The sequence below is a fragment of the Pan paniscus genome, chromosome 14 (assembly GCF_029289425.2).
Source record: "Pan paniscus chromosome 14, NHGRI_mPanPan1-v2.0_pri, whole genome shotgun sequence".
NCBI lineage: Eukaryota > Metazoa > Chordata > Mammalia > Primates > Hominidae > Pan > Pan paniscus.
The window spans coordinates 105,410,037-105,482,125 of NC_073263.2; positions in this window are offsets into that span (position 1 = coordinate 105,410,037).

Consider the following 72,089-nt stretch of genomic DNA (forward strand, 5'->3'; position numbering starts at 1 on the left):
TATTTTCATTTAATAGTTTATTTTAGTTATGTAACCATAATACATAAGGTAATCATTGCATTTCTTACGCTGTGCTGGCATTTTTAATGTAAATTAAGCCTTTGTTTCTAGGGTAATTTATTGAATCACATAGCAGACTCTAAGACTCACTAGTACCTTATGAGCAATTTTAGTTAGTTTTCCCTTTTGTACTTTTTTATGAGAACTGGTTTTATTTCATTTGGGGAAAACATTAAATTTGTCTAGGAGGATTATTAAAATAAAGTGAAATAAGCATTAGATTTAAGATGTGATTTGGACGATCAACCTAGATTGATGTTCATTACGAAAATATGTGTGTTACTACATGGAAATTGAGTTTCACTCTCCAAAGATTCAAGATTGATTCCCTAGATAACAGGCTAAATTTAGTGTAAACTCCAATATTGAACCCATCTACTTTTGACCAACTAACTTTTGGCCACATACAAGGAGCTATCTATTACTTTCTTTATGATTATATCTAAATTTGTGTCATTTCTGTTGCTCTACTTTTAAACTATAGATTAATAAAAAAAAGGGGAGACGAGATAAATTTAGACTTTTTCTCTTCTATATCTTATCTTTGTGATCTTTTAAGTATTGTAAACTTAGAGAAAAAGTCATTTGTTTAAACCTTTAACTCAGATTTATACAAATCATAATGTAATCAAGGTCAAAAATTTAATTACACAAATCTTATATACAAAGTTGACATTATTTTTTCTTTCTTTTCTGAAAGTTATTTAATCTTCATTATAAGTTCCCACTTCGTTTAAGTAGAAGGGAAGTTTAGATTTATCCTTTAATTTTTATCTTGGTTTTATCTTGTTAAAAAGCCTCGTTTGGTTAAATTTTCAGCTCATTCTATGTTCAACTTCTAGATAAGAAGATTTTACATTTTCTCATATTCAAGGTGAAACAAGAAAAACCGAATTATATTTCCTGGCAAAAAAATAAAGGTAACTAGTCTCAGCTCTCTCCTTTTTGGCTGGTCCTTGCTGTAGAATGGATGTCAGGTTGATTGGTCTCTGTACTGTCATCAACTGAGATTAATGCATTCATCCATCTCTTGCTGTGGCTTCGAAACCACTGCTGCTGAAAGTTGACCAAATCCAATCCAATCCCCAATCTCTGCCAATTGAATGATCCTTTAAAAGCTGCATGTGCCTCATGAGAGCACACAAAATCTTCTTGATTTCCTGAATGCTAAGAACAAGTTGTGGGGTGATTCCATCACCATTTACCTAGTAAATTCTCTCTTTTGCTATACTGTTACCACATATCATGCTGGACATGGCTGAATATGAGACTTCAGCTCGAGAGCTGGTAAAACAAGAAATGCTTTCTTCGATTATTTCTTGCTTCTTTGCGTGTTTCTGTATTTCACCCACTCAGATTTCAACCCTTTCTTCTAAGTCTTTTTTTGCTTTCCACACTCTTCCCTAACCCCCAGGACTGGTACTGGTCCATGGCCTGTTAGGAACTGGGCTGCACAGCAGGAGGTGAGTGGTGGGCAAGTGAGCAAAGCATCATCTGTATTTACAGCTGCTCCTCATTGCTCATATTACCACCTGAGCTCCATCCCATGTCAGATCAGCAGTGGCATTAGCTTCTCACAGGAGCATGAGCCCTGTTGTGAACTGTGTATGTGAGGGGTCTATTTGCCATTGGCTTTATTCTTTGCACTATCAAGATATCCAATTTCAACATTTCTTAAACATTTCAAGCATACTAAGAAATATATTTTTTCCCCAAAAAAAGTGTAATTTTAATGGCCTCTTTCTAAAATTCAGACTGGCTGCTTTCTAAGTTTGAACTGCACACCAATGTCCTCTGTAAATTTCTCATCATTTGCTTTCTGAATACAGCATCTTATATTCCAGATATCATGTTTTTCTATTTCATAACTACTTGAAGCACATCCTAAAGTAAATTGATAAGAAATGATATGCAGGGTTTAAATTAATGAATCATTGATTACCTAAATTTAGTTTAATTTAGTGTCAGTAGAAGATTCTAGGTGGAAAGGTATTCTACCTAGTTTTGAAGACATTTTCACTTCATATCACATCATCCAGCATTGCTATGAGTCCATTTCCAGTTTCCTTAGCTGTCCTTTTGCAATGGTCTTGTTTCTCACCCACTGACACTATGTGTGTTTCCTACGACTCCTGTAACAAAGCACCACAAACTGGGTGGTTCTCGTATTTTACTCAGCTTACTTTTTAAAAAAATGTGTTTGTTTCTTTGTTAGGTTGGTTGGTTTTGCTATTCTGTTGTTTGGGATTTTTATATATTTTTATATTAACCCCTTATCAAATGTATGGTTTGTAAATATTTTCTCCCATTGCATAGGTTGTCTTTTCAGTCTATTGATTTTCTTTGATGTACAGAAATAATTTCTTATTAAATTACACAAACATGCATATATAATTATTTGCATGGAGCACGGTAACTTCTAATTTTCTGCAGATGGCTTATGATTTTCTGGATTTGATACATAAAGAGGAGATCTTGTAATAATAAATATTTTGAGTCTTATTATGCCTTATGTATGTTAAATTTAATACTTTCTTCCATAGGAAAAGTGAATGATTAAAGTGTGACTTAAATGTATGTGACTGAGGCAAAGGACATATTGCTAGGTAAATCTTGTAGATGCCAAGAATTGAAGCAGAGGCTTTATAGGTAAACTAGCAGTTGAATTTCTCAAGTTCTCTTGGAAACATTTGTAGAAAAAATATTTTTGAACATTTAACGAAGCAGTATGAGCATACCTAAGTCACTCAGCTGTCTGAGATGATGTTAGAACATTTCTCTCGCTGTAAAGGAAAACGAGCAAGCAGACACTTTCTCTAGCCCATCTTCCCAGCCGCCAGTGTCCAAGACTCTTAATAACCTCTGTTTGATTTGTTACTTGGAGGAGGAATTTGCTCATGTGTCATGACTGTCAGAAGCCCTTTTTGGCAACTGTATCAGTAATTAGCTATGCCTTGTTTGTGCTCAAGGCAAGTGTATCTGTCACATTGATTTTTAAAAGTTCTAGTTTTTATTCTTGTTTTCATTTCAACTCCCATGGTAGCCTCTCAGCATTGTAAAACCACAGTCACAATATCGATCAAGCTTTCATTGATACTTATATTCTAGAAAATAAGAACCAGCATGCTGCGCCACCCTCAGTAGTATCAAATTTTGAAAAGATAATATTTAGAATGCAAAGTTAACAGCAAAGTTAATATTTGGAATGATTTGAAAACATTTTTGTAAATTTTTAAATAGCTTTTCCGATTGAGTGAACATAAACTGCCTTGTGTAGAGTTTTCTGAGAATTTTTTCCTTGATCAAATATACCCATATATTGTCTACTATAAAACAGTAAGTTAATTAAGAGTTTCTCTTCCATTGGTAAAAAAAAAAATGTCGTTTCAGACTTTTACTCGGGTTTTAGAACAAATTAAAAAATAGACATAAAATGGCATAGATCAGAGATTTTCAAAGTTGAATCATCGACATAATCAAAAGTAACAATAGTTTAAAATGACATTTTTTAGGGGAAAACTTACTGTAACAAAATATTTGTGAAGAAAACAACATAAAAATCAAAGTGAAAATGGAAAGAAGAGTCTCGGATAAAGTATTTGAAGAACTATGTAAAAGGTGATATTCATTATTAACATTTCACAAATATTTAACATATAATTGAGCTACTATGAATTAATGAGGAAGAGACCAAAATTAAAAATCTGCAATGTATATGAACAGGAAATTTAAAAGAAATATAAATGGTAAGTAAATAGTTAACACGACAGTATGTTCAAACTCATTGATCCTCAATGGAAAGTAATAAAATAACAATAATGTTTTTCTTCTTGCCTTTCAGATTTGCAAACTTTAAATAAGTTTTTAAAAGATCATCAGCAATTCTGGCTATGATGTAAATAATTTCACAATATCATCAATTGTTAGTGAGATTTTCATTTTATCAACTTTGAATAGAGCTGTAAAAATATCTCCCTGAATAGATCTTACATTTAAAGAAAAAATTCTATTATGTTTACTACTGTACTGTTGTACTAACTAGAATAGTGACTAACTAGCACATTGTTGATTCTCATATTTAACCAATTCAATTAATTATTAATTGTACATATCCTCTGACCTAATTATCTCACTTCTAAAACCAATCCTATAAAAAGCATAACATGAGTGATTAGAAGTGTATGAGGATATCCATTGCAATACTACATTTTGGAAAGAAAAGCCATGTAGATGTCAATCAATTTTAAAAAAAGAAGGAAGTAGATTTGAAAGATATATATGATTTGGAAAGATATATAAAATATTCCATTAAAAACAAAGCAAATTGTAAATTATGTGTAGTGTGGTCAAAGATTCTCTAGCCTGTTCAGGAAAATTACCTAGGAGGTTTGACAAATCTGTTGGTGCATTTTAAAATTTGAGGAAATACTAAAACCAGACACATAAAATATTAAACAGATGAAAACACGTATGAATGAATTATTAACTTTGAAAAAATACCTATGAAAGGAAACATTATAATACTTATTACACATCACTTGACTTACTAGTGAAAATATGCAGTCATCAAACATAAATGCTTGCTATTTATGTAAAAATCTTTTTTTTTTTTTGGGGGGGTTCAAGTGATTCTCCTGCCTCAGCCTCCTGAGTAGCTGGAATTATGGGCACACACCACAACCATTTTGTAGAGATGGGATTTCACCATGTTGGTCAGGCTGGTCTCAAACTCCTAACCTTGTGATCCGCCTGCCTCAGCCTCCCAAAAAATCCTCATTTTTAAAAAATGGGTTGTTGCAGGCAGGGTATGGTGCATGTGGAGGAGACTAAATACTCAGCTGCAATAACAGGTAGCAAAGAGCTCTTGTATATATTTAATCAAGAACTTCCTACCTAAGTATATTACTAAGAAAACTACAAGTAAATACCAAAGGAAATCTTTAAAAGAAAAGAAAGGCTCCAGTGGAATGAAATTGGACAGGGTTGTGCCATTTCTATTTTAAATATTTTGAACTAGCAATCTTAAGATTTTTATCAGTTTGAAACGTAAGTAATCTTTCTGTTTCTGTATTTATTTGTTTAGTTTGCCTTTTTGATAGGGCAAGGTAAGAAGTTTTTAATAGTTCATCAAAAGATCCAAATTACTGACCTGTTTGCAGTATGTTCCTTTTTTCTTTTTTATAAGTTTTACCCGTGAAAAGAGAAGTTGGTAATTTTTTGAAGCTAGGGAGAAAGATCTATGAAGAAAAAAGATTACAGAAAGGGGGATAAATACTATTGTATATGGTTGGAAATATCAAAACACTGAAAACTACGTCTCTTGAAGTAAAAAAAAAAAAAACTATTGATTTCAAAGGCTAGCACATTTAAATACAATATTTTATTACCATGACCTGAGAAAATTAATTGCTCAGTTTTCTATGTGGATTTTAGTCTTCTGTTACATTAAAATATATGCTGGCAATAGTTTGGGTACTAAGTGCACAACCTCTTATCCAAAAAGAAGTAAGTTCTCACTTTAATTTATCTGCAAAAAATAAAAAAAAGATTTCTGTGCCAAAATATTTTATTCTAAAGGTAAGTTACACTTTCAACCAGAATACATATAATACTAATCGGGAAAAATCTTATGTTTGGCATGTATTTTAAGAATAACTTCTTATGAGCGTCATAAACTTGCAAGATTTTATTAATCAATTTGAAAATCAGTTAAATATCTGTTAAAGTGGAACCATACAAGTAAAATTTGAACTGATCATTTTATTTCAGATGATCATTCCTTCAAAATTTAACATGTAATTGTATCTAGACAAATAAAATATAATAATGCCTCTGATGCATTAAAAATACAACAATGACAAAATTGTGAGTTGGCCTTAACAACCGACAGGGATACAAAATCAATTATAACAAATTCTCAAGAATGCTCTGAAATAATTATATTCATTTGCCTGGTAATATTAAACAAAAATAATCAAACATTTATTTTATTTTCTAGGGTATTTATACCATACTAATTTTTATTTTTGCTTCAAATTAAAGGAACCAAAAAGACAGTCCCATCCAAATCCTAATCAAGTCATGCTGACTTCATGGCATCAACATTAGCCAGCCACACCATATGCCTGGCTGTAAAATGGAGTAATTAGTATGTGCCCCTGAATAGTAGATTGCTATTTGATTAGTATATTAATACACATTAATGGAGAATCACAGAAATCTGCAGATGTGTCTGTTTTTTCGGTATGCCCCAGGAACAATGAGATCTAAATGTTTCCTCTGTGGGCACCGGCTGAGCTCTGCCCTGTGTTGCTTTCCACTGTGACAGGGCAGCACTGACTTCCAATGCCAAGTCTCACAGTCACTGTTCTCCCTCTACAAACCCACAGATTCTTTCTCCTTACCACATAGCCACTGCCAGCTGAGTGAAGAGCCCTTCGGTCTTGAGTGATCATTGGCAGTAGCCAGGCAGTACTCTCCATGGGCCTGGGCAATGGTAGCCATGAGGGGAGGCTCCTTCTCCTTGAAGAGAGGAGAAGGAAGAGTGTGAAGGACTTAGTCTTGTGGCTTGGGTACCAGTTCAGTTGTAGTAGAATAGAGCACCAAGTAGATTCCTAAGTTTTCTGACTGTAGGCTTGACTCCAGGGGGGCATTTCTCGACCTGCCTTGGGGTGGTGGTGTGCTCACAGTCATGAAGGGAAGGCCACAAGGCCTGGCTAGATTCACAACCTGCTGATTGTAGAGCACATGGGCCTGGAGGAAATACTGGTGGTAGCCAGGCAGAGGTCACCGTAAGCCTGGGGCAAGACTCAATGCTGTACTGGCTTTGGGTCTGAGCCAGTGCAGTCATGTGGTAGTGGCCCCAGGGGTGCTTGTGCCACCCTTCCCTCATTTCCAGGAGGCTCAGTACAGAGAAATATATTCCATTTATTTGGGGGAAAGTAAGGGAAGAGCACAGGAGTCTCTGCTTGGTAGTACAGGGAACTCATCTGGATCTTACCTAAGACCAGCAAGGCAGCATCTCTATGAGTCTGTAAGAGTCAAGACAGGGAATTAAAAATAGCTGCTTGGAGGAAACTCAATGGCATTCCAGATAACACAGAGAAGGAATTTACAATCCTATCAGGTTAATTTCACCAAACCAAGTGATCAAAATAATTAACAAGAATCAAGCCGATATTCTGGAAATAAAAAATTCAATTTATATACCAAAGAATTCATCCTAGTCTCTCAACAGCAGAATTGATCAAGCAGAAGAAAAAATAAGTGAGCTTGAAGACAAGCTATTTGAAAATACATATAGGAGACAAAAGAAAAAAATAGGCAAGAATGAAGCACAATACAAGATCCAGAAAATAGCTGCTAAAGGACGAATCTAAGAGTTATTAGCCTTAAAGAGGAGGTAGAGAGAGAGAGATCAGGATAGAAAGTTTATTCAAAGGGAAAATAACAGAGGACTTTACAAACCTAGAGAAAAAATTTGATATTCAAATACAAGAAGGTTATAAAGACCAAGCAGATTTAACCCAAATAAGACTGCCCGAAGACTTTTAATAATCAAACTCCCAAATTGAAGGATAAAGAAAGAATCTTAAAGAAGCTAGAGAAAAGAAACAAGTAACATACAAAGGAGTTCCAGTATGTCTGGCAGCAGACTTCTCAGTGGAAGCCTTACAGGCTGGGACAAAGTGGCATGACATGTTTAAAGTGCTGAAGGAAAGAAAACCTTTTATTCTAAAATAGTATAGCCAGCAAAAATATCCTCTAAATATGAAGGATATATACTTTCTCACAAAAAAACAAAAGTTGAGAAACTTTATCAACACCACACTTGTCCTACAAAAAATGCTGAAATAATTTCTTCAAACTGAAAGAAAAGAATCTTAATGAGCATTAAGAAATCACTTGAAGGTATAAAACTCACTGGTAACAGTAAGTACATGGGCAAATACAGAATATTATAATACTGTAATTGTGGTGTGTAAACTACTCATATCTTGAGTAGAAAGACTAAAATATGAACCTATCAAAATTAAAAACTATACCACCTTTTCAAGACATAGTATGATTTAAATAGAAACAACAAAATGTTGAAAAGAACGGGAGAGAAAGTTAGAGTGTAGAGTTTTTATTAGTTATGTCTTTGTTGTTTTTGTAATCAGTTTAGAATAATGGGTTATAAGACACTATTTGCAAGTCTCACGGTAACCTCAAATTATGAAACCTACAACAGATCCACTAAAGTAAAATAATAAGAGCCCACACGTAAAAGTTCAAATAAACAATGTAACTATGTATTTTAAACTATGCATTTTAAGGAACTAGAAAAGCAAGGATCAACGCAAAATTATCAAACCCAAAATTAGTAGAAGAAAAGAAATAATAAAGATCAGAGCAGAAGTACATGAAATCGAAACAAAAAATACAAAGGATCAATAAAATGAAGATATGGTTTATTCAAAAGATAAAATTGGCAAACCTTTAGCCAGATTAAGAATGAAAGAGAGAATACCCAACAAATAAAATCAGAGATGAAAAGTAGACATTACACTGATAGTGCAGAAATTCACAGGATCATTAGAGACTATGAGCAACTACATGCCAGTAAATTGGAAAACTTAGAAGAAATGAATAAATTACTGGATACATACAACCTACCAAGATTGAACCATGAAGGAATGCACACCCATAATAGACAAGTAACAAGTAATGAGACTGAAGTCATAATGAAAATTATCCTGGACAATGACAACAAAAAACCCCATAGCTTCACTCTAAATATGAACAAACACTTACAGAAGAACTGAAACCAATTCTACTCAAACTATTTTGATGAGTAAAAAGGTGAGAATACCTCCAAACTCATTCTGCAAAGCCAGTATTACCTTGAGACTCAAACCAGGCAAAGACACACACAAAAAGAAAATTACAGGCCAATATACCTGATGAACATTGATGCAAAAATTCTCAACAACATACAAGCAAACTCAACTCAGCAGCACGTGAAAAAGATCATTCATCACGACCGAGTGGGATTTATCTCAGGGATGCAAGGATGGTATAACATATACAAATGAATCAATGTGATGTACCATGTCAACAGAAGAAAGGACAAAAACCACATGATCATTTAAATTGATGCTGAAAAAGCATTTGCTGAAATTCAACATTCCTTCATGATAAAAACATTCAGTAAAACTGGGTATAGAAGGAACATACCTCAATACAAAAAAAAAACAAAAAAAACCACGTATGATTGACCTATAGCTAGAATCACACTGAATGGGGAAAAATGAAAACTTTTCCTCTAAGATCTGGAACAAGACAAGGATGCATAAGCTCACCGTGTTTTTCAGCATAGTACTGGAAGTCCTAGCTAGAGCAATTAGGCAAGGGAAAGAAATAACAGGAATCTAAATAGGAAAGGAAGAAGTCAGTTGATTCTTGTTTGTAGATGATATGATCTTATATTTTGAAAAACCTAAAGATTCCACCAAAAAACACTATTAGAACTTACAAATAAATTCAGTAAAGTCTCTATCAGAGAAAGTTCTCTTTCCTACTTTTAGTTTAGTGAGAGGCTTTATCAGTTTTAGTGAATTCTATCAATGTTTCTTCTGTGTCCACTGGGAAAATCTTATATTATTTTTTCTTTTCAATTCATTAATATACTACTGCTGATTTGTTTTTAACTGTTAAAGAAACCTTGCAATCCTTAGATAAAACTCTTTGGTCACAAACTCTAAATTTTACATATTAAAAGTATGTATTGGTAAAAGTCATATATTCAGAATACATATGAGTATATTCATGAATATTAGTGTCAGAATTTTTTCCTTATAGTAACTTTAGTACCAGGTGAATGCTGGACACACAAGTTGGGTAGGAGAGTATGCCTCCTTTCACATTTTCCAGAAGAATTTGTGTGGAATTGATATTATTTCTTCCTTAAATGATTGGTAGATTCACCAGTGAAGTAACATGGAAAAGAATTTCCTTGGTGAGAATAATTTTAATTAAAAATTCAATTACTTTAGTAGACATAGAGATATTCTGGTTATTTATTTTTCGAGTGAACTTTGGTAGTTTTTGTCATACACCAATCTACCCCTTTAATTGAAGTTGTCAAATTTGTTTGCATAAAGTTGTTCTTTCTACACTTAGTGTTATCTCATTTATTCTATTTTATTTGAGCTTAATATATTTTTTTCTTTTCTAGTTTGTGAAAGTGGAACATTGACGTGAGATCATTTTTTTCTATTCTTAATAAGTCAATAGTGATATGTTTCCTTTTAGGCAATACTTACTGAAACAGGAAAATTTTGATATATGTATTTTTATTTTGATTCCATTCAAAATACTTTCTAGTTTCACTTCTTCTTTCTTTGTAGACCAAAGGTGTATTTAGATAGAAATGTGCAATTTATAGTCCAAATACTTATAAACTTTTATCTTTACATCTTTGGTTTCTAATTTCAATCTACTGCATTCTGCATACATGCTTAATATTATGTGAATGCTGTTAAATATATTGAAACTTGTTTTATAACCTTGAATATAGGTTACATTGGTAAATACATTGTATTTTCTTGAAAAAAATATGAACTGGAGTGTTGCTATAGCATTTTTGAATAAATACTAATTAGGTCAAATTGGTTGAGAGTATTTTCGGTCTTTTATATTTTTAATGATTTATGATTAGTTTGTTATACCAATTATTGTGAAGGAATGTTAAAATCTTTAGGAATTATCATGGATTTTCTATTTTTCCATGCAGTTCTATCAGTTTCTGCTTTAATATTTGTATTGACTATTGAGATAACAATTCACGTTTCATAAAATTTACCCAATTATAGAGTATAATGCAAAATTTTTCATATATTAACCGACTTGTGCAATATTATTACAATATATTAGAAGGTTTCCCTAGCTGTAAAAAGCAACTCTATGCTTACTAGCAGTCAGTCCACAACCCCAAGCCTGATCCCCAGACCTATAACCACCAGTCTTCTTTCTGTCTCTATAGATTTGCATATATTAGACATTTCATACAAGTGGATCATGCAACATGTGTTATTTGAAACTGCCTTATTTCACCTTGCACAATGTTCTCAAAGTTTATCCATGTTGTTGCATGCATCCACATGTCATAATATTCTATAGTGTAAATATCTCATGCTTTGTTTTTTCATTTGACCGTTAATGTATATTTGATTTACTTCCACTTTTGGGGTTATCATGAATGATGATGCTATGAACATGCATACAGGTTTTTGTGTGGATATATTTTTTTGTTGATGGATATCTTCAAGTGATATGGCTAGGTTATATATATGATAACTGTATTTATTATTCTGAGAAATTGCCAGATATTTTCCAAAGTGACTTCAGCACTTAACATTCCTAACAGCATTGTATAAGGTTTCTAATTTCTTCATGTTAGTCAATACTTTTTATTGTCCATTTTCAAACAAAACATTTTATCCATCCAATTGACTATAAAGTTATATCACAGTGTGATTTTGATTTATATTTTTGTATTAGCTAATGATGTTAAACCAATTTTCTTGTGTTTATTAGTCATTTACGTATCTTATTTGGTGAAATATTTATTTAAATGTTATTTTAATTGAGTTGTTTTTGATATTGAGTTCTAAAACTTTTTACATATTCTGCATAGAAGTCTCTTATCAGATAAAAGATTTGCAAATATTTTCCTATTTTAATGGTTGTCATTTTACTTTCTTGTTGTTATCATTTGTAATACAGAAGTTTTAAATTGGATGAAGCCCAATTTATCTATTTTACCATTTGGCATTTGTGCTTTTGGAATCAAATCTAAGGAAACTTAGCCTAATTCAGGCTCATAAAGATTTATTTTTATTTTTTCTTCTAAAAGTTTTTTTTTAGTTTAGCTTGCATATTTATGTTTATGATCAATATTCAGTTAAGTTCGTGTATCTTGTAAAGTGGAGGTCCAAATTCATTCTTTTTCATGTGGATGTCCAGTTTGTTGGCACTAATCTTGAAAAGTCTGTGCTTTCCCAATTGAATTATCTTAGTACCCTGTCAACTCCAATTGACCATAAACGCTATGTTTTATTACAGCACTTTCCATTCTATTCTATGGATCTATACGTCTTACTTTATGCAATACCACATTGTCTTGATTACTGTATTTTTATTATTAAATTTAAAATTAGGAAATGTGGGTCCTGTAAATTTGTTCTTTATTTTAAAATTATTTCGCTATCACAGGTCCCTTGTAATTCCATGTGTTTTAGCATTAACTCTTCAATTTCTACAAAAGAGCAAGCTGTGATTTTGAAAGGAATTGCATCGAATCATAAATCACTTTGGGGATTATTACTATCTTGACAATATTAAATCTTCCTATTCATGAATATTAAATATATTTTCTTTCCAGGTAGAGAGATATTATTGCATACCTTTCAAGAATATATAGTAGTTTCCAGTGTACAATAATTTTACATCTTTTGTTAAATTTATTTCTGAGTGCTTTTTAAAATGTTTTATTAAATGAAATAATTTCTTAACTTTGTTTTCAAATAGTTTATGTGTAGTGCATGGTAATACAATTGATTTTATGTTAATATTACATTCTACAACCTACCTCAATTTACCTATTAGGAAAATAGATTTTTAGTAGATTTTTTATGTTTATCTTTGTACAAGGCCATATCCTGAGAAATATAGTCAGTTTTGCTTCTCTCTTTAAATCCGAATAATTTTGTTTCTTTTTCTTGCCTGATTTCCCTGGACAGAACCTCCAATACAATGTTGCATGCAGTGTTGAAAACAGGCTTTCCTGTCTTGTTCCTTGCCTTAATAAAGCCTTCAGATTTTACCATTGAGTACTTCATCCCTAAATATTTGGACTTTCAGTAGATGGCCTTTATCAGGTTGATGAAGTTCCCTCTTCCTTTTTCTACAAAGGTAGAAGAATCTGACATATGAAGTTTTAGTTTTAACCACTCAAAAACACGGATATACTGCAATTAGAATTGGTCATTTGAAAACGTAAAAGTATATACATTATACAAAAAATTTAAAAAGAAAACGCCTAATTTTTGTAGCTCATAGAAATAATACTATTTAGTAACAACATAATCAATTTAATAAAATAATAAGATTTAATTATTAATTTAAGTTGATTAAATTAACATCAATATGTGAAAATAAATAATTATAATAAGATGATTCCAAAATGCAAATTCAGTGAGTAGCCATGAAATTCCTAAATGGAACAACAAATCTGTAGTATGCTTCGAGATATAAAAAGTTATTTTTACATTTATAATAATTAAGGTAGTGTGATATTGTAACACGAATACACAAACCGATCTAGACACAGAACAGACACAAACAAATAGACACAGAATAGAACCCGGAACCGCAGCCATTCAGATATATTGATAAGATTCACCTGAGTTTTATTTAAGATAGCCCTTCAACACAGTGGAGAAAGTATGGTCTTTCATGTAAATGGTGCTGAATCACGCAGATATGCTACAAATCTCACATGACGATAATTTCAAGATGGCATACAGTTACTTATGTGAAAGGTAAACCCATGACAAAAATGGGGTAGATTTTCCAGTCCTGAAGCTAGCAAATCTTTCTTCAATTGGACCTCAAAATCAATAACTGCAAAGAAAGACATGATGAATTGAACGATATTAAATGTCAAAAAAGTATATTCATTAGAAAGCAACGACAGATTGGAGAATCAACACACAGTGAATGAAAATGCATTTATTCAACAAATGCACATGCCCAGAATACATAGGTAAATTCTACAAATAATTTTTTAAAAGAAAGACAAACCTAATAGAAAAATATCAAAAGGCTTAAAGAGACACTTTGGAAAAGATATCCATGTAATCAACACACATATGAAAGTAGATTCTTATCACTGATCTATAAATTAAAGTTCCTATACAATAATATAACACCAAATCGCTAATAAAAATGGTAACAATAACAACAAATTTAACAATATTTTTAAAATAAGAAAAGTTAAAAATTTTCTTATCAATAATTTTTATTCTGAGAAACTAGAAAAGAGGAAATGTCTTTAATCAACCATGATCTAGTGTTATCCAAAAGCCAAGAACAGTCATAGCCTATCTCATTTAGCTGTCTTAACAACCCTGTGAGGCAGGTATATTACTCCAATTTTATATCAAAGGAACTAGGATTATTTTAACTTTGATTCTAGGTTCAGAAGTACATGTGCAGGTTTGTTATGCAGGTATACAGATTATTTTGCCACTCAGGTAATAAGCATAGTACCTAATAGACAGTTTGTGGAACTTCACCCTCCTCCCACCCTCCACCCTCAAGTAGGCCTCGGTGTCTGTTGTTACCCTTCTTTGTGTTCATACGTTCTTGATGTTTAGATCCCACTTATAAGTGGGAATATGCAGTATTTGCTTTTCTGTTCCTGTGTGAGTTCGCTTAGAATAATGGCCTCCAGCTCCATCCGTGTTTCTGCAAAGCTCATACATTTAAGTCTTTAGTCTATCTTGAGTTAATTTTTGTATAAGGTGTAAGGAAGGGGTTCAGTTTCTGTTTTCTGCATATGGCTAGCCAGTTTTCCCAGCACCATTTATTAAATAGGGAATCCTTTCCCCATTGCTTGTTTTTGTCAGATTTGTCAAAGATCAGATGGTTGTAGATGTGTGGTGTTATTTCTGAGGTCTCTGTTCTGTTCCATTGGTCTATATATCTGTTTTGGTACCAGTACCATGCTGTTATGGTTACTGTAGCTTTGTAGTATAAACATGGCTGAAAAGAATATGGTTTCATTATTGTTTATGGCTGTGTAGCATTCTATGCTGTATATGCACCACATTTTCTTTATCTTGTCTACCGCTGATTGGCATTTAGGCTGATTCCAGGTATTTGCTATTGTGAATAGTGCTGTGATGAACATACAAGTGCATGTGTCCTTATGGTAGAATGATTTATATTCCTTTGAGTGTATAACCAATAATGGGATGGCTTTTGATTTGCATTTCTCTAATTATTAGTGAGCATTTTTTCCTATTCTTATTGGCTGGGTGCATGTTTTCTTTTGAAAAAGCACAATACAAAATGTTAAGGCTGTGGAAAAACTGAGAGTCTCTGATACTGCAGCTTGAAATACTATTTGGTAAAACCAACTTCGAGTTACTCTGGAAAACACTATGGCTCTGTCTAAAGCATCTGAGTTTCCATTGCTTTCAGTTTTAGATATAAAACTAGAGAAATCCGTACATACGTGTACCAAAGACACACACTAGAATGTTTACATTGGTGATAATCATGATGGCGAAAAATAGAAACTGCCCAAATGTCCACCATCAGTATAATGGCTTTTTTTTTTTTTTTTTTTTTTTTGAGACGGAGTCTCGCTCTGTCGCCCGGGCTGGAGTGCAGCGGTGCGATCTCGGCTCACCGCAAGCTCCGCCTCCCGGGTTCACACCATTCTCCTGCCTCAGCCTCCCGAGAAGCTGGGACTACAGGCGCCCGTCACCACGCCCGGCTAATTTTTTGTATTTTTAGTAGAGATGGGGTTTCACTGTGTTAGCCAGGATGATCTCGATCTCCTGACCTCGTGATCCGCCTGCCTCGGCCTCCCAAAGTGCTGGGATTACAGGCGTGAGCCACCGCACCAGGCCTATAATGGCATATTTACATTACTGGGTGTGTGATGACAATGAGAATAAGCAATCTATAACTATCACACCAATATGGGTGAAGCCAGATACAAAAGAGCATATACTTCGGGATTGTATTGCATAATTAACAAACCCAAGCAAAACTACTCTCTGCTGGTGAACCTCAAACAGAGGAATATTGACTAGAAGAGGGCACAAAGGGCCACCTGAGTACTAGATATATTCTATGTCTTGGTTATCTGGGGATGGTTATATAGATGTGTTTTATTCATGAGCATTCATGAAGATGTACAATTGTAAGTTGTGCTTTTTTCTGCACATACCGTATTTTAGCAAAAATAAATTTAAAACAGGAATGAAGTAGGAAACAAAGGTATTCTGAAGAATGTGCAAGACAGTGACCTATCCCCATTATACTTAATTGCTCAAAAGAATGATTGAGAATGCATTTTGCTGACTCTTTTTTGGACCATTCTAGTAGGCAGATGTTATTGCACACCCCAGAGGAAATTTGGTTTGTGGTTCTCTGACTTACATAGTTCTGTAGTTTTAAAGCCATGCAGTCAAGTTGTCTACTGGGTTGAGTTTGTTTCAAGACATTCTTTTTGAGTGAGAAAGAAAATTCTTATGTTAAATAATAATAGAATTCTCAGAGATAATCATGGGTTTTTTTTGGCAAAAGATTTGACCTTCGTTGTATGGGAAACAGATTGTATCCATCACTTCTCTTCTCAGTTTTTAAAAGCAAAAGATGAAAAAGTAGATCATCTCATTAACAAAATGAAAAAAATTAAAGAAGTAATAAAAAAGAGGCATGCACAAGTGCCACTGGAGATTGTTTATCTGATTTGTGTCTCAGTAAAAGCTGTTACCATATGCCTGACAGGAATATCAGCCGTGAAGATATTGTTGATTAGGATCAGGATAAAGTCAATTAAAAATGAAAATGGATTTACTGATAAAAATGATCAAGAACTGTGTTCCCAATCATAGACTCAGATAATCTCAGAGTCTCATAGTCACTCCAGTCACTTTGTCACGTATATACTTGATAAACAGGTTGTGAAAGCTTTCTGTATAAAGCATAGTGGCATTTGGAGGTTAACATTCATATACGTATTTATAATAATGGTCTATTTATTCAAAACCCATTCTGGATACTAACATTTTCTCACATTGCAGTTTTTTTATCCTTGGCAAGGCATTGGGTTCATTTACTTTTATAAATAATTATGGTTTAATGTTTAGAAATAGAGGTATAAGTTCTTGACTTATGGTATTCTATGAAATAACAGGAAAGAAGAAACCAAATACAATTTGTATGTGTGTGTGTGTGTATGTGTGTGTGTGTGTGTGTATTTAGAGAGAGAGAGAGAGAGAGAAAGAAGAACAAAGTAAATTGCTCATCATTTCCATTATTTATCACTTTCCAAATGGAGCTCATTTTGGAAAGATAAAGGAAGTAATAGGAGCTATTTTCAGACCATATGGAACTGCATAATGTATTGGGGATGTCGCCAGATTCAAGCAAAGTGGTTGCATTTTACAAGCTGGAGAGTCCCTTTCACAAGTAGGATTACAGAATAATTATGCTCATCTTTAGATGTTTCTGAGAGTTTTCATTGGATCTATATATGATGATAGAAAAGTAGGATGATGATAATCTTTTCCCAAGTTTTAAATAAATTATGTGTTTCTGCCTTTTTATTTTTGTTTAAAGATTGTTATGCCAGGCTGTGATATGTTTCCATTTGGTTAAGTCAATAAGGACATTCAATTTTTTCAAGATCATGTGCTTCACAACTTCCAAATCTTATTTTTCAAGAGGAGTTATTTCCTGGATTGGTGGATATTTAAGCTATGCATGAAACAACAACAAACAGAAGTTTTTGTTCTTCTTTCTTTGATACACAAAAGCTCTCTGATAGTCCCTGATTTATTTATTTTCAGTGGACTTGGCCAAACTGTCATGGGCTGAATTGTACATTCTCCATTCATATGTTGAAATCCTAACACCCAGCACCTCAAAATGTTACTGAATTTAAAGATAGGGCCATTTGAATGGGGTCCTAATCCAATGTGACTCATGTCCTTATAAAAAGAGGAGTCTAAAACACTCAGACACCAGCGATTCATGTACACAAAGGAAAGACCATGTGATGACACAATAAACCAGAGAGAGGCCTCAGAAGAAACTAAACCTGCAGACATTTTATTTCCATGGTTTAAGCCACCAAGTCTGCAATCCTTTCTTATGACAATCCTTGTAAACTAATACACAAACTAACCAGCCTTCGACAACTAAGCAGCCTGCATAGATTAATTGGGCTAGTTCCATTTCTTAATTAGCAAGTTAGGAAACAATATGATTTAGGTTTCTGAGAAGGCTAAGAAGGAATTCTCCTGTGATAAGGATTTTATAAATGTAAGGTCTGTAAGTAAGTATGATGAAATGACGACATTTTGTCTGACCCAAGACCTCCTTCTACTCTATTTAGAAGGCATAGGCAGGGAAAACGTTAGCATCTAAATTTTCTGACATTTTAACATTTATTACTTCTGAATATACCACATCTACAAACCCAGGGGCATTAGAGCGACTAAATGCAATATCTGTTCAACACGCAGATAGGAGCTACATCAGCAAGTGCAGATTTGATGATAAACTTTTTCGTTATTTGTTTCTGGTGCCAAATTGGGAGTGAAGATTTTAGTTGGGGCTCTGTTCCAAAGGTTAGGCTGTGAATTGAACTGCTGCTTTTCTTCACCAATATTAGAGATATCAGTTAAATTAAAATTCAAAATGAACTTGCTAGAGAAATTAAAGAAAATGTTAATATTTCCAAAAAGTTCAAAATGAACGTTCAGGGTTTGAGTTTTATGTATATACATAGAGATTAAAATATAATTTTACCACTTCTGCTTTTGGATATTGTGCTGGGAATAACCTTTCCTCTGTCTTTCCTCTCCATGTGCTCCTCATTTGCAGCCACCCGAATGAGATTGATGCTCTATGCCTGAATGCTCAGGCTGTACCTAGATTCTCCACACTCTAGAAGAACGCTCTGTAACTAGCAGTTGTCTTCTGTGTTTCTAAGCTATCAAACTGTGCAAAGTCAACAAAATTCCACTGTTTTGAAGAATTAATACAGTTTTTAGCAGCCCTCTACCTACTCTAGGTTAAATACAATGTCTAGGGAAACACTGTAATAACATATAAATTGGCTATTATTACTGATTTTTAAGGAATATCCATATTCTCAGTGTAATTTCTGACCTGTAATATCCTATATGAAACTGGACTCAACTATTAGATAAAGAAAGACCCTATCCTCCAACTGGTACTCACTCAGACACTGAGCAAAAGGACATTTCAGGTCACTTGGCCCCTTGTACTGATATTTCATCTTTGCAGATAATATTAACTGTATGACTCTATCATGGAATGCTAAGAAAGAAATAATTATATTTTACAAAATATTTTCTATTAAAGTTATTTCATTTTATGCTTTACCAGCTCCAATAAGAAAGCACGATATGATATTTTCATAGGATTATGGACTTGGAAGATTCCTTATTGCATCAGCGGGTTTATAATGATTGCTAATAATTTCATATACCATAAATCTGGCAATTATTAATCTTCAAAGGCACTTCAGGTGAAATCTTTAAAAAATGTATTATTCAAATTTTATGACATAACTTTATTAAAACTTTACCAAAATTTGCTGTTCTCCAAAGAATTCATAGAAACTTTGAAAGAATTAATGGAAGAATGAATGCAAAAATATAGAGTTCTACATGTATTTGTCGTTGTGGGCAATGCTTTCTTGCTGTTCTATAGCTGTTCTAGTTGGTGTCTACCCTGGCTGTAGATTCAGAGAAGAAAAAAATTTGAGGAGAAATAAAATGGAGCATCTCTCTGAGAGTCTTCTACAAGTTTTTATTCCTCCGCTTTTTTGTGTTTTGTTTTGTTTTTGTTTTATCGTATCTCCTATCAGATGAATTGAATACAGGTTGGAGAATAATACATCTCTTCTCTTGGTAAGACTATAGTAGAAAATAGAAAATTAGATATATTATTTGTCCAAACGTCTGCTTTTGTTTTTGAAGAAAAACAACAATAGCAGAGGAATCATTCAAAACTTTTATTCTTTGGCAACTGCACTGATTATCTTACTTTGCTCAAAGGTTAACACTTGATTTAAGGAGCTTTTGCTCCTAAGCGGAAGAGTAAGAATGTCTTTTAATTTCATTACTAGTATGATATTTACATTATTAACAGACTTAAACTTAGACAATATTATTTTCATATGATGAAACAATTATACATAAAAGAGCAAGCAACTCTTGTTTTTTCTGTTAGAAAAGTCACCATGATCCAGAAATAATAGAAATGAATAGTATAAATTTTCCCTTAAACATAGATCTTTATTCACTTCTTGTATTTGAAATACTTCACCTTTTCCTCAACTTCTTATCCAACAATAAAGTGTTTCTGTTTGAGGAGAATTGCCAGTCTGAAGATATTGTGGGTAATACCTAACTTGCTTTGATTTATGTTTACAAGAGTGTCTCTGTTGCAGACCTTACTTTTCTGCTAGTGTTTAACACATTGTTGACATTTATTGGAGTTAGAAAAATTATTTAATAATATTTATGTTTCAACTTTCAATGCATTTTTATTTTTCATGTTTCTTGTTTCAATAAATAAACTCAGTGATAAGGTTGAGTAAACTCAGAGCAAAGATGTCTTCACTTCGAGAATCAAGAGAAGCAGTTTGCTTTAAAACACAATGCCTTTGTTTTATGACCCTATTAGTTTATTACTTAAATCAGTTACTATAAAATGCAAGACCACCGGGGAAACTTACAGGTCATCTATTCCTGTAATTTCTTGTTGAATGTAAGAAGTGCTGATATACCTGTGTGTATTAAGATTAAATTGTTTTCTGTAAATTCAGCAATTATAACAAAATTAACTAATATTTATACATTTCTGTTTCAATAAATTTTCATAAAGATATTTTGTTTCAGTATTTCTTCATGGTAGTAAAAACTTAAAATATGTTTTACTATTTTATTAAAATTGTAAAACACACACATCAATCACTTTTTAATCAACTCTAATTTGGCTACATTCTCAAGTTATTTCCTAGGAGCCCCTCCCTACTGCCTTTCTCTGATGGACAGATATCTGTTTGGAACTATTCATTAGCTCCTAGTCATTCAGTAATGTAGACCTTCTTTTTCTTTTCTGGTAGAGGTAAAAAAGAAAACATTTACTGTGTTAAAAAAACCCATGAAGTAAACTCCACACAATTTTTTGAAGGTCATTGACCATACTACTTGCATACCTTAAAAGAGAGTAATGCTTTTTCTTAAAATGCTTCACCTAAAATATAGATATATTATTTTTACCTCATATATGTGTCATATTGTATGTTACATATTATATATATTATGTATAAAATATACTGTAGCCAATTATATTTTTGCAGTTTTACAATAAGTACCTCCAATGTTTTAATTCTCTTTCCCTCAATCTCTTTATTTTTATTAATCTAGAAATGCTCATAAATTTTACTTGAATGTTTTTTCTTCCGAGCAACTTATTTTAAAATTTTTATTATATTTAAGTACATGTAGTATCCTTTATTAACTATTCTATGTATAAACATGATTGTTCTAAGATATTCAAAATTCCATTAAACTAATTTAATTTTTAAAAAAACTATTCAAAAGAGCATTTTCTTTTTGCATTTTCAAGGAATCAAAAAACATTTTTTGATGTTGAAATTACATCGCTTATTTCAACTAAAGATATTTGCAAAAGAAAATATAATTTGTACTATAACTAGGAGATAATGCATATGAGAAATATGTAAACACACACAGAGTATTGAAAAAATTAACTCACCTTTAAATGTATGGTGCATTTTTAGTATTTTATTAACTGTAATATTACAACTACTAGATTTTACTAATAGAAGTGATTTTCAGGCTTAGCCACATAATGGGTTCCATGATAATGAGCTTAAGAAATTTATCACAAACTCATATTCATATTTCTGTTAATATTGCTCCATACACTTTATATATTATATGAATTGGATCTCTTAACACCTCATTGCTTCCTTCAGGGTACATTGTAATGATATGAATTCCTTGGACCTCCAAAGCAAAGGGTCTATAGTCTGAAGTTCCTGTCCATGGGAATGAATTCTACCATTATAACTCCTATGGGAATCAAAAGGGCCACGATTGAGTGAATACATGTTGAATAAATAATCTCCCTAATGTCAAGATTATAATGACTGTTGAAATCCCCTTGTATGCTACTTGACACTATATATGACATTTTCTTCATCCATATAATACTTATTATAATCATTTTTGTTCCTTGAGCTTCTCTTTGGCAGCATAAAATATGAATAAATAAGCAATTGAAGCTTTTGGAGCTACTCTGTCCAAATTCATTTTAAGCATCCAGCTGTATTTTTTCCATGTCACTATTACATTAATTTTGTTGTTGTTGTTGTTGTTTTTAGAGATAGGGTCTCGCTCTGTTGCCTAGGCGGGAGAGCAGCAGCATGAACAGTGCTCACTGCAGCCTTTCTCTGGGAAGCAAGGCAGAGGATTACTTGAATTCAAGGAAGCACTTTGGAGGCTTCCCAAAGCACTGGGATTACAGGCGTGAGCCACTGTGCCCAGCGCATGTCACCATTATAAACAGAAACTGATGTTGGAGCACTGTTCCCCTTCCTATCATTGCTAAAGTACAGTTCTATCCAGGAGCCCTGCAAGCTCTTTCCCTACAGCCTGGGGTCCCTGCTCTGTGATATGGTGCCAGAAGGTGGCTGTAGCAGTCTGGGTCACTGTTTGGTTGTGGTCTAGAGGCTGCATGCGCCCTCAGTGGCAGACGAGCATGAGGGATATGGGCCCAGTGCTCAGCCTGTCTTTTTGTTGCTCAGTTGTAGAAAGTTCTTCAAGTATTCTGGATAAGAGACCCATACCAGATATACAATCTGCAAACATTTTCTCCCATTCTGTAGGTTGCTTTTTCACTTTATGTTCTTTGATGCACAAAATCCAAAGTAAGGTTTGCAATATTTTTTTAAGAATACATAAATTTGCTCCTTGATTGTGTCTCCTACAAAATGTTCTCCCAGAAATTTAGAGAATTCCTCATATATGAGTAAAGATAAGACATGGGATCATGTTCATGTTACCTAGGCCAGCTTTAAATCTTGGAAGCTGCATGATTTTTACAGGATTTTCTGGAAGCACCCGATTCCAGGTTAAGTGTTGCAAATGAAAGAAAATGTTCAGATGTAAGGAAATACGTCTAGCAGTAACTTCACTATTATTATTATTCTTTTTATATATTTACTGATTACTCAGGCCCAGAAAAAGCCTTGCCCCTTGTCTTGCTGAAAGCAGTAGTCTGGAGACTGTTGACTTGGCAAATATATCTCAGTTTTTTTGGAGTGATTCTGACACTTGCTACCCCAGCATTTACTGAAAATATACAAGCACACAAAATCATACAAAACATAACAGAAATAGTAAACACATAGTTTCTCATGTGAATGGAAGTGTCTCCCAGATTAAAAGATGGATCCTGTACATTTAATAACACAATTTCCAGCTCTGAAATCCTTCTGCTGATTGGCAAAATCATTATTCTGGTATTATCCTAGAAGGGATTGACTTTTATAAACATTCTCTTTTACAGGCATTTATCTTTCCTTTTCTGAAATACCCATTTTAGCACTTTGTCCCTAAACAAACCAAAGACATAAAAAATCAATTTTTGTTTTAAAAATATAACACAGCCAAGCAATAAATCAATGGTATTTCCAAAGTCCTTTGCATAATTTAAGACCTAAGTCAATAATGATGGCATAGCTTCAGTTGTTCACGTATTATTATTTGTCTTCAAATTTTTGCCACATGTAAGGTTAAAATTTCACATAAAATCTATGATCTTTCTTATGGAAAAAAAGTAATACTTCTTGAAAAGTAACAATAGTGTAAATTATACTGAAAGCCATTCTACACTAACTTGAGTAAACATTTCTGACATATGTCAAGTGAGCATGTATTACAGCTATAGTGTCTTTAGCATAACAGCAGATAGGTAGAGTTAGAAAACTATATGTGGCACATAATAGGTACTCATTTAATATTTATTAAATGAATAAATAAAATGGAACATTATTCTTCTGTCAGAGAGGGTTTTATCTCTGAAAATGCCTTTGAAATCTTGAAATGTAAAGATTGTTAACTTGTGACTTTCAAAGCTTAATAGGAAGGTAGTTCTGGTGTTTCCCAAGTATGAAACGGAAGTACATTCAAGAATGCTAACTGAAATTGATAACAAATATCAAAGCAAAACTTGAATCATTACTATTAACTGACAGATCTATCAATATTACATGCTTAAAATATGTGAACAATTTATTAATACATTTTCTAAAGGCTTATGTTTTCAAATGTTCAAGAATAGTTTATTATTTAATTATCCTCAATGTAATTAAAGGGTTAAAATATCTGCTCATTTACATGTGAATAGTAGATAATGCAGAAACTATTTTAATGTTCCACCAAAAAAATCAAATTACCTGGGCATTGCCAAAACACAATTTAATTTTTTTTTGTAAACAGATATTTCAGTAACAACAAAGTTTAAAGTATATTTTCCTTAAAATCCAACATGATATTCAAGCCCATCTTCTAATTTGTTTTGGAGGGCAGATAGTAGAAGCCATTGTAAATAAAGCTTCCATTCAACCGTATGCATTAATAATGTTATTTATTCCAACTGAATTCCAATAGGAGGTAGCAAGGTACAAAAAACAAAAAACTTGCAAGAATCAGGAAATCTGGGTTCAAATATCCAATTTGATGTCTGCAAGATGAATAAGCTAGAAAAGATTGTTTATTTGTCATTGGTTTTATTAAGTTGATTAATTAAAAATTAGGATGGCCAATGGCAGAGAGAGCTACGTTAATGACTTGGGTTGGATTCACCATCATCATTGACTTTCAGATTTGAATGTAAGTTAATTTAAAAATAAACAGATGAATACATACATTAATTTTGTTCTGTAAATTTGAGTTGGTGAATATGTTATTCTAAAGCATATTGTGAATTGACTGTATTTATAGCAAAACAGAAAATATGATGTATCTTTGCTGATGGGATAATCACATGACTTGGCAATAAGAGGTGATACCTCTCATACTAGTAAGATGAGAAATCCCCTAATTGTAAATATTTTTATCAGGTATGTTTTATATAAATATCTTATTTCATGGCTGTTTAGGAAATTAAAATTAATAGGGAGCATCTATGAAAACATGTATTGGTGATTGTGTGTTCACATGTCTTTTTCAGGGGCTTGACTTGAAAATCACTATGCATTTGCTGTAGAAAATATAAAGCCAGGTAAAGTGAGAATTAAAGCAACTGTTAGAAAGGAGAGGGATGAGCTATAAGGAAATACATTACAAAAATTATTCTTATTGTTTTTTATTAATAAAATTTATATTTCTAGTCGCCCATTATTCCCTTGCCAAGATTATTATTCTAGCTATTTATACAACTTATTTCATTTTTAAGTCTAATAACCGCGTATACCTTTTGGCCAGTTTTCTAACAGCTACATTTTCAGGAAACTGTTAAATTATCAATATGATGAACAAATGAATTGTTAAAATATACAATAAAACAATGCCATACGTAATATTCCTACAAAAATATGGGGTTCCGAATGCTACTAGTTTACATTAGGCAAGAAAAATGACTTAAAATTGTTTGAACTAACTTAGAGCACACACTGAATTTATAAATAATTATATATTTTTCTGTGAACCAGACTAGAGAGTTTTGGAAATGCAACCTAGTTTACAAAACAGAAGAATTTATTGTAAAGTGGGAATACTTTGCAGAAACCCAGCTATCTATTAAAGGTGATATTTGTACTTAACTACCAGGTAAAGTTTGCCTCTAAAGGAGGGCAGGCACACTTCAGGATAATTCCCCAAGGCAAGAAGAAAATACTATAATTTCTATTGTATTTGTTTCTGGCTTTTTTCAACTTTTAGTTTTGAAACAATTTTAGACATATGAAATAGTACAAAAAAACAAAATACAGAGTTGCCATACATCTTTGGCAAAGTTCCTCTTAATGTTAACATCTTACATGTAACCGCAGTACAGTTATCAAAACTACATGTTTGTGAGTACAGATCTCTTAGCTAACTACTTTATTTGAATTGCCTCAGCTTTTCACTTATATTCTGTTATAGAAACTTGCTATAGGTTTCTCCTTAACTTCTTCTAGTGGATGAAGACTTCCTATACGTTCCTTGTCTTTCATGACTTTGATACTTAGGAAAAGTTGGTGTTTTGAGTATTATGTAAAAATGCCACTTAATATGGGTTTGGTTGATTTTGTAATGATTCAATTGAGATTGAGCATCTGGAAAAAGAATAACACGGAAGTGCTATACACTCTTGGTACATCTCATCAGAGGGTATATGATTTCAATGTGGTTTACTATTTGCGATGTTAACATTGATCATTGGACTGGAATAATGCCTACCAGGATTTTTCCACTGTAAAATTATTATTGTTCTCTTTATATTACTAAACATTTTGAAGAGTATACTGAAATCATGTAATTATCTTGTCTCCCCTTTGCATCCATCAGCAAATCTATCCTGCAGCAAGTATTACCGATATTTTCTATTTTCCTCATTCTGACTACATGTATTGATTGGAATGCCTCCATAAGAAACAGTTATCCCTTTTCTCCCACTTATTTCGTCAGTCATTTATTTATACCAGTATGGACTTATGAATATTTATATAATTCTTGAAATTTCAATCCACATAAGACTTTAAGATAGAAATCAGAAATGCATCAACTTTTCTAAACCCTAATGAGAATGTACATTGGGACCCTCATTAGTACAAACGCTGAACAATCTGTTGCATAGCAAAAAGAGAATTGTTGACAGCAGATAGAGTTCACCATGTGATGAAGCTGGTAGTGGCACTATCATTCATTCATTAACTTATTTGCTCTTTCCAGATATATTTATTGAGAACCTACTATGTGCCAGACCATGTTATAGGATTGGGGGGTACCCATTAAATAAAACAGATGAATTTTGCCACACAGAGAAGTCTAGCATAGAGTAAGCAAAGAAAAGAATATTAGATAAGGAGGTTACAGAAGTCATCAGAAACGAGACTATTCAGGACCTAGATTTTACTATCATTTTGCTTGTAAGGCCCAGGCAGATATTTAGTAAGGGACAGTTAATATTTTAAAATACAAATATATATATATATATAATATATATATGGGAAACATATAGTATATAGATATAGCATATATATTATATATACTGTATATATAGATTTATAGCAGTACATGTATGTGTGTGTTTGTGTGTGTATATATATATATATATATAGAGAGAGAGAGAGAGAGCAGTACAAAGTTGGGAAGCATGGAGATTTGAGTAATCTAAATAAGAAATCACGTGATTTGAACTAGGAAGCTATTAGCTAAGATGGTCAGATTCAGAATATCTTCGGAAGTTTAAATTCTCAAATTATCTGACAGATTGAATGTAGGGTATAAAAGAACAGTCAAGAAGGTAGACTTCAAAGTATTGAAACTGCGCAAGGGGGTGAATGTTGCATTTACTATTTTGAGAGGGAAAAGTTGGAAAACAGAGCTTATTAGAAATGCAGTTAGAATTCTAATCAACACTTGTATACGTAAGTCTAGATTTTAGCCACGATGAGCCTGGGGTTGCAAACTTTGAATTCATTTGTGTATAAGAAGCATTCAGTTCCTCTAGGAGAGAACATTGGGTGGAGTAAATTTAAAGGATAAGCGATTGGAAAGTTAAGGTATTGGTGCACTCTAAGGTTGATATTGGGGCATTGAGAAAGGGAATCCAGCAGATAAATTAGGGTAAAATAGAAAATGACATAGAAGTCGCTAGATTTGTGCATGCTTTAGTGTCAAACCAGAAGAGATTCTGAAATCTAGAGAAGGCTCCGTGTGTAATTATTTCAAGACATGAGGCCGCTCCATGTATATTCAGCCACTCTCTGTGTTTTGCTTTATTTTAATCTTTGATAAAAGTAAGGTTGCTAAAGAAAGAACAAGGCAAATGAAAGATTAAAATGTTGAGAGTATACCATTGAGATTAACTGAGACGCCATTAGACTTACTAACGATGCTGTTGAAGAACCTTTGAAACCCATTATTAGAATAAAGTGGTTACCTGGAATGAGTCTATTCAGGGCCTAGATGTTGTTATAGCTTTGCTTAAATTATAATACAGTGGCCTAAAAACAAGGAGAATAACATTTCAAGAAAAGGCAGCTCTCTCAGGTGTTGCTAATATGTCCAATGAGATGAAAAATGTGAATTTACCATTGGATCTGGTGATGTTGAATTCAATGCTGACTTTGACAAGAGCAGTTTCAGTGAAGTAATGGGAAGAAAAGCCCTTCTGGAATGAGTTTAATAAATAATGGGAAAAGGGGAGTTAAGAGATAGTGAGGGCAGGTGTGGTGGCTCACAGCTGTAATCCCAGTGCTTTGGGAGGCCGAAGCAGGGGGATCACTTGAGTCCAGCAGTTCAAGGCTGCAGTGAGCTATGATCACACCACTGCGCTCTATTCTGGGGAATAGAATGAGGCCTCATCTCTAGAAAAACATAAAATAAATTAAAAAGTAATAGTGAGTACTGATTCATATGAGTGTTTTTGCTACAATGGAAGGTAAACAAATGGAGTTAATGCTGAATGATTAGGTGGGGTCTAAAGAAAGTACTTAATGGTAAAATACTATTTTTTATTAAGTGAAAGTGTAAATAGTTGAATTAATGAGTGAATAAGCACTTAAAAGTATTTTTTCTTTATTCTAATAATGGGTGTCAAAAGTTCAACAGCATCAATAGGTCCAAGACCAAAATTCAGGTTCTAATAAATTCTCAGTTAATTTCAATACTATACTCTCAATATTTTAATCTTCCATTTACCTTTTTCTTTCTTTGGAAACCTTACTTTTATTAAAGATTATAATAAAACAAAACACAGAGAGTGGCTTATTGGGCATGGAGTGGCCTTATGTTTTGAAATAATTACATGTGGAGCCTTCTCTGGCTTTCAGAATTTCTTCTGGTTTTGACAGTAAAGCATGTGCCGATCTAGTTAAGCATATGTGATGCACTCATGCTGTGACCGGCAAAGGTATAGCTGTACATTCTGGAGGAGAATATTGTTGTAGGAATGATTATTTCATGCTGCTCTTCACCTATGTTGGCTCAGCAGGCATCCACACAAATGAAGTTAGGTACCAATGATCAAGAGGTTCTACATGAGAAATGTGGTATATAAATGTATCTATATACCATTTTGTTATGAATAATTAATCTGCTGATATCAGAATTGGTAAAGTCCTCATAGCATTTCAGTTGCAGCTATTTTTTTTTTCATGGTTTGGAAGACTGCATATAGTTATATAGCTTTATTTCATACATCCTCATTAGTAGCATCTATGCAAATAACTATTTTAAAAATATTTTAATAAAGAAAAAAAGGAGCTGGATCAGGAGTGAGTAAATCTGGGTTTGAATCAGAATTCTGCTCCTTATTGGACAGGATATCTTTGGCAAGCCACTTGAACTCAGTCTCAGGTTTCTCAACTAAAAATGGATATATTATAAATATATAGGCACTTACCACTACTTTCCTAAGTAGTTAGATAATGGAAGCAATTTGCAACCATAAATGTAAGATATGAAAATACTTTATACTTATTTAATACCTTACTCTGCTTTAGAATGTTCATGTATGTGTTGTCATTTGATTACACAAATTTTTAGACTAAGCAGGAAGAAACTTTTGCTCCAAAGTTACTTATTAAAAAAAAGTAAGAAATAAGAGAAGTTACAAAATAGTTAAAAAGGTCCGAAGTGAATAAAATATTAATTTGTGTGTTTGTTGAATGCATAAAACAAATCCAAATCTATGGGGGCATTCACATGTACAAATTAATTTTAATGAACACTGTGAAATCACTATTATAGGTAAAATGTTAGTGATAAATGTAAATTTATTAATCATTTCAAAATTCTCCTTTAAAATGAGTGAACTGAGTCATAGAGAAATATAGCAACTTGTTTTCTAATATAAAAGTGAATGCCTGTGAGCTAATATTTACTGAGTTTTTGACTATTTTTTAAGTTCTACATTCAAGCGAATTCTTTATTAATCTACATAATTAACCTCAGAATATCACTATATTTTCCTATTTTTCATGCAAGAAACTACAGATGGTCCCCAACTTAAGATAGTTCAATTTGTGATTTTTTGATATTAAAATAGGTTTACTAAGGTACTAAATGCATTTCAACTTACAATAGTTTGAATTTATGACGTGTAATTATAAGGAAGTAATCCCATCTTAAGGTGATAAGCATCTGTAGATGTAAAAGATATTAAATAATGTAGCCAAGATAATGCCTTTATAAGTGAAGTTGATTTCAAAACCTGCTTTTTGGCTCAGATTTGTTTCATAACACATCACTGCATTAGTTGTGTCATAATAAAAATACACATACTAGTAACAAATCCCAAATAACAACTTCGGTCTGAATAAGTCGAGTATTCATTTCCTCTTAATTGATTCACTTAAACTCATTTCCTGGGTAGATATTAAAATGTATGAAGGATTTTTAGGTTTTGATGGGTGTAAAACTGATGAAACTCATAAACACGTATATTATAAATATTCTAATATAGATAAACATAGAGTGAGAAAAGAGAAGCATATACTGAGTGCTAGTCAAGAGACAAAATCACGATTCATGTATAAGTGAATAGTGAGGACTTCAAGGAAATATGCTATATACATTGCCTTTATATTCCCAGCAAATGGATAAACATAGAAAGAGTGATCTGAAAGTAACGTGTATTCAGAGACGCTATGGCTAACCAATAAGTCAGAGATAACAGACGCGATGTCAAGAAATGAGCTTGGAAGACGCAGCACACTGTAAAGGGCATTGAGTGTGATGCTGAAGTATTTAGGTTTAATTCTGGAAGCAATGAGGAGTTATCGAAGGCATGGGAGAGACGTTCAAGCAGGAAAATGGCATCATTTCATTATTAGAAAAAATTACAAATTGAGTTAAAGCTATAAGGAAGTTATATCGAATGTGGAAAGTCTAATAGTTTTCAATGCCAAGATTCATTACAAGACTATGTAAAGAAAATTCTGTGCTTTTTTTTTTTTTTTTCTTTTTTGAGATGGAGTCTCTCTCTGTTCCCCAGGCTGGAGTGCAGTGGCGCCATCTCGGCTCACTGCAAGCTCCGCCTCCCGGGTTCACGCCATTCTCCTGCCTCAGCCTCCCGAGTAGCTGGGACTACAGGCACCCGCCACCACGCCCGACTAAATTTTTTTGTGTGTTTTTAGTAGAGACTGGGTTTCACCATGTTAACCAGGATGGTCTCGCTCTCCTGACCTAGTGATCCGCCAGCCTCGGCCTCCCAAAGTGCTGGGATTACAGGCGTGAGCCACCACGCCCGGCCAAATTCTGTATTTTTATGTTCTGATTAATATTTACAAAGTGAAAACTCATTTATTTTGTAAGGTATTGATGATCTTCTTTCTTTATTCATAAATTATATCTTTAGGTATTGTGAGAAGCAAATCAATATTATCCAAAGCTTATTGTGCCAAAATTTTTTAGTGAAGAGGTACAGTACGTTTTTATTTATACTGAAACACATTAAAATATGAAATAACATCTTTAAACATTTACTTATATGTACATATATTTATGAGTTATCAAATTTTCTAAGAAAAGGAATTTATCATTTTGTAGAAAGGCTTGCTCATTTTTCAATTGTGTTCTAGGTTAAAAAAAAAGAAAGAAGAGAAAGTGTGTATCTAAGGTCTATCTTAATATTTGGTCATTTTTATACTGTAGTTTCTTTATCTCTTCTATTTCTCAAAGCAATCAGAGCTACTAAAAGTTCTGTAATTCTGTATTAACTCTGTGAAGTAAATGGATTTCTTAAAAACCACATATTTAAAATAAATGGTATAGTACTGACTATTCTAAGCACAGTCAGTGTATGGTTATTTAGTTATTAAATCTACTCATTTCAAGGCAGGGAAGGTACTAATAGATACAATTTGACTTTCAGATTGATGGGTAAAATCTTCAAATTAAAACATATAAAGCCATAAATGACTCTTTACGTCAACATATATGATTATTATATATTAATATAGGTATAAATTGTATTTTTATTAACAGTAAATAAAAATACACTTGAAAAATTATTTAAATACACTATTTCCAAATGTATTTTTTTCTTACACTGTGACAACATTATTTTTTGCTGGCAATTCAGAGACCTTTCTTCTTTTTTCAATGTCCCTCTTCTGCTAAAGTTAAATAACAATGAGATGGGATTCAATTTTACTGATAAATTCTTCTCCACACAGATAATCGTTTTTCAGTCTTGATTGTCTTTAGGGTATTATGAATAATCCGTGCACCTCTTCATTTAAAATTTATTCTGAGCACTATGCGAGGGTCTAGGGATGTAAAGACAAGTAAAGAAGTTCATAGTCTGTTGGTAGAGGGAGACCCTGCAAATGATCAAGTTATTAAAATCCTGCTAGATAAGAGCTGCTATAGAGGTAACCGAGAGTGCACAACTGACATTTAGCCTAATGCTTCTACCGTAACAAATCCCCAATTTACTACCTTCACAGACCTCAAACAATTGCACATTAAGCTTAGCCCAAATGTCTTGCCCTGTAACATTCTGTCTATAAATTCTCCAAACAGAAAACCAGAACATGTCCTGAGATGCATCCATATGCAAAACCTTTCTATTCACCCATGATATGTAAAGATAAATATTTAATTTAAATGTATTTTTGAATCCATCTGATTGTGGGTTGTTTCCATACCTGTCTAGAACATAGCTGTGTTATCCTAATGATGATTTTTTCTGTCCTGCTCTTTGCCCTATCACTATATGTTGAATTCTGTTCATCGCTCCCCCAGTTCCAATCCCTTCTCTTCTTCTTGATCACATCTTAATATTAACCATTTTACATAATTTTCTTACTACCGTGTTAATTTTTCTCTCTAAGATACTATGTAGTAATTGTTCCTCCAGCTATTTTCTCTCACTAGTCATATCTCAAGTATTTCTCTACTCATAAGATGCATTGCAATTAGAAACATATGCCTTTAATATTTTCATATTTTCTTTGCTCTTCAAAATCTTTTCCAGTTGCTTAATATAATTTTCTATTTTCACAGCATTTTTATATTTATCTGATAATACCTATATAAATGGTATTTCTTTAAATATCATTAAAGAAATACCATTAAAACACATGAATGGAAAGTAAACACATTTAATCAGCTAACAAAGTGATAACAACTGCCACAATTTGTTACATTTTGTTCACTCCTTTATTCTTTTCAAACACAAATACATGCTAATGTTAACAATTGAAAAAATTATTTTTTACATATATGTAGCCTGATTTTTCTGAAAAATATGTTGTGAACTTTTCCCAATGGCCCTAAATATTTTGAAATTTTCTATACCTATTTGAATAGTATTTCATCTAATGGATATTCTTAACCAATGTTTGTTCCTTATATTGTGGTGCTGTGATTAATATTCTAGTGTAAAATCCTCAAATTCATCTACAAAAAAAACTTTAGTATATACATTGCCAGAGATGAAGGTGAAGTAATCAAATAACTCAAAAAAAAAAAAAAAAACTCGAAAAGTTTAAAATTAAAGTAATGGGACAGATGCACAAGAAAGTAGACAATTACTACTAAATATAGCATTAATATATGCAGTTTTGATTTAGTACTAATTCCCTGCTATGTGCATTAATTCTGCCTCATGCAATTTTATTTGGTGAGTACTATTTTTTCCATTGTATACATGAAGGAATCCCAGTTTTGGGAAACTATTTTACTCTTAAAATTACCTGAAATTATAATATGAATATGAACAAAGCACAAAATGTTACAGTGTTAACTACAGAAAATGTGTACATTTATATATATATATATATATTTATTTATTTATTTATTTATTTAGAGAGAGACAGGTCTTTGTTGTGTATTGTTGCCCAGGCTGGAGTGCAATGACATGATCATAGCTCACTGCAGATTTGAACCCCTGAGCTCAAAAGGATCCTCCTGCCTCAGCTTTCTGAGTAGCTAGGACTACAGGTGTGCACTGCCATGCCCAGCTAATTTTTTTTAAATTATATTTTTAGAAACGGTCTTGCTATGTTACCCAGGCTGATCTCAAACTCCTGGCCTCAAGCTCTCCACCTTCCTTTGCTTCCCTGAATTGTTGGGATTACAGTTGTGAGCCATTGTGCCCAGCCATAACTCATTTTTGACTGAAGAGGATATAGTCTTTCTGTTCCACTGTCTCTGCTGGGCTTCTCATACACTCTTGGTCATTTAATTGACTGAGTTTTTGGCTCTCTTTCCAGTACAACCAGTAAAATAACTAGAGCAGCTTGACCTGCACTACTGTTTTCTGCTTTGTGTAAATATGGATTTAGAAGAGGAATGAGGTGGGGAGGGCATATACGGCCTTTGTACCTGTGTTGCAGCTCCCTAGCTACATACAAATAACCACCCTTATTGAAACTACCCTTCAATAACCACTACTTGTATACTCACAGATTTTCGGTTTTATACATAAAATCTAGGAACATTTTATCTACCATAAATCCACCTATATCTTAACCATCATAAAATCTTGAGATTTGTCACTGATGTCTTTCACGTGTAGATATCCTGTGCAAAATAATTTGCCTTTCTGAGATATCACACTTTCATGTGTATTATCCAGTAATTAGAAAACACAATTTATAAAACAATAGTGAATCATGTTACTTACATTCTCTCTATATACAATATGCCAGCATCGAATCTTCCAAATTTCAAAGATTCAATTAATTTTTAAATAATTTCATATTGCAATATAATGCATTTTCTTCTTTAGTGAATTTTATATTTCTTTGGATTTTATCAGTTCTAATACATGTGTGGTAATATATATAATTATACATATTTATATAAACACACACACACCTAATAAGTTTCAAAACCCACCTATTGTGTTCTATTTTCGCTTGTGGTAACTTTAAATAGTAGAACTTGACCTGGTAGAGCCATCATGTTCTCTAAAATTATGATATGACATTAGGTTCTAAAGAGAGAATCAGATGTCATGGATTATATTTTCAGATGCTCGATACCAATTTTTTATGATCTTGGAAAAACGAATCAACTTGTAGAGTCATACAAACACACTTAATGGTTTGAGAATAAGTAAAAATTTAATTATGTTTTAAAATGTAAGATATATTCAATAAGCTGTTCATAATCTTATTATTTATTCTTCACTGTATGGATATATTAGAGTTTATTTGAATTTTTATTTATGCAAGTTACCTAAGAATAGTGCTTAGAAGTTCTTGTGGCAATTCAAAAATTGGATTCCTCAGTTGTTTTAGGCAAGAAAATACAAATTAGCAGAATTTCTGCAAGGCAGCTGGGGCATTTACCCAATTTCAGTAAATGTGGTAGAATTTTCTCTCTATGCTATTCTGCAGACAAAGAGGATTTAGAACTACTTTTGGCTGCACAAGAAGGATATTTCTGTATATTGCAATCAAAATGCAGCCACCACTGAATGAAAAAAATCGTTTCAAAATAAAACACGCATGTTACCTTTTTTTCTACTTGCTTTTCTGTTGAAGAAATAATCATGCTCATTGCTGAAAGTCACCTCCAAATCAACATAAACATACAATTACTACTCTGGGGTGAGAATTTTCTTTTTTTCTATAAGCAGAGTATGAAACGGCTTTAGATGTCAAGAAATAGAATAGCGGAAATGAGGTGATTACTCATTTAAGCCAAATGGAAAACTGTGTCTAATTGTCTAACTGCTCCATTGACTTCAAATAGTCTGTAGACAGTCACAGACTCCTGATACGTTTAATGCACTCCCAAGGAGCTAAACAGACCTTCTGCAGTATTGAATTTCCATGGGAATTCAAAACATGATTCTTATTGCTTCTGTGTTTCTTCTCGTCATCCTCAGTGCTAATTTCTTTCAATCACACATACATTTTTTGGTTCATAGTTTACCTTGGTTTCTTGGAAACTGGCAGAGAAAACAAAAGCTTAGGAGTAGTAGTATCAAAGTAAAATTAGAATATCTCTTTTTTAGTTTACATCTAAGCAAAACAAACTGGCATCATTTTTGGTCTCTCAAATCAAACTGTGACTATTACTAGTACTCGGTATTTATTCAACCATTCAAAAATATTTTCTTTCATAGATGCTGTTCAACTTCCTAACAGCACTGGCCTTCTTACCAGTAAATAAAATATTTTAAGAAATAACTTGGATGGGCGCTGTCGCTCACACGTGTAATCCCAGCACTTTGGGAGGCTGAGGAGGGCAGATCACGAGGTCAGGAGATACAGACCAGCCTGGCCAACATGGTGATACCGCCTCTACTAAAAGAACAAAATTAGCCAGGCATGATGGTGCACGCCTGTAGTCCCAGATACCCAGGAGGCTGAGGCAGAAGAACAGCCGGAACCCGGAAGGTGGAAGTTGCAGTGAGCCGAGATCGTGCCATTGCACTCCAGCCTGGCGACAGAGTGAGACTCTGTCTCAAAAAAAAAAAAAAAAAAAATTAAAAAAAAAAAGAAATACTTAACTTCTTTTTCTTTAATGTTCAAATTAGCTGAAGCAAAAATTAAACAGCTATCCAGCAGTTAATACACTAAACAAAACCAATTTAAATAATAGTTATTCTGGCAGAATTGTTGAAAATTCTACATTGTTTTGACTGGCCCTAGAGAAAAATCTGATTCAAAAATAACCAAAAATATTCAATGAAAATATATAATATTCTAAATTGAAATTGCTTAAGTTGTGTAACATTTTCTTATCATGATAAAATAAAAATCTAGAACAAGGAAATCATAATTATTTTCCTTTGAATATGATGTTTTATGTACATTTTATACATATATTTAGACTGTAAAACAATTAGAATAATAAAATAATAAAACTAAGCTCAATTTTTAGATTATGTATCCACTTTGTCTTTTGTTAAAACAGTATTTTTTGGTTTCAAAGAAAATCTTTTATATAAAAATTGAAGAAAAAAATACTTAGGCAATATTATAATGCACTTCCTGGATCAGGTTATACCAAAACACACATACCACAATGTATGTTTCTTTGAAAATAATATATGTTTGAAAATAATTTATGGAAATTATATCTCTGTTTTCAGTAAATAATGACAAATGAGTTCATAATTTAATAAAATGAAGCAACACACTTAAAGACACTAAAAATAGTTTTGATAGATAATATCAGACACAGATATCAGTACACTGGAATGATTGACTATTTGTAACATATATTACTAGTAGCAGCAGTGAGAGTTAGAGAGTAGATAAACATAATAGAAATATCAAGATTCTTATGACTTAAAATTTAATAAGTCAAAAAGAACAAATGGAATTTTATTTGTATAGTCTTAGAGGAAAGTTGATTGACCAGAATGAAAACTATTCGTACAGAAATTAAGAATGTAAGAAAATAAATTGTGCCGAATACTGTAATTTAAGAGCAAGTATTTATACTAAAATTGATTAGAACATTAGAATTTCTGGATCAAATGTGGACTGTCATATATTATCAGTGGACACCAGTGAAACAATAACCATGTGAAGATTTTAGAGACTCCTGTCTCCTCCAATCCAGATAACCTAAAATATAACAACAGGGAGGGATGTTACTTACAAGACATAGTAAAACTCACCTGACTAAGAAGTCCTGTAGTTCTGACAATGAGTTTGACTAATGGTAAGAGCTGTGTGAATAGGTAGTGACAAGCAGCTCTGCAAAACCATTAGTTTTTGTTTGTTATATTTATCAAATTGACAAACATTTTTCCAGCAGCAAGCATCTCCATTCCTTTGTATTTCTTTTACCTACCTAGCAAAATCAGTTTATAATTCCAAAGGCAGAAACTATTTCATTCATATCCTGAGCTCTTAGCATGCTTTGGTTTTGTAGTGATGCAGTAAGGGCAGATAATGCATCTGCAAAATGCATGAGCTGCTCTAGGTAGAACATAAAACAGTTCTTTTTACATGATCTACACTATTTAATTGGGTCATAATCATTTTCTCTTAGTTATATTTTATATTAACTTTTGTTAAATCAATTTAGCATAAATATTAAATTATTATGTGTTTAAATATCACCCATCATTTCTGTAAAATTGAAACAAAATAGAAACAAGTTAAGAAAGCAGTTGCTTTTCTTAGGAATCTTTACACTGAAAAATTCCTTAACTTGTTCCTTCTTCCCTTGCTCCCTTTCTTTTCTCCCTTTCTTTCATCTTCCTTCCTTCCTACCTTCCCTTCCTCCTCTCTTCCTTCCTTCTTGAACAAATATGTAGTTTACTTGATCTTGTTTGTAGAGGTTAGGAGAACAAGACAGAAATACAACGCTAGTGCTCATTTAGCTTTAATCATTTTGGAAGAGATGTAAGATACAAATATGAATATTATGTAAGATAATTTGAGTGCTATGATTTTCCCTGGGTCTATAAAGACTCACACTTCCGATTTTCCTTTGTTTACCTAAATCTAGTAGCTAATGAGTTTAACAGAAGACAAAATTCCTACATCAAAATAAAATTTCCCTTTAAATTACCTCAACTAGAAAATCCTTGTAGTTCTCATGCAACCAAATATTCTGAGCCTGTTTCCCCATTTCACCAATCACCTTTACCTCCTTCAGTCCCCAGGCTCCCAGGACCCTTTTAAGAAAGCCTGTGGCCCTTACTTAAAGAGGAATGGACACCGATACATATGTCCAGCAGAAACTGGAAGTGATGTATTACATCTATGTGCCTGTTAATAATTAAATAAATACTTTAAAAAGGTATTGCAACTGCTAAAAATCTAAGAATGCAGTTTGAAATTAAATACTATTAATATTTACTTTGAAGTCATTGTTTTTCTTCTTATAATTCGTATTATGTGGATTAAGCTAGCAATTGACTTTTGGAGTATTCCAAACATGAGATCATTATACCTCTGGATTTCTATAAAAGTTGTTCACCACTACAACCTACTTGTCTGAAGCCTGGAACAAGGGGATACCTTCACTCAACAAAAGAAAATACCAGTATTCCAGAGCCTCTTTAGACAGAAAATTCTGAATTGATACCTTGCCATGAATTTGGTTGAGAGAAATGCTATGGAGAGGATATTATCTTTATTACATAGTACACATTTACTCTTCTATGTATTATGAGTTCTATCTCTGAGTTCATCTGGTGGTCAGAAATTTGACCATTTCACTGTATTAACCAATTCTTTTATAGACTATCCTTTACATTTTGGTATTTATTTTACGGCTTTTTAATTTTAATATATCTTTTATTAAAGCACATATACTTACAGAATACTGCCCATGAGATGCATGTACGATTAGATGAAATTTCATGTTACTGACATGAAGACCAACAAGAATATTACAGGGTTGCCTCAAAATAATTTTCGTCTTCATTTTCTTAATACAGATCTTTAGAACCTGTGAATTTTTGCCTTCATTTTTCAATGGTATTTTTCCTGGGTTCAGGATTCTTGGTTATTTCCGCTTAGAAAGAAGTCAATCCATCGTCTTTTTACTTTCGTGATTTCTATTGAGAAGTTGGCTGTCAATCTTATGCTTGCCCATTTGAAGAAATTATGTCTTCCTTTTTTCATTAACTTTTTCCCTTAGTTTACATACTTTCTTTTAACTTCTGTTTTTCTCTGTTTTCTGTGTCTAACCTTCTGTTACTATAATCTAGAGCTATTAATTTCAGATGTCTTATTTTTCAGCCCCAGAATTATTATGTTTCCCTTTACTGTTCCTAATGAGCGCACTCTATATTTTCATCTACTTTGTCCATCCATTTTTAAAAATTTTAATAGTCATTGTAAAATCCTCATCAGCCAATTTCAATTTCTGTTTGATGTGTAGTTCTGTTTTTATTTTCTATTAGTTCTCTCCTCCTTGGCTTTCAGCCTATCATTTAGTGTAGCTAGTAATTTTTGATTATGTTTCAACATTGACATAGTATATAAAAACTGTAGAATCCCCATAATATTATCATGCTCTAGGCTAACCATTGGTAAACTATAGTTCATGGGCCAAATCTGGCTAACTTGTTTTGTTTTTGTAAATAAAGATTTATTGGAAAACAGCCACACTCTTTCATTTACATATTGTCTATGGCCACTTTGACAATACAATGGCAGACCTGAGAAGCTGCAGGAAGAGACAATATGGACCACTGAGCCAAAAACCCTCTGGCAATAAAACAGTTTCTGCTCAGCTCAATCTAATCAGAGACTTGCTATATCACAGCTGTGTTGAGTCCTAGCAAGTGCATTCTATCTATGTTCTTCCCTCGACTTTTAGGGTGTAAAATAAGATCACAGTGGGTTTTTTAGGGCCCTTTTCCTTAATGATTTTTTCTTTTTTTTTGTCTCAGAAAACTGAAAAAAATGCTCTGTTGTGTTTTCCATAGGCTGTCAACTTAGGTGGTTAGTCTTGGAATCCCAGTATTCTGCACACGTCATTAGGAAAAAAATTAAAAAGCAAAATGAAAAGTAAATTTCACATTCCTGTTATATATGGTAACATTTGATAAAAGTTAACTGCAGGATGTTAGCTGAGAGACAGGGAGTGGTTGGTGGTGGATTAGTTCTCCTTCCTTACCAAATAGCAAAAAAGAACATTTTATAAAACTTAACTGCAGGATGCTAGTTGAGTGATCGGGAGTGATTGGTAGCAGACTAGTTCTCCTTCCTTACCAACTAGAAAAAAAAGAATAAAACAGAAAAAAACATCTCTAAGAAAGCAATGGGAGCTGCTGAAGCAAACCCTGGATGTCTGCAATCCCTGTAGTATCTGCAAAAAATATTTGTCAGTTTTGTTTTTCTCTCAGTTATCCTCACTTGACATGTAATCTGGATGGTCAGCCTCTTGTAATGAACCAGAATTAACAAATTGCTTCATAGTAACATTGGCAGTTCAGCTCACTTATACAAGGTTCTCCACTCTCAGTAGTCTTAATGCCTCAAGTTCTCTTCGCCTCCACAACCCCCATTGCCTTCTTAGCGACGTTTTTTTTAAAATTGTATTCTTTTTTTATAGTTGGCAAGGAAGGAAAGCTAGTCTACCACCAATCACTCCATATCACATAACTAATACCCTCCAGTTAACGTTTATCGGATGTTACTATGTATAACAGTCATGCGAAATTTGCTTTTTATATTAGTTTTCTTTTTTCCCCATAGATCTGCTTTCAACCTCAAAACATTCATTTTCTTCTATATGTTTTGCTTTGTAAGCTACTTCAAATCATTCTTGGGAATTGGACAGCAACAAAGACATTTAATCATTAAAAGGAAGACATTAAAAATGTCTATTCTTGCATTTAGATGGACTTTATAATAACAATTTAAATAGAAAATGAAATTCTTTTCAACAGCAGTATATTTATATTCATTCTTTCACACCTTCTTTCAAAAGCAGTCTGACAATAAAATGGAAGTAAGTGATTCTTTATAAACAGAGCCCTTTAGGAATGTCCTTTGATCCAGTTAATACCTATTTATTCCCTTACCATTCAGTGTACTTACAGTTTTTTGCTAAAATTTGTAAATACTTCTCTTTTTTCCACCCTAAATACAATTGTCACTTTCTTAGCCTTAGTCATGTAATTTTCATCTGGAACTTATTTACAAATGACCTTTCCAAAAAAACTGCTATTTTCTAACCCTGCTCCGGTTAGGGTTAGTTGGCTCTTATCATGAAATAAGTTTGGTTGTTAGCACTATGTAAGGTTAAATATGAATAACTAATTGTTTGTCTTAGGCACTGGCTCTTGGTTGAGACTCGGCAATAGCTAGGCTTTTTCTTATTTGCAAGGCTCTTATATCGGTTGGAACCCGGAGAGTACGCCAACAAACACCACAAGGTGGTGTGGAGAAGCACTGTTTTTAATGACCGCCTGGTTGCAGAAGGGCTGAGGCCTAAAATGGCGTCAGCACCAGTGAGGACAGGGCAGGGGTTTTATAGTCTCCTGTAAACGGGAAGTGATGTAACTGCTACACAGCACCTGGACAGCCTCTCTCTTGGTCTTCAGGGGGTACGTGTCTTCTGGCCAGCTCCCGTCCTTCTTCTGTTATCTTGCTGATGCACACTACTGACACAAATGGTCTTGCGCCTTGGGACTGGGCCTGAGAAGGGAGGAGTTATTCATTCCCTTAAGCTTTCAGGCCCCAGGGAGAATCTTTCACTATTCTTTTGTCAAAGGTATTCCAAGTTCTAATGTTGCCCTTCCTAATTTTATTTCACACATTTTTCTAATGTTTAATTTTACCAAATATTGTTTCATAAAAATGTTCGGTTAATATAATGCAGTATGAAGAGACTCAAATTTATCAAGAAACTAATATGACCCAGGTACTGTGCTAGTTTTTTACATACATTTTCTTTCTATTTAATTCCCTGTGTTGTTACTCATGTTTAATACATGAGAAAATTAAGCTGGAAAAAAGTTAAATAAATCTCCTTTGGTTAGTCCCCAAGTGATCATTATCATACATTAAAATTTACTGATAATTCTTTAATATACATAAATACTAATGTTTATTTTCCAAATTGTCTTGTAACAGGGATCCTCATGCATTGTATGCATTATGATTGATGATATCTGTTATCTTTTACTTTTATCTATTGCTGCATAAAAAAATCCTTCTAAACTTCAGTGGCTTTAAACAGAAACATACTGCTTTTCTCTCAGACTTCAGTGGATTGACTGGACTCTGACGGGTAGTTCTTATTTGGAATTTCTTACGAGGATGCAGTCAGATGGTGGTTGGACTGGAGCAGCGGTGTGCTAGAGTCAGTTTTTGCTGGTGCAAAAGACAACTTTGTGCATGTATTTCTAGTTTTGCCTCCGGTGATGTCACATTGATGGCTAGAAACAGCCAGGGTAGTGGTAGTTCAATGAAGATTGAAATTGCCATGAATCAAGGCTCTATATCCACAGCCCACCTTTGGAAACTGGATCTATCAGCAAATCACTGGACTGAAATCATTTGAAGGCTAAGTATTGCCAAATTCTCTTTCTAGAAGTGAGTAATTGCATATGCCATCCACGTACTTACCAACAATGTACGGAAATGTCTGTCTCCTCATGGCCTGACAGACATATTATATTACCAATCTTTTGGATTTTTGCAAATCTAAGAGGTAAGAAATTGCATTTCAGCACAGTGTCCACTTGCATTTTTTCTTACTATGAGTCAGGTAGAGCATCTCTTCATTTACAGTCTTTTGCATTCTTTTTCTATCAATTATCTATTGATACCTGTTATTCATTTTTCTGTAACATTTTTATTCTTCTAAGTACAGCATAGAATGTTATATCTTATTATTTATAATACAATGATATTATTGTATTATAAATACTTTTTTTTCTGGTTGGTAAGGAAGAAGAACTAGTCTACCACCAATCACTCCATGTCACTGGAGCAGAGGTGTGCTAGAGTCAACTTTTGCTGGTGCAAGAGACAACTCTTCATCTATTTCTAGTTTTGCCTTCAATGATGTCACATTGATGGCCAGAAACAACCAGGGTACTGTCCTTTCACTTCCTTTTTAAAAATTAAATGTTTGCATTGCCACAGATGGATATGCTTGCTTTGTTCGTGATTGGGGAAGGTATTCAGTCTTTCACCATTAAGTATGATGTTAACTGTTGAACATTTGTAGATACCTTTAATCAGCTTTGAATAGTTTCCCTCTATTACTATTTTGCTGAAACTGTACATCGTCAATGTGGATGTTTGATTTTGTCAAATGCTCTTTATACATTAATTGATGTTGTGTCTGGAATTGGTGGGTTCTTGGTCTTGCTGACTTCAAGAATGAAGCCGCGGACGCTCGCTGTGAGTGTTACAGTTTTTAAAGATGGTGTATCCGGAGTTTGTTCCTTCTGATGTTCAGACGTGTCCAGAGTTTCTTCCTTCTGGTGGGTTTGTGGTCTGCTGGCTCCAGGAGTGAAGCTGCAGAACATCCTGGTGAGTGTCACAGTTCATAAAGGCGGCGCATCCTGGGTTGTTTGTTCCTCCCGGGGGTTCGTGGTCTCGCTGACTTCAGGAGTGCAAGCTGCAGACCTTCGCAGTGAATGCTACAGCTCATAAAGGTGGCATGGACCCACAGAGTGTGCAGCAGCAAGATTTATTGCGAAGAGTGAAAGAGCAAACATTACATAGGATTGAAGGGGACCGCAGTGCGTTGCTGCCACTGGCTAGGGTTGCCTGCTTTTATTCCCTTATTTGGCGTCACCCACATCCTGCTGATTGGTCCATTTTACAGAGTGCTGATTGGTCCATTTTACAGAGTGCTGATTGGTCCGTGTTGACAGAGTGCTGATTGGTGCGTTTATAAACCTTTAGCTAGACGTAGAGTGCTGTTTGGTGTGTTTACAATACTTTAGCTAGACAGAAAAGTTCTCCAAGTCCCCACCGGACTCAGAAGCCCAGCCAGCTTCACATCTCAATGTGATCATATATTTTTTCTTCTTTAGTCTATTGATAATGAATTTCATTTTGATGAACATGTGTTAAATCATTTCAGAAACTATGTTGGATGTGTTTTCCAAATGTCAGTCTTCATTTTCTTTATAAACAAGCCACTCCTTCAATTATGTTCCTTAAAGAAAGGGTATGTGTAGGTGAAGAAGAACCTCTCATGTTTTTGTGCTGAGTTTCATGTCCTATTCCACTTCTGCCTGATGTAGGCTGAAAATAATGGAAGACAGTGTCCTTGGAACATGGCTGCTATCTTTGCAAGGATGTGCACAAATTGGGAAAGTGAATTGACAGGAGAATGAATATGTGACCTTGTCACTCACCCAAATAGAAAATGATTTACTGCAATTGCATTCACTATATAACTGTTTAGAATTGTCTAGCTAGAGGATAGGAGAATCTAAATAGAAGTACAATATATAGTAGATCAAATGTAAAATTCTATGTTGAATATGCCTTCACCAGAGTCCAAGCAAAAGAGCTTGAGGAAACTCTGAAGGTTTTATTTCAGTGTTTCATTTTGTTCCATCGTCCTGTGTTTCTCTTATCTCTGCTGGAATATGTCCATTTTCTATCCACCTTAATTTAAATCTACATGTAAATTTCTGAAAACTCCTCTCTTTAGGATTAGTTGTTGCTCCATTATCTGTCATTGCTACCCATTAGTTCCTTTCCATAAATCTGAACTGCTCACTCACTCTCAAATGATGACTGGGGTAAGCTAGCAGGGAAATATAAACTAACATTTACAGACTTAGTCCAGATGAGGTGGTAAAAGGAGAAGAAATCTGGTTTGATTCAAGGTCTAAATACTGCCTGAGTTACATAGAAACATGCTTTTACTTTCAATTGTTTATGGATAACTTTTATTACTCAGACACAAACACAAGGACAAGTGTTGATTACATGTGACACGATACTCTGAGAAAAAAGAAGAGAAAACCACAACTTCCAAAGCATGTTTCTTGTAATGGAATAGACAATTTTAATACAAAATATTCTTTTGGTCTTTTTTTTTTTGTTCATTTACAGCCCTAGTTTCTTTGCTTGAGCCTCTCAGTAATCAAGAAAAAGTGATAGTTTTTTAAATCCCTTTTTTATCTAATCAAAAATTTTATAATCTCTCTGTACCACTTAAAGACATGCTCTTTCACTTCTCTATATATATTTATTTCGATCAAAATGCATACATTTAAAGAATAAAATTAAGCCAACATACAGAGAAGTTCTGTAATTACTTAATACTTTTCTTCATCTTTATAGAAGATGAGACCCTGTTATCTACCATCTTCAAGATTAACAAAACAAGTAAAATATTCCTAAGGGGAGTTTTTAGTAACCTCTAAATAAATATTTTTGAACTAGTGGTAAGAGTTTGAGGGCACTGGCAGTAGACAGATTATATTGTACATTCATTATGTTGTAATCTTAATATGAGATGAATCTTTTAAAGGCTAAGACTAATTCTAGAGTTTTTCTTTCCACTTAGTATTTCAACTAGCATCATATTAGATATGTGAGAATTCTACTAATACATACTTTTTCTATTGCACTTGTAAAGCAAAAAATCGAAAGCCAGCCCCCCAACTAACTGAATGGACCTCTCCTCTCTGCCAGGGAACTCCAAAGGTAACCTGAAAAACTGGTTCAGGCCATGAGGACAAGAAAGAGTCTGAAATGCCTCATTATGCACCCTCCCCTAGCTTTTGGAATTCAGGAAAAGGCAACCAGCATTTAACATCAACACAGACCTTAAGTCTGATAAGAAACATGGATAATCTATTGTCTCTGAAGCCTGCTATCTGGAGGTTTCATCTGCCTGATAAAATGTTGTTCCCCTTAGTATAACCCAGATATTCCTTTCTATCGATAATAACTCTTTCAATCAATTGCCAATCAGAAAACTTTTAAATTGACCTGTAACCTGGAAGTCACACCGCCACTGCTGCCTTTCTGGACCCAACCAATGGATATCTTACATGTATTTGATTGATGTCTCGTGTCTCCCTAAAATGTATAAAGCCAGGCTGTGGATGACCTCCTTGGGCACATGTTCTCAGGATCTCCTGAGGGCTATGTCACAGGCCATGGGTCACTCATATTTGGCTCAGAATAAATCTCTTCAAATATTTTACAGAGATTGACTCTTTTCATCAGCAAACTCATATTTGTTGCATATTGTAAGGAAGGTCTTTTCTGGGAAACAAAAAGAAAAACAAAAAGGATGGGAGGAAACCACTATATGAACCCAGGTGAAGATATGATAATTTTTAAGTCACTCTTTTTTTATTGTTAAGTCAATATTTAAAAATTGCAAATTATATTAATGTTACATGCTTACATGGGGGAATACCAACATCCTGGAACAAGGCTTCTGAAAATAGGTGACACTATTGATTAGTGATGTTTTCCATTTGCTGAAGGTCAAATAATGGCAGCTCATGTGCTATTTATTTGCCACCATTTGTTAAAAAAACCTAGGAAATACCTCCTGGATTTAGAGTACAGCATCAGAATAGAACAGATTTGGATTGTAATACCTCATCATTTATTACTTGGATGAATCTAGGCAGATTGCTTTACTTCTGAACCTGGGATTTCCCACCTGTAAAATGTGGAAAAATTAAAACTGACTCAAAAAGTCATTGAGGATAGTAAATGAAAAAGCATGTGTGGTGGTTAACACTGAGTGTCAACTTGATTGGATTGAAGGATGCAAAGTATTGATCATGGGTGTGTCTGTGAGGGTGTTACCAAAGGAGATTAACATTTGAGTCAGTGGGCTGTGAAAGGCAGACTCACCCTTAATCTAGGTGGGCACCATCTGATAAGCTGTCAGCATGGCTAGAATATAAAACAGGCAGAAAAATGTGAAAAGGCTAGACTGACCTAGCCTCCCAGCCTACATTTTTCTCCCATGCTGGATGCTTCCTGACCTCAAACATTGGACTCAAAGTTCTTCAATTTTTAGACTTGGATTGGGTTTCCTTGCTCCTCAGCTTGCAGACAGCCTATTGTGGGACCTAGTGATGGTGTGAGTTAATACTTAATAAACATATATCTATGTGTAATAGGAGAGATATATATATGTATAATAGGATATATACATGTATAATAGGAGATATATATATGTATAATAGGATATATACATGTATAATAGGATGTATATGTATAATAGGATATATATATGTATAATAGGAGATATATATATCTCCTCCTTGTTTGCAGCAAGTTAGTATTCCCCCATGTAAGCATGTAACATTAATACAATTTGCAATTTTTAAATATTGACTTACCAATAAAAAAAGAGTTAACTTAAAAATTATTATATCTTCACCTGGGTTCATATAGTGGTTTCCTCTCATCTTTTTTGTTTTTCTCTTAGTTTCCAAGAAAAGAAACATATAAAATATATATATATCAAATATACATATATAAAAATATATATAAAATATATATATAATAGGAGATATATATATATCTGTCCTATTGTGAAAGAAACATATATATATATATCTCCTATTAGTTCTATCCCTCTATAAAGCCCTGACTAATGCAGCATGTATATTACTTAACCCAACAAATGACATTATAGTAAGTATTCAGTAAATGATGCTTATCATTGCCTATCCATATTAGATTAGAAAACCTACTGAGAGAAATCTTATATACAATTTTCTGGAAAATGAGAGGGAAAATATTTAAATTATAAAGTACGTTTATGTTAAACTTCATAACACATTAAATATTACAGTAATATTCATTTAAAATAAGAAAAGGCAGCTTTGTCATGGAGGACAGAGGTACAAATTCTGACAGCTTGAAGAACATGACAGTAACATAGTACCTTAAGCTTTTATTACTGTTTGTTTTGTTAAGTACTTCTGATATGGTTTGGCTCTGTGTCCCCACCCAAATCGCATTTGAATTGTACTCCCATGGATTCCCACAAATTGTGGGAGGGACTCAGTGGGAGATAATTGAATCATGGGAATGGTTTCTCCCATACTGTCCTTATGATAGTGAGTAAGTCTCCTGAGATCTGATGGTTTTAAAAATGGGAGTTTCCCTCCACAAGCTCTCTCTCTCTTTGCCTGCTGCCATCCACTTAAGACATAACTTGCTCCTCCTTGCCTTGTTCCATGATTGTGAAGCCTCCCCTGCCACATGGAACCCTAAGTCCATTAAACCTCTTTTGTTTGTAAATTGTCCAGTCTCTGGTGTAACTTCAACAGCAGCATGAAAATGGACCAATACAACTTCATTTACATTTTTATAATTGTGCTTTAATATAGAGTCTTGGCCAAGTGAAGTGCAAAGATTTCTTATACTTAATCTCTTTTTGTTTTTGCTTAAACTTTGTATAAATTTCGTTATGTAAAGCTGATTTAAGTGTGATTTAACAATGAGTGTATAAAATACCTAAACAAATTAAGGCTATGTTGTCATCAGATTCACGTTAGATTTACATCTTATAACACAATTTATGTTTTCACATCAGAGGCTTAATAAAATATTACAAAAAAAGATTTTATATTTTTAATCAGGAGAGAAAAAACTCTTCTATAAAGGTATCTCTTATTCCATTGACAGACAAATAATGCTTAGAAAGATTTATGACCTAGAAAAAAACCATTTGTGGTATAGTTCCTTTGACATGTATCAGTATACTATATATTTTATTTTAATATTTTTAGTATTATTTCTATAAAGAAATTAAGGCAATAATGCAGAAAGTGATAACGAATGAACAATAAAATTGTATTAATTCTAGTCAATTCCCTGTCAATTAATACACTATAAAATAGTTTTCATTAAGTTGCATTTATTAAATAACCAGTGTGCTAAGATTTAGTTCAATGTACATGCAAAGTAATAATCTTTGTCATTTTCTCAAAATGTTAATTTCAACCTGACAATAAAATGTTATATCCTGATAAAGCTGTATTGGAGTGTGATCATAAAGATTGCTAAGTTTTAATCATAAAAAATTTTATTGTAAGTTAATTAAGCAGAAATGTTTTTTCATTGTACCTCTCAATGAGAAAATAGATTTAAAGCTAAAGGGACTTTTCTATATATGACATATATTTGTCTACCTAATTAGGGGAGTTACGTTATAATAAAATGATTTGCTTCAATTGCTTCATTAAATTGATATGCATGATAATTCAATTAGAATGAAAATACGACAGTATAAAAATATTATAAGAATATCATTTTATAATCACCTAAGCTACAGAACTTTTTTCTTCATATTTTTAATTGTTTCAAAATGAAAATCACATTTGATTTGTTTGCACAAAGTGTAGATTTGTAACAAGTACTGTATCTATTTATCTGTAAAAAAATTTCCTCTTTTGGTGTGTCTTTGCAAGATTACTATATTTATTAAGGAAAGTTTAGTTTTCGATATGGCTTTTCCTGTCTTTTGTCTTTACATGATAGAAAAGCAATACAAAAGTCCTATAAATTCATTTTGTTTATTTATTGTTAAAATTTTGGTGAGAACGTAGTTGTGCATTCCAAGACATTTTCATTTTCTTCCAAAATAAATTGAAAAAATAGTAAAATTGAAATCATTTAAAGTCCATTCTGAAAACATATCTTCCTTTTCCAAGTCACAAAGAATTTTTGCCAAGGAATTTTAAGTATGCTGTAATTCTTTTGTGCCATAATATTCTGAATTCTGCTATGCTGAACTCTATTAGTCGTATGTTCTGCAAGTAAAAATGATTTTCTATTTTACATGATAATATGTGAGAAACAGTCCTTAAATTATTTAATATATGTAATTAATACTTTCTAAATATGAACATTTTAAATGTTCTGTTATCACCAAGATATTGTTTTAAAAGTATTTTCACATCATTAAACTTCCTCAATTTAATATCACAGTTGAATAGTGATGTGTAATTGGGTTAATTCAAAACTAATTCAATTTAAAAACAACTTCTTATAACAAAAGGGAGTTCCCCCTTGGTGATTCTACTACGGTAATTAATTTTTTTCTTCTGTGTGGGTTTTAGAGTATTTGGGCAATCCAAAAATTCGGTGGCTCAAACATTTTAACATATCTGAACATACTTCCTTCTGTACTGGGAATTGTTTTATCCTAAGGTCCAGATGTCTACATTTATACTAACTAGTATTTTAATATATTTGAGTTTCACATCTAAGAAATATCTTGTCTCTTGTTGTGAAGCATAGAACCTTGACTCTATTAGGAAGGTTTAAATCAGGTCCAAAGATGATTATTGTATATAAATACTACCTCGAATATTTATCATTAGAGATTAAAGGTATTTAATTTTAAGTGAAATGCAAAAAAGTCCATTGTCACAAGAAGTATACCTTTTAATTTTAAATAATTCATTTATATTACTTTTCTATTTTTACAAAAGCAAACAAAAATTATCTGTCTCTCTGTCTCTCTCTCTTTAACTCTCTCTCTCATCTTACTATCCATCTATTTTTGTTTTTTAAAACTTTTTATTTTTAATTTTGTGGATACCTAGTGTGTGTGTATGTATGTGTGTGTGTGTGTGTATGTGTATGTGTAGCTAGCTAGCTAGCTAGATAGATAGATATTTATGGGGTACATAACTTTCTATCTTTGTAGTGTTTACAAAGGCAAGTAAAATTATCTCTGTGGCTGGATGCGGTGGCTCACCTCTGTAATCCAGCAATTTGGGAGGCCAAAGCGAGTGGATCACTTGAGCTCAGGAGTTCCAGACCAGCCTGGGCAACATGGTGAAACCCAGTCTCTACTAAAATGCAAAAATTAGCCAGGTGTGGTGGCTCATGCCTGTAATCCCAGCCACTCAGGAGGCTGAGGTGGGAGAATCGCTTGAACCTGGGAGGCGGAGGTTGCACTGAGCCAAGATGTTGCCACTGCACTCCAGCCTGGACAAACAGCGATACTCTGTCTCAAAAAAACGACAAACAAACAAAAAAAGTTCTCTGTCTGTCTGTCTCTCCTATCTATCTATCTATCCGTCTATCCCTCTATCTATCTACCTATTTATCATCTATCTGTCTACCCATCCATGTGTCACCTATCAGTACTTAATCTCGAATTCATTAAAACTTTATTTCGTGATTCATTAACGTTGCTTTAATGTTTATGTTTATCATTGTAGTCAATAGTTTGACTATATAGATTTTATAAATTTTTTATGACTGGCAGTTTCTTTATGAATGACATTGGCCATCAAGTTCATTCTTAACACTTGGAAAATTAATGTGAAAAGATGCAATATACCAAGCCTGTGTTGTGGATAACAGTGCATGTGTATGTGTAATATGAGACTGATAACCCAGCTATTTCTACCCTGAATGGAATGGAATGTGAATGAACAGTTTTTTTTTCTGAAACGGAGTCTCACTTTTGTCGCCCAGGCTGGAGTGGAATGGTGCAATCTCAGCTCACTGTAACCTCCGCCTCCCTGGTTCAAGCAATTCTCCTGCCTCAGCCTCCTGAGTAGCTGGGATTACAGGCATCCACCACCACTCCCAGCTAATTTTTGTATTTTTAGTAGAGTTGGGGTTTCACCATGTCGGCCAGGCTGTTCTGGAAGTCCTGACCTCGTGGTCCCAAAGTGCTGGGATTATAGGCATGAGCTGGCCCGCCTGGCTGATGAACAATTCTTATTGTTACATAAGTACCAGTAAGGCAGTGAAAATGACCCTGGGTTCTAATTTTTGTTTTTACCATCTTTGCGGCCTTAAGGAAGTGTTTCACTCTCTTTTGGCCCTCAGCGCAGAGAGGCTATTGATCCTGATCTCTTACAACAACAAGAATCTCTACATTTCTCTACACACATACACACACACTCAGTGCTGATTTGTGCATATGGCCAGTCATTTATTTTACACTGTTATTTGGTTTTTCACTTGTCAGCTTCTTTGCTGAAACTATCACGAATTTCCCACCTCCTGCTCTAAGCCTTGCATTTGCTAATATCAGGTCCTGCACATGGCTTTCATTCACTGGCCAGCTTGGCTTCTCGTTTTCTGTCAACAATGACGCTTCCTAACATCCACAGTTATTGAGTTGCCTGAGTATTTTCTTCAGAATGTGCCTATGCCATTCCAAAGAAAGAGACATGTTGACAAATGTTCAGAGGTGTCAATCAGTAAAGTGATAATTGAAAATGCTGAAAGGTGGCAATTGGGATAAGATGCCAATGCCCCAGGCGAAAACACCCGCCAGTCAATGTAATGTGGCCACTGAAATGTGGAAGCATGTGGAAGCGTGAGTCATTTCTCTAACAAAGAACGCAGCAATATAAAATGGAAGATAAGAAGGTCTGAAAGCAGGGAACTACAAGAGAGATTATATCACACATTAAACTCAAAACAAAAGGCTTGGCACAATTCTATGGGTTTCCTAAAAAGTCTTGTTTTTCTGAAAATCATTTTACATTTTTAGCATTCCCCAGATGACATAGCACAAAATGGTGGTTTCAAAATATTTGTTGATTTACCTAATGAATAATGAATAAAGAAATGAATGAATAAATAAATATGTCACCTGGACAGAAGTCTAAGGAAGAGTTACTCAAACAGCAAGTTTCAAGTGATCATATTTTAATATAAACAATAAATGCACACAGTTAATTTGCAAGACAATTCGAATTAAAGAATGCAATTCACAAACTAGCAATCAGTCATGCAGCTTGCAAAACATATTGGTTACCAGTAAAGTACGATTGAAATATAATTCTTCAAGATACTGCATTTAAAATGAATTCTAACAAGATTCCAAATGAAGACTAAATGTACTGGTGAAAGAATCTAACTATTCACGAAAGAATATGAGTGAATTGCCCCCAAAATATACAACAATTATCAAAGGGAAAAAATGAGTAAGTCAAATTGAACAAGATTTGGAAAGAACAAAATTGGTAAATTGGATTAAACTTGAAGAAAATATTTTTAGTGATCTACAGGTAATTACATAGTCCAGTAACTTAGCAAATAGGACATTTGAATTTAATATTAGAAATTCATTGTAAATATTTATTTAGAATAATATATTATAAAATATATATTGCCCTGATCAAATGATTCCCGTGACATTTTTAGAAACATGTCAAATAATTTTATGGACGTATTTATATGCCAAATTATTCCTACCTGACTTGTTCTAATTTAGGGGTAGAGAAAATTAAAACAGATAAGCAGGACCACTTACAGAGGTATGAGCATCCAGAATATCTGGAAATGCTATTTGTTTTCTGCTTATCCACATTATTCAATATTCAAGTCACCCATATTTTCCAAACTTCAGTAGAATGTGTTGCTTGCTGCATTGATGGCATTTAGCTTTAGGCACTGCTGTAATAATTTTCTGTATTATTTGTCTTTTAATGGGCACCACAAAATAATTCACACTAATTAGTGTCATTTTAATTTATTGCACCATTTATCAACTCTACTATTTGTTTGACCCAAACTAGGTACTCATGAAACATAATTCTGACTAGGAGTATTACCATTTCCAGCTTAGTCTTATAATTGTGTTGATATACACTCAACTTAAATAAAAAGTTTCAACATTCCACCAGTAGCAGTAGCTGCATTGGAAACAAACCAACAAAATAACAAACTGCAGCCCAGAATTCCTAGAGACACTACCATAGTTTATGCTATTTTGAAGAGCCGAAATACTCAAGAAAATAGAGCAGAGATATGAACTGTATGTAGCAAAGGAATCTGAGAAGACCACATGCATAGTGCATGAGGGGCTTAGCGTAATTCCCAGGCCACTGTAGGACCAAGGCTTGATAATAGGGATGTAAACTGGTTCAATTAAATGTTCTCTTTTGCATATCATCTTATTTTTATGAAAATATATACTTCTTATATAAAAGAAATAATATTTTGTAATATTTGTGAATAATATTTAAAAGTAGACATGGAAGAATAATCACACCAACTGCTGTTAGTAGGTTGTTGTTTTCCTTCCATATTAAACTCCACTTTGGTCTTTGTATGTCATGAGCCTATTCCTTCTGCATGTAAAATCTGTAGTTCTTTAATGCACTTGTAGTTTAAGCATGACCTAATATAACATAATTTTGTTTAAAAATGAGATTTAAAGTTCTCTAATACTTTAGTGAGCTTGTGACTTCCATTTACTTATGCATTACCCCACAATGAGCCTAAAGTTTATTGCCACAGTTTAACTACTAATATGTGCCATTTTCATATATATATATATATCTATATATATATATATTTTAAATGGGACAACATCTCTATGGTGGACTTTATTAGTTATTTCCTTCCATATTCTTTTTTAAGGGGGCTCTTTTTAAATTTTTTTTATTATTATACTTCAAGTTTTAGGGTACATGTGCACAACGTGCAGGTTTGTTACATATGTGTACATGTGCCATGTTGGTGTGCTGCACCCATTAACTCATCATTTAGCATTAGGTATATCTCCTAATGCTATCCCTCCCCCTTCCCCCCCTCCCCCCACCCCAAAACAGTCCCCGGTGTGTGATGTTCCCCTTCCTGTGTCCATGTGTTCTCATTGTTCAGTTCCCACCTATGAGTGAGAACATGTGGTGTTTGGTTTTTTGTCCTTGTGATAGTTTGCTGAGAATGATGGTTTCCAGTTTCATCTATGTCCCTACAAAGGACATGAACTCATCATTTTTTATGGCTGCATAGTATTCCATGGTGTATATGTGCCACATTTTCTTAATCCAGTCTATCGTTGTTGGACATTGAGGTTGGTTCCAAGTCCTTGCTATTGTGAATAGTGCCGCTATAAACATACGTGTGCATGTGTCTTTATAGCAGCATGATTTATAGTCCTTTGGGTATATACCCAGTAATGGGATGGCTGGGTCAAATGGTATTTCTAGTTCTAGATCCCTGAGGAATTGCCACACTGACTTCCACAGTGGTTGAACTAGTTTACAGTCCCACCAACAGTGTAAAAGTGTTCCTATTTCTCCACATCCACATGCTCTCCAGCAATGATTGTTATCCAATTAAATGGTTATATTTTAAAAATGGTGTTTAATCTAATGTGCATCTATTTGATTATTAGTTTCACTGAACATCTTATTTTGCTATTATCTTTGGTGAAAATTGAACATTTGTGTTGCATTTTTTAAATGTTTAATTGGGAAATATATATTTTGCTTGTGCATTTCAAACATAGGTGTTTACACTATGATTATCAGCTATTTGTTTGCCAAAATTGTTGCAAAAGATAAAAAGAAAATTGAATATTTTATCTTTTAACATGTTCTATTTTTATCAATATTGTAAATATTTTCCTCTGTGATTTCCTCTTATAATTTAATATTTAATTCTTTCATTGTTTGTGTAGGTAAAATGTTCTACACATGTTTTGTTTCTACCTTATTAATTTTATTATTCAAATCACTAGTTTATTTAGTTTGAGGTCTATTCGACCAATGAGAACAGGAAGAAGCTTGTCAAAGTCCCAGAACAGTTGTGTTTCTCTTAGTTTATCATTGTTATTCTAACAGGATTCTGGTTTATACATTTTGTTGCCATCCTATTTATTACATAAACATTCCTGAGTGATTAGTCACTGTGGATTGGACATTTTGTCAATTTCAGCTAACCCTATTTGTCTTGATCAAAGCCTTTTTCTTACATCCTTCTTTGTCTGCAACTCATTTGCCAGTTGTGCACTGTTTATGTGTTCTTCAGCCACATCATTGTCAACTTTTGTTTTAAAATTCATGCTAAATTTTGTTTTACATGTGTCTTTGCAATGCAGTATTTATTTGTGTTTACTATCTCAAATTAATCTGAGCATCAAAGGGGAATTTAGCCAGCTTATGATCGTTCTCAGAAGTGATGCGTTTGGGTTTTTGCTTTGTTTGGTGGCATTGATTATTTCACACATCTTGCATGTTTGTTTCCTTTGGATTTTGGTGTAAGATTTTTCCCATCTCCACGGACTGTAGGAAGAGGTGCTGGTGGAACAAGGTCAGCAGCAATGAGGCTACCTCAAAAAGCAGTAAAGGAGGACAGGCTGGTATTACTTACTTATTTGCATTCTTTTGCTTTATTTTATTTGTTTGTTTGTGTTAGGAGAAAGAGCTTATGATTTGCAGTTTGGGGACAAACACTGGGAAAGTGTTTTCCTGCCTCTTGTCTTGATGGCAGGATTACAATAACTTTAGCAAATAAGAATGACATGATGCTTCCACTTTGTTTCTCAATTGTTGAATTACACTATAGGTGAAAATTTCTCCCATATTCTATAAATGGCTTTATTATAAATTCTAAGGGGTGTGGCAGTGTGAGTGTTCCTCATTTCTGTTTTCCTATCACCCTTTAGTCTACACAGCAGTATTTCAACTTTCCTTCCCTCTCTTTATATCTCTAGCTCTGAGTTCGCAGCCTAACTTCTAGTTGATGCACTTACTATTTACATCATAGAAGTATCTTGAAATCATCAAATAAATGTCTAACTGCCTTGGATTATACAATGAACTTCTCCCTGCACCCTTTTCCTTCTTCCTTCCTGGTTTGGTAAGCATCTTCCCCTAGGGCATAAGGCAGCTCTCCACTCTGTACCATATCACCTTTAACATTCTCAGAGACCTTACACTTTTGAATTGCATTCTCCAAGTCTGGTCTTTTCAAAGACTCCTGCTTCATTCATTCTATCCTATCAGCTTTTATATAAAATAGAAAAACAGAACAGCTTAAAAATAAAAACAAGAAGAACTAAACCAAACCTCAACTTCACAACACCCTGCAGCTACTACCTTAAAATATCTCCTACTTTCACACCCAGACTTCTTGTTGACACCATTCTCTCATCTTGACAATTCTGCTCACTCTGTCACACAGTTGAGCATCTGCCTTTTTACTTCTCCAGCACCTGTTCTTTATCCTGGATAAGCCTCCCTCCCCATTTCAATGAAATTACATTTCCTTAATTAAAAACGTAGTTTTGGAAGAGAGGGACAAACATAACCCCAGCTGTGTCCTTTACTTCTTGTCTCATAAAAGGTGGGGTAACAGACGACCCTAAAACACAAGAGCTTTTTGCAACAAGGCTTATTCCCTGTGGACCACAGATTGGCTGCTTGTTGCTGCTTTAGGTTGAGCAGAACTGGGAAGATCTGCTTCAAGCTGCAAGTCTGGCTGTGCTGAGATTCTGCTGCACGTGGGGCTCAGGTTTGCTTCTCATATATTCATTCTGTGGCTCAGGCTGAAGGGGCAGCAACTACTCGGAAGGAACTCCTCCAGGCAGGTGGTTGAGATGCAAGAGAGCAAGCTTACCAGAACACCACACGCCAAGTTTCTCCCGGTGTCAAGGCCACTGGCAGCCATTTTTTCCTGACATTAGAGAAATCCCACTAGAGAGAATAACACATATACACAAAAGTCAGGAATTAAATACAGTACCCCCTGGGATCAAGATGCTGATTCCAGTTATACCGGAGGCCTAGACAAAATGACAGTTTATTTAACGTTGCTAATACGTCTCTTGGTTCGATTACGATATTTGGATCAAGTTCTCTCACTGACATCCGTTGACGTAAATACAGTCACACTCTCTTTTACAACATCCTGGGTTTTGATGGCGTCCTATTATATTGAAACTGTACTATCTGTCTTAGCAGTGTCTTTCAGTTCAGCCTTTAGTTTTCTTAGTCTCGGAAAAAAATGGCAATATGAATGATAGCATCTTCTTAAAAAACTCCTCCTCTGGCTTCCAAAACTGCTCTCATTCTTGCATCTCACGTTCCTCTTCCTCGATTTCATTTGTGGGCTTCTCTATCTAAGGCTGCAAAATTAACATTGATGTACTTTGGGTTTCTGCTTTAGTCAAACCTAATACCTCATTTTAGACACTCTCCCTATCAAATTGTATCCATTTCTGTATTTCTAGTACCATGTAAATGAAGATGTATCTAGAATCAATATTTTCAATCCAAATTTTTTTCTAAATGTCAGATCCATATGCATAACTTATCTCTGGACATCTGTAGGCATATACTTAACATACTTTTTCATCCATGAAAATTTAATTTTTCATCACGCCAAAATTAAATTCATTTCATCCCTCAAAATGCTTCCACTTCCTTCCCTGCCTCCTTCATGAAATGAAAGTAATCATCATTCACAAACTTCGGTATATTTTAGTTATTTTTCTGTTTCAGGTTATTCCCATTTTTTTACATGGATTACTGCAACGGTATCTTCATTCGCTTTACTGACTTCAGTTTAATATATGACAAACTATACTCCATATTGCACTCAGAATTACCTATTATGCCAATAATATTATGACGCTTACCTCTCAAGAGAATTCTCCAGTGCCTCCCTTTGCTGTTAGGATGAAGTTCAAACTTCTTACGATGCTTGCTGAGGTCGTTGTGGATGAGTTGGTTTCTGCTGATCTTTACAGTGCTTCCCCCATCACTATTCACCAGCACTCTATCCATGCTTAAGCTCTACTGAATACGCATCAATTTCTTAGATGCAGAATGCTCTATCTTGTCTCAAGTCTTTCAGGAACATTTACCTCTCGTTGCAAAATATCAATTCCCTTTTCCTTCCACCGGCCCTTTTGCCTTGATAATAGTTCATATTGCACTGCAACATTAAAGCCCTCTAGCAAAGAAATACAAAGACTTGTCTTTTTATTGGTTGAAAATAGGAACAAATACCATTCACAGAGATTAAAAATATATTATTTATCAAACTTTGATGCCCTAACAATTGAAATTTCCACATTTATATATTTCTTTGTGGAAAAATTTGATGTGTAACTCTTCATTCAGGCTACTGCAGATATCATTACCACTAAAGAATTGATTGAGAATGCCCTCAAACCCTGGTTAAGTCTTCTCATGCTGCTATAACAAAATATGTTTGACCAGGATATTTGTAAACAACAATAATTTATTGTAAACAATAATAATTTATTGCTCACAGCTCTGGAGGCTGGGAAGTCCAAGATCAAGGTGCCAGTAGAGCTGGTGTCTGATAAGAGCTCATGCCCGGATTCAAAGATGGTGCCTTCTAGCTATGCCTTTACGTGATGGAAGGGGTGAACAAGCCTCATTTATAAGGGAGCAAATCCCAGTTTTGAAGGCAGACGCTTATGACCTAATCACCTCCAAAAGGTGCCTATAATACTATCATCTTGGGGGTTAGTTTGCCAAATGTGTTTTGGGGGGAACGTAGATATTTAGACCTTAGTACCTCCCATAAACTAATTTCTTAATATTAATTACTAGTAAGTTAATTTATATATATATAAACATAAATAGCTTATGATAAACATAAGTTTATGTTATTTTATATATGTATAATTTAAATAACTTATGTTTATCATCAGAGAATCTAGGAGATGGGTACTTTTCCGTCTTCTGTACTTTACTCAGTTTTGAGAAAGAGAAAATGAATTTACTCCATTTGTAATTCTCAAGGAAAGAAACATTATGAAGTAATAATTTGGAAAAATGCTTGCAAACATGAAAGCATATTTAAAGTCAATCTGAGTAGAGTTTTTTTCAAAGAAGAGTTCAATTAATCATGCATTATGACATATCAATTACATAGAGTACTAAGAACATATAGCATCGTTTCTTATGTGCTGCTGTAATTGTAGATATTTTACATGTAGATCATCGTAACTATGGTAGCTGTCATTATTTTTGAGAATGTGCCCTCTTCCTATGAGTTATTAAGATTACTGATTGAGACCACTAAGCATATACCCATAGTCCAACAAGTTAGGCTAACTTAACGTGCTGCAGAAAAGGAAAATACATCCCAGGGCAACTGTGTCGACATCTCAAAAAAGAGATTTGGGAGGAGCATTTTATAGAATTCAGGCTTATGCCGAATAATTCTTGGGAGAAATTCAGAAAGATATGCCTGGTTTTGAATTGAATTCTTCTTGTAAGCAGAGGGAATTCAGAAAGTGTTTATCTTGTACATTTTATCTAAGAGGAAGAACCATTAAAACAGGGCTGATGTTATCATTGATTAAAAAAGCAACCATCATCCACGTTAGGTAAAAGTCAAGTGGTTCAATCATTTTTTAATTGTTTTTGTCCTTGTCCTGTTGCAAACATGCTTACAGTATGGCCTTATTTGAATGCTGTTTGTATTCAGTTTGGGAATACCATGTTCTGGTTGCCAGCAGGGCTGTTTTTAATTTTCTCAGAAGTGATCTCAGACCCTCCACACCAACACCGAGCTGGCCATGAGTCTTGCTCAAATCAGTGGATTATGAGTAGAAGTGACATGTGAGTTATGAAAAAAAAAACTTTCAGACCACCATCTTGCCCACCAAGTCTCTCTTTTTCCTTCACTGTGAAACCTGTGATGCTGCAGACAGGGGTTGTTTCTCCAAGCTGGGTCCTAGCGTGATGGTAACAAGGAGCAAAATCATGATCCACATTAAAGGACTTAAAATTCCTGTATTCAACCAACTTTTGCATGAGGAAGCTACTGAAATATAAGGGCTATTGGGGCCTGTTATATTATTGAGCCTAAGCTGTATGACATATATATTTATCAGAACAAGTTCTTATCTAATTATAATCACTCTATGAAAAATTGCCTAATTTACATTTCCTGTTACCTTCAAAATTGTTACTGGCTAGCAACCTGATTTGTCGGTATACTTATTATAGATTCATCTCTTGTGCATAGAATCTGTAAATGATATGTAAAACTAGATTTATAACTTATTAATTTATAATGATAAATATGACAAGATTAGTCCTCAACAATGTGTATCTTTTATAAATAAATATCGTTGCCAAGAGGCCAAGAAGAACTCACATTCTTATTATGTGTGCTTACTGATCTTACAGGCAAATTCATAAGGGAAGATAAACCATTATTTTAAAAAATTGTAAAATATAGGATCATTGTACAATAATTTAGATAAATCAAATGTTGATTTGTATTAGGCTAAGGTATAATATCTTTACTATTGAGTTCAGCAGGAGTGGAATACTCAAAGTTCCATGGTTCCTTCTATCCTGGGCAGCTCATGGTTGGATATTGGCCACAACATTTGCAGTTAAATAGAATATTAGGATTGTGATATAAATTATCACCTATGTATTCATATTTTTATATACACGTGTAAAAATTTGGATGTTCACATCTTAATTTTTCACTTGGTGGTGTGATGACAACATATAAATTCATGCACTATTGGAAACATATTTTCCTAATGTCTTCATACATGAATTGCTAGTTTTCTTAATGGTGACATTAAATCCTCATAAAATGATTGGGTATCTTTCACCATCTCCTTCCTTTGTGCATACATAAAATACATCTCCTGGGACCACTGAACATGGATTCTTTGCGAAATGAAGCTTTTCTGTCAGGCAGTTAAAAAAAATTATTACCATCCAAGCAGATGGAACATCAGTAATTTGGTACTAATCAGCTCAACTGGTTTTACAGAATTTCTGCCTTTAATGTTCTGTGCCTTCATTGTGTATGATTTACATCTAAGCTGAAAGGAGCTTCAAAGGCTGGCAGCTATCAATAGCTGGCTGATGCTATCTCCTCATCGTTAGTCTTTCCATCGCCAAGTGGTCTTTGGATCAGGTGACCGAGAACAGCTATTGAAAACAGCACACCTGTAAACTGTTCTTTTTCCACCGTGAGCCCGATTAAGACTTTGCAGAATAAATGGGGCACTGTATGTTTCAGACCACCAAGTGTCCACACCATTATTCTATCAGCCATGAAGGATAAGCGAGACAGATAAAGATATAATGCTTGCAGATAGAATCACTTTCATCCAGGAAGAAGGTAACAGACACATAAAGACTGGTTCAGCTATGGATTAAGTATCGGATAGTTTTTTCACCCATGTGTCATCTATAGTTTCAATATGGTAAAGATTTTGTTTTGTTTTCAAAAGTTCTTGAAAAAATATACCAAAGGAAGTCCTTCAAAAATAGTATCACCTAAACTGAATGCTAGGCTTTGGGAAAGTTGCTGTTTTATTTTCTTGGAGTTTCATTTCAAGATGTTGTATTCCCCAATGTGATTACATTGAACAGATGTTCAATCGTTTATCCAGTTTCATTTAAATGCCTGAATTGAAACATTTTATCCACTCCAAACTTCTCTAATTTCCTTTCAACTCCAAAAGTGGAATTTGCATAAAGTAGGTTCCCAAAGGGGTTTTGATGCTGTGATCTAATGTCATGCTGTTTTTGTTTAATTTAGCTACTGTTTCTAAAGCCATGGCAAGAAGCAACTAGGATATTGATTCATAAATGGTAAAAAGTACAATGCTTTTCTTTCCAGTCTTACTTTTGTGAGTACTTCTCTAAAGGATGTGGAGTTAAATTACTTCTGAACAAATACCAAAAATAGCTATGACTTTGTAATGTGATATCAATCTGATAAACAGAGACAAGCTAGCTCCTTCATTCGATAAATGAAATATAATTTATTTTAGAGCTAAGAAATGTTTGTCATTTATATCATAAGGTAAATCTCAACACAAAAGTTACTTACAAAATCATTGCTTTTGCATCACTTTTCACTGTTGATTTGATATCCATAGTTAAATGCCCGTAAAGCACCAAAATTCCACTCTGTTTGAATAAGAAGTATACCTATTCATAATTGGATGCCAAAATGTAGCCCTTAACAGTCCTAAGAAGCAGATGCCAGAAAACTGGCTCCTATAGAGATAACAGCAAGTGTATTTGTTTTGTTTTTATGGGTTAAGAGGCAGGGAAAGGGAATTCATGAAACTTACTAAACTTGTCTTGCTTTTTACGATCACGCTGAATTAACCTGTTAGGATTCAACACAGCACTGCTGTGGACAAGTGTTCTTCAATTGTGCATGGTGGTTAGAGAACCTGAATTCATTTTTAATAGACTCCTGCATCCTACACGCTCATAGAGCAGTGCAACATATTTGAATACTACATGAGTGAGTTTTAAAACTTTTTAAATATGAAAAACCTCAAATGTATGTAAAAATAAAGAACACAAGATAATGAACCCAGAGGTACTCATCCCTCTGTATCATAAGCTTTAAATTCCCTGTTCAATTTCATGTCAGCTACATCCTTCATTCCCTTCTTTTAAACCCATATAACTTTAAAAGAAATCCCAATATCATTTCATCCTATTTACATCTATTTTAATATCTATTTCTAGGTGATAAAGATTTTAACAAAAATAATTCACTATAAATTATTCTGAAAAAAATTACTTACAATCGTATAATATCTAGTCAGTGTTTAAATTCCCTTGTTTTCCCTATGGATGCTTTCATTTAACAGATTCTTTGTTTGAATCAGAATTCAAAAAAGCCATATAGTATCCTTGGTTGGTGTGACTCAAGTCTCTTTTATTCTGCAGTTTCCTCCTTGTTGACATTGCTTTCCTTTGCCATGCATTTGTGAATGACACTGAGTCATTTATCCCATAGAGTTTGCCACAGTCTAAATTGTTCTGACTTTATTTACTGGTGTCATGTTTATGTTCTCTACCTCTTGTTTTTCTGTAAATTAATAGATGCTTGCTCAGAGTAGTGTTTGATTTGATTTGTTTTTTTTTTTTTTTTTTGAGTGGAGAAGACTGTTTCATCAGTAATTACTTCTATCAGGAAATAGATAATACCTTATTGATGACATGGTGACCATTTTTATTTTTTTGTATTTTTGCCCCTTTGACTTTACTAGCACTACAAAATCTGATGAAAACTTTATGTTTCAGTTTTTGAAGTCTTGCCACAGAAGTGAAAGCTATAAAATAACTAGATAATTAATTCAATCTACAATTAGAGGCATATCATGTATTAATCACCATTCCCCTTGAAAGAGAAGAGGGGAAGGATAAAGCATAGTCCTTTCAATTAAGGAGCACACGGTTCAGTGGTATGAAGATACATGTAAACAAAAATTCCAGCATTACATGGTATTTGTGAAAGGTATGAATCCATGCAAGATGATGTGACTCTTTGTCTGTAAAAGAATTGAGAGCAGAAATCTCATCCAGAGAAAAGGTCTTATGTAGAAATGAAGAAATAGTAGAGCAAGCATATTTCATGTGACTCAATCATAGAGTTAACATGCGATCTACTAAATCAGACATTTATCTAGGAAACTCTAGAGAACAACAGTACTTTGTTAAATTGGAAAAAGAGACATGATCAAATATATGGTTTGAAAAGAAAATTCTGCTATGAAAATGCTAGAATGATTACATTGAGAGAGAATTGGCAAAATTGAAAGGAGAAAAGCTACTCAAGAAGCTATTCAATGCAGACATTGATTAGATATGTGTTAAAAGCATATAATTCAGTGGAAGCAGGTGGAATATCTGAATTCAAATTCAAGTTGCTTCTAGGCTTCAGACTCTGCCCAAAGTACAAGTCTTAGACAGACCGAGTTACCCTTTAGCATCTGAGTTGTCCTATCAGTAAAGTGAGGACAACTGAATTTCTCAAGAAGGATCTGGTTTCAATGGACAACAAGCCCAATTCAAACTTGCACAAGAACAGGGGAATTCATTGTGTTTTGTGAAATAATGTTCAAGAGAATACCTGAAGAAACTTGACCCAGGAACTTTGCTTGTCAGCAGGGACTGGCATTTCTCCATCTCAGCTCTGTTCACATCTATGTGAGCCCCACCTTAATGTAGTGATATTTATGGAGCAGACCTCTGGATCTCCAGGATGACATCCTCACCCTCACGCCCAATAGAAAAGGAAGAGACATTGTTCTCTAAGTGTATCAGTGCAAGTTTTGGGGTGGATCCCATTGGCGTAAATGGGATTAGTTACACATCCCTGCACAAATCCCCTTGGCTGGTAGACTGGGATTTACAGATTGACTTACACTATAGCCACCTTCAACAATATGGTTGAGTTACTCTTTATTACATAAAGAGTGAACTAAGGAACTATCTACTTTAAAAAAAATAGGGCATTACCATGAAACAAATGAGGAACAAATACTTGACAATAAAGTTGCAAATGTCCGGTATCAGAAAATGAAAACTGCCTATTAAGTCAGAACCTCATATTATTCTGTCATACTCTCTTGGCTTACCCTCTCCCCACTTTTTTTTTTTCCTCTGGCCATTGCTGGCTGGGGCAACCAGGATGCAAAGGCACTGTCCGACAGCTCTTGCCTCAGTTCAGGGACTGCGGTAGATAAGCTATGTGTCATTCCAATCCTGCTTAGGAGAAGAATCACTGCCCATGTGCAAGAGGTGTAGTTAGCTGGCAGACTCCATCTGCTAATTCTTTCCAGGTCCACTTCAGCCTTTTGGCCAGTCACTTTTTAATTTAATTTTATTTATTTATTATTTTTTTGAGATGGAGTCCTGTTCTGTCACCCAGGCTGGAGTGCAGTGGCGCAATCTCGGCTCACTGCAACCTCCACTTCCCAGGCTCAAGCAATTCTCCTGCCTCAGCCTCCCAAGTAGCTGGAACTACAGGCGTGCAGCAGCACCACGTCCAGTTAATTTTTTGTATTTTTAGTAGAGATGGGGTTTCACCATGTTGGCCAGGATGGTCTCGATATCTTGACCTCGTGATCCACCCGCCTCAGCTCCCAAAGTGTTGGGATTACAGGCATGAGCCACTGCGCCCTGGCCAGTCACATTTTTAGCCTTGTGTCCTGCTCAATGATTGGGCAAGGTAGTGCTGTCCAGGTCACTTTTTTTGAGTCGTTAATAGCAAGGTGGTAACATAACAACCTAGTCATTTCAGCCCTAATGAGCACGCTGGCTCAGAAGTCCAGGGACTCCTCAGTCTGACAGCCTGTCTTGGCTAACTTCCATTTCCCTTCTTTTACACCATTTATGTTATTCCTTAACAAATCCTTCACATGCACAATGCCCTCCCCGTGTCTGTTTCCCAAACAGCTCACCTTGAACAGAGATTTTCTGCTCCATATTGGAAGATATACAAGAGCCCACCCAATCATTTCAGTAAGTGCACACCCGGAAATGCAAGAGAGTCAACAATGGCTGTGGTCAGTGATGGATGGGAGGTGTTAAAGGCATTCTTTCCTGCTTTGTGTCTCCGATGGACAACTTGGAGGTGTATTCCACATGGGTTCTCAAAGGGTTCACAGTTTGATATTTAGTTGCACAAAAAATAATCAGCCTACTCTTTCTGGTACTTCAACTTCTGCTTCCAGTGAAAGCATGCAGATGCTAGTCTCTAGCTCAGCTCTTTGAGGAGATCCAAATTAAAATTCTGGCTGATCCAGTTACATAGTTTGTGGGGCCAATGGCAAAATAAAATGCAGGTTCCCTTGGAAAAAAAAATTCACAATTTAAAGACAGCAGCAGCATGCCATTAAACCAAAAAGCCCTTCTAGTGCCCAGGCACAGGTCACCCCCTGTGAAGCTAGCCCCAGACAACATATAAGGTAATATGAATACATTGAGGCGTATAGACTTTTGATCTGTACTTTCTCTCGATGTCTACATACCATGTCCTTGCTCAGGAAGCAGTAAACTGGGGAAATACTGACCTACCCTTATAGGATTATAAGCATATTATAAATGTGCTTCATAGGGAATCTATCTTCAAAGTAAATTTAAGCTGTGAATGTGATTAGTTTAGTTTTATTAAAATATATTGGAATATTGGACTATGTACAATATTTACCTTTTCACTTTTTGTGTAATAAGGTAAGGGGAATATTTTTAGGACAAATGCTTCCGCTCTTTTTGTGAGCCTACTATGTGACACTTCTTTGTAGCTGAAACACTGCAAGAAGCTGAGGAGTTCTGTCTAGTCATGTTTTATTTTGCCTTTGGAAATCGGGAGGCTGGTTGGAGCAGGGTTGCGGGCAATAGAGAAGGGGAGGTTAGCAGAAAGGTAAACTCTATATGGCTGCTATGAAGCCGAGGAAAGGGAACAAGTCAGCAATGAAGCTGATTCCTGACTCTGAGGATCCAGCTAGGTGGGAGCACATGTAATTTGAAACACTTGGCATACTTAAGCTGGATTTAATGCATTTGCTTGTGTGGTTGTTTGCTTGCTTGTCATTGCTCAACTTCTATGTTGATAAGCAGAGAATATGGATGCTTCCACACATTCATGTATTTGATCTACTTTGGAAGGTACAGTGAAATAACACAAATTTAGGATGATTTTATGAGGCATCTAGGGTATATCAATGAGATATCTGCCCTCTTATGTTTGTTGCAGCACTGTTTACAATAGCTAAGATTTGGAAGCAACCTAAGTGTCCATCATCAGATAATGGATAAAGAAAATATGGTTCATATACACAATGGAGTAGTATTCAGCCATAAAAAAGAATGAGATTCAGTCATTTGCAACATGGTTGGAACTGGAGAGCATTATGTTAAGTGAAATAAGCCAGGCACATAAAGACAAATGTCACATGTTATCACTTATTTTTGGGATTTAAATTTCAAAACAATTGAACTCATGGAGATAGAGAATAGAGGAATGGTTACCAGAGACTGGGAAGGGAAATGAGGGGTTAGGGGAGGTAAGGATGGTTAATGGGTACAAAAAATAGCAAGAATGAATAAAACCTATTATTTGATAGCACAACAGGGGACTATAGTCAATAATAACTTAATTGTATATTTTAAAATCACATGAAGATTGCAGTTGGATTGTTTGTAACACAAAGGATAAATGTTGGAAGGAGTGGACACTCCCTTTATCCTGATCTGAATATTATGCGTTGTGTGCCTATATCAAAAAATCTCATGTACCCCATAAATATATACACCTACTAGGCACATGCACAAAATTAAGAATTTAAATTTAATTTTTTAAAAAAGATGATGGGGCCAGGCACGGTGGCTCATGCCTGTAATCCCAGCACTTTGGGAGGCCGAGGCAGGTGGATCATGAGGTCAAGAGATCGAGACCATCTGGCTAACATGGTAAAACCCCGTCTCTACTAAAAATACAAAAATTAGCTGGGTGTGGTGATGCGTGCCTATAGTCCCGGCTACTCAGGAGGCTGAGGCAGGAGAATGACTTGAGCCCAGGGAGGCGGAGGGTGCAGTTAGCCGAGATCGTGCCACTGCACTCTAGCCAGGTGACTGAGCGAGACTCCATCTCAAAAAAAAAAAAAAAAAAAAGATGATGGTAGGAATAGTTAAAGAAATGAAACCTCAGGCCAGGCAATAACATTTGGAAGAGAAGTAAAAGACAGTCACAGAAGTAGAGTAGACCAGCAATCCATAAGGCCGGATCTTGTATTTGTTGTCTACAAAATATAATTCAGGTATTGGCAGTAATTCAGGTAGAGGAAAGTTTGGGGATGAGTTAAAAAAGGTTGGGAGGGGATTGGCATTCTGAAGAATCAGTGGCAAATATGTTTCAAGAATAAACAGTTAAGTAAAATGGGTGTGAAAGACGAGGTTTTGATAAAAGGCACATTTAAAATTCTGTGTGGAGAAGCTTTGATAGCAATCTTGCCATCAACTTTTTTTTTGGAAATTTAAATAATACAAAACAATGAGTGGCTTTAACTCCACGGACTGTGATAGAAGCTGCATTCTGAGAAGTTCAAGTATCAGGTAAGCCCATGAGAAAGAAGAAAATTCTGTGAAGAAACCAGGTTGTCTTCACTGGAAAAGTAAAAACCAAACCAGTAAAAATGTTTGGTAAAAATAATAGCTGTCATATTTGAGGCAATATCAAAGAAGGAAAGAGTGAAATAGAAAACAGCAAAGGAAAAAGAAAAGAAATATTTTAAATTTTAACCAAAGAAATTAAGGATAGAAGCCAGCCTAGAATTATCTGGCCTTGAGATTCTAAGAAGGATTTTGATGCCAGATTGCTTCTTGCAAAAACCGGGTGTGACCTGAGGTCACTGCCCATCCTGTCTTCTCATGTGTCTCCAAGTCCTGAGGCCAGAATGTGCTACTATTTTTATGTTGTTCTGCAATCAGCAAATCTTTATTGAGTACTTCTCCTGTATCAAGTGCTATCTAGTTTGAGAATGTAGCATGACATAGCTCCTGCTTCAAGGATTTTACAGCCTCTTGTGGGAGATAAACAAGTAAACAATCTAGGAATAGTCAGCATGAGAAATGCTATAGTTGGCAAAATGAAACATGCCTTGGGAACACAGAGGCGGGAACAAACCCCATCAGGGGCAATCAGCACAGCTCCTCCCGGAATTAAAGTCTGTGTGAGCTCTGAAGGTTAAGTAGAGCCAGCAAGGTCAGTGGCAGAATCTCTGGGCTGGAGAAAGTATAATTTTACACATCAGGAGATAGTTGTAGGATGCCTTAGAGATGAGACTGTGGCATACTGGGGACTTTATGTGGCTCAGGACTAGAGTCCTTGTGAAAGAAAGATGACAGCATAACATAATGGAAAGATATGAAAACCAGACAGCTTATGCAGGACTTTCCTTACCAGGAGGTGGAATTTTAACTTTGTTCTGCACAAAAGAGGTTTTAAGCGAGGAAGTGAATAATGAGGTTTGGATTTACAGTGTATTCTGAATATTGAGAAAGATCCATTTTACATGTGTACTGAGAGCATTTAGATGCCATTTGTCTTAAGCCAGGATGCCTGCTCTGAGATAGACAGGGAGAGAGAGCAGGAGACAGATTTGAGAGACAGTGGCAGGGTTCTTACCTATTTGGAAAGGGTTGTTTGTATGCTGTTGTGTTTCCTTTGTTTATAAGAATATAGGAAACAGATACAAGCAGTATGTAGCCTCAAAACTATTTTTTTTAGGAATATTGATGGTGCAAACACAGTTTTGTAAAAGGAATTGAGTATGGGAAGATAAAACAGAGGAACATGAGAAAAAAACAATTCTTCAACAGTTTAGTAACTTAGTGGGCTCCTCCTGTTTTTAAATTTTTTTTCATATGTTGAGAAATTCAATACAGCACTAAATTTCTCAGCTATCATTTTGTTTTTATTTACTAATAAAACTCTAAAAATTAGAATAAAACCTTTAGTTTTATAATATTAAGCACACATTTCAATAGACTACATATGTATTTATATATACATACGTGTAAAAATATATTTATATATGTGCATAAAAACCTATATGTCAAATTTTAAAATTATGTTTCTGGCAGAATTTAAAATTACCTTACTTTTGTGTTAATACAACATAACTATCATTTCTATGTCAGTAGTGTTGGAAACTGGAAAGCAAATAGTATTTTCCATACATACTTTCTTCAAAATACTGCTAACTGCCATAAAGTTTAAAAAGTTATCTGGTGACTGCACTGTCTAATCTGTAAGAAAATGTACATTTATATACAAGTAATGATAATATCATAACATTTATAGAAGGCTTAGTTTGTGCCAGACATGCTTCTAACTAAATTACGTATTTTATTTTTCCTTACACCAAACCTATTGCATAGCACTCGTCATGACACTTCTCAACAGATTTTATTCATTTATTTTATTAAAGTGGTAACCAGTAGCTATGTATCATTGAACAAAATGTAAAAAGAGCTTTGCTCTGTTGAAGTGTATATTCTAGCTGGAAAAGATAGACAATCAATAAGACTAAATAATAAATTAATGAATGGGAAAATTGTGTAGACTATTACAAGTGATCAATGCTGTGGAATTTGAACAACAGAATATGTACAGCAGGAATAGGAACTGAGATTGTTTGGGTGAAGCAGAGGTTCAGAGGTGAGTATTAAATAGTGGGTGAAAATGCAATATTTGAGCAAAGGTCGTTTGGGCATAAGAGAAGTAACGAAGTAGGAATTTAGGAGAAGCACTCTAAGCAGAAGAAAAGGTGGGGGAAAGAGAAGTATTACAGGAAAGGTATGAACAGAAATGTGATGTTCTCTGACTTACGTTTTTCAAGGATCTTTCTGGCCTAGACAAATCCATAGGGAGGGCAAGGATAGAGGCAAGGAGAACTGTTAGAAGACAATTCAAATAATATCGGCCAGCAGGGATGGTGCTCGGCCTGGGTAGAAGCAGTAGCAATGGTGAGGATGGCTCTGATTCTACCTGGATTTTAAAGATAGAGCTCACTACGTTTCCCATCAGATTGAGTGTTGGTGTGAAGGTGATCAGTCCAGGATATCTGGAGCACTTGACTCCGTGGAATTATTAGTATGAAGGTACCATGAACATAAACAAGGAAAGCTCTGGGCAAAGCAGGCGGGTAAGCAGAAATCCACCTTTGGACATGGTAAGTTTGAGATAATCCACGTGGAGATACATGAGCCAGTGTGTACATTAATCTGAAGTTAGGAAGAAAAGCCTGGTTAGATAAATAAATTTGGAAGTATTCAACATACAAATAATATTTAAAACCATGGGTTGGGGATAACCAGGGAAGTGAGTGACAGAGGGGGGCTCATAGGATTCTCAATAGAGGCAGTGAAGAAGAATGAAGAGTGCCCAGTGGTGGTAAATCAGAAATCAGGAGAGTAAGATCTCTGTGGAGTCAAATCGTGAAAGTGCTTTATGGAGGACAGATAATCAACTGACCACACACTGAGAATTTACGATTGGATTTTACACT